The following is a 72,089-nucleotide window of genomic DNA, read 5'->3' on the forward strand; positions in this document are numbered from 1 at the left end:
GAGTATGATGAATAAAAGTTGTTGAGAGTTGACAAGCATAGTTTTGGTCATCGTTGCAACTAATAAGAAGTAATAAAGAAAGAGAGGTTTTCGCATATAAATATACTATCTTGGACATCTTTTATGATTGTGAGCACTCATTAAAATATGACATGCTAAAACGTTGATGTTGGACAAGGAAGACAACGTAATGCGTTATGTTTTCTTATATCCAAAATAAAGTATATTGTCATGGATCATCCAACATGTTGAGCTTGCCTTTCCCCCTCATGCTAGCCACATTCTTTCCACCAAGTAGAGATACTACTTGTGCTTCTGAATACCCTTAAACCCAATTTTGCCATGAGAGTCCAGCATACTTACATATGGATTGAGTAAGATCCTTCAAGTAAGTTGTGATGTTGCATGCAATAAAAATTGCTCTCTAAATATGTATGATCTATTAGTGTGGATAAAATAAGCTTTATGCAATCTTGTGATATGGAAGCAATAAAAGCGGCGGACTGCATAATAAAGGTCCCTATCACAAGTGGCAATATAAAGTGACGTTCTTTCACATTAAGATTTTGTGCATCCAACCATAAAAGCACATCACAGCCTCTGCTTCCCTCTGCAAAGGGCCTATCTCTTATTTTTGTCTTATACCTTATACAAGAGTCATGGTGATCTTCACCTTTACTTTTTACATTTTATCCTTTGGCAAGCACATTATGTTGGAAAGATCTTGATATATATATATATATATATATCCAATTGGATGTAAGTTATCATGAACTATTATTGTTGACATTACCCTTGAGGTAAAAGGTTGGGAGGCAACACTATAAGCCTCTATCTTTCTCTGTGTTCGATTAAAACTCCATACCCATAAGTATTGCGTGGGTGTTAGCAATTGTGAAAGACTAAATGATAGTTGAGTAAGTGGACTTGGTGAAAAGCTCTTATATTGACTCTTTCTGATGCTATGATAAATTGCAATTGCTTCAATGACCGAGATTATAGTTTGTTAGTTTTCAATGAAGTTACCGATTCATACTTGATATTGTGAATAGATTGTTACTTTAGCATAAGAAATAAGATGACAATATATATATATTGTTGTTCTAAGAATGATCATGATACCCTCATGTCTGTATTTTATTTTATCGACACCTCTATCTCTAAACATGTGGAAATATTTTTGATATCGGCTTCCGCTTGAGGACAAGCGAGGTCTAAGCGAGGGGGGGTTGATACGTCCATTTTGCATCATGCTTTTATATCGATATTTATTGCATTATGGGCTGTTATTACACATTATGTCACGATACTTATGCCTATTCTCTCTTATTCTACAAGGTTTACACGAAGAGGGATTATGCCGACAGCTGGAATTCTGGGCTAGAAGAGGAGCAAATATTAGACACCTACTCTGCATAACTCCAAAAGTCCTGAAATTCCACGGAAGTCAGTTTCGGAATATATAAAAAATATTGGGTGAAGAAAGTTCCAGAGGGGGGCCACCCACCGTCCACGAGGGTGGGGGCGTGCCCTACCCCCTAGGCGCGCCCCCTGCCTCGTGGGCCCCCTGACAGGCTTCCGGTGCCCATCTTTTGCTATATATAGTCTTTTGCCTTGGATGAAACTCTGCCGCCATGAGGCGGAACCTTGGCGGAACCAATCTAGGGCTCCGGCGGAGCGGTTCTGCCGGGGAAACATCCCTCCGGGAGGGGAAAATCATCACCATCGATCCTCTCATCGGGAAGGGGGAAATCTCCATCAACATCTTCACCAGCACCATCTCATCTCAAACCCTACTTCATCTCTTATATCCAATCTTTTTCTCAAAACCTCAGATTGGTACATGTGGGTTGCTAGTAGTGTTGATTACTCCTTGTAGTTGATGCTCGTTGGTTTATTTTGTGGAAGATTATATGTTCAGATCCTTTATGCAATGTGATACCCTTCTGATTATGAACATGAATATGATTTGTGAGTAATTACGTTTGTTCCCGAGGACATGGGAGAAGTCTTGCTATAAGTAGTCGTGTGAATTTGATATCCGTTCGATATTTTGATGAGATGTATGTTGTCTCTCCTCTAGTGGTGTCATGTGAACGTCGACTACATGACACTTTACCATTGTTTGGGCCTAGAGGAAGGCATTGGGAAGTAATAAGTAGATGATGGGTTGCTAGAGTGACAGAAGCTTAAACCCTATTTATGCGTTGCTTCGTAAGGGGCTGATTTGGATCCATCTGTTTCATGCTATGGTTAGGTTTACCTTAATACTTCTTCTGTAGTTGTGGATGCTTGCAAGAGGCGTTAATCACAAGTGGGATGCTTGTCCAAGTAAGGGCAGTACCCAAGCACCGGTCCACCCACATATCAAATTATCAAAGTAATGAACGCGAATCATATGAGTGTGATGAAAACTAGCTTGATGATATTCCCATGTGTCCTCAGGAGCACTTTCCATTATATAAGAGTTTGTCCAGGCTTGTCCTTTGATACAAAAAGGATTGGGCCACCCTGCTGCACCTTATTTACTTTTATTACTTGTTACCCGTTACAAATTACCTTATCACAAAACTATCTGTTACCGATAATTTCAGTGCTTGCAGAGAATACCTTACTGAAAACCGCTTGTCATTTCCTTCTGCTCCTCATTTGGGTCGACACTCTTACTTATCGAAAGGACTACGATAGATCCCCTATACTTGTGGGTCATCAAGTAATAAAACAAGCCGAGATGTTGAAGGCTTGTTTTTAGGTGTTAGGTTTGTGTTGCGTCAAGTCATTGTTATAAGTTGGTTAGGCTGCAGCTCGAGGACAAGCTGCATGTCCAAGTGGGGTATAGTGTTAGAGTACGTAATGGGCCTAATGGCATGGGCTGGCAGTATAGCCCCTTAGTCTTAGGGTTAATTAGAGATAAGGGTCGCTTGCTTAGGGGTCAAGTAAGCCTTGCTTCGGAGTCAAGTAAACCTCTCTATATAAAAAGAGGAGATGTATCAATCTAATGAAGCAAGAATTAAGAAGGAAATCCCTTCCATCTTGCCTGGCCATGGGCAAAAGGCCCCCGGCCAGCCCTCTCGCGCCCTCCTACTAGCAGCGCCATAACAAGGTCATATTGGTGTAAAGCGCATGAAGAAACTCCATGCTGATGGGCTTTTGGAATCACTTGATGCTTGCAAACCATGCCTCATGGGCAAGATGACTAAGACTCCGTTCTTCGGAACAATCGAGCGAGCAACAGACTTGCTGGAAATAATGCATACTGATGTATGCGGTCTGATGAGTGTTGATGCTCGCGACGGGTATCATTATTTTCTGACCTTCACAGATGATTTGAGCAGATATGGGTATAGCTACTTGATGAAACATAAGTCTGAGACATCTGAAAAGTTCAAAGAATTTTAGAGTGAAGTGGAAAATCATCGTAACAAGAAAATAAAGTTTCTATGATTTGATCATGGAGGTGAATATTTGAGTTTCGAGTTTGGTCTTCATTTGAAACAATGCGGAATAGTTTCACAACTCACGCCACCGGGAACACCAAAGCGTAATGGTGTGTCTGAACGTCGTAACCGCACTTTATTAGATATCGTGCGCTCTATGATGTCTCTTACTGATTTACGACTATCGTTTTGGGGTTATGCTTGAGTGACGGTTGCATTCATGTTAAATAGGGCACCATCTAAATCCGTTGAGACGACACCATATGAAATGTGGTTTGGCAAGAAATCCAAGTTGTCGTTTCTTGAAGTTTGGGGCTGCGATGCTTATGTTAAAAAGCTTCAACATGATAAGCTCGAACCCAAATTGGAGAAATGTGTCTTCATAGGGTACCCAAAGGAGACTGTTGGGTACACCTTCTATCATAGATCCGAAGGCAAGATATTCGTGGCTAAGAATGGATCCTTTCTAGAGAAGGAGTTTGTCTTGAAAGAACTGAGTGGGAGGAAAGTAGACCTTGATGGGGTAATTGTACTTTCTCCCGAATTGGGAAGTAGTTCATCACAGAAATTAGTTCCAGTAATTCCTACACCAATTAGTGAGGGAATTAATGATGATGATCATGAAACTTTAGATCAAGTTACTACCAAACCTCGTAGGTCACAGAGCACGTTCCGCACCAGAGTGGTACAGTAATCCTATTCTGGAAGTCTAGTTACTAGACCATGACGAACCTACGAATTATGAGGAAGTGATGATGAGCCCAGATTCCACCAAATGGCTTGAGGCCATGCAATCTGAGATAGGATCCATCTATGAGAACAAAGTGTGGACTTTGGTGGACTTGCCCGATGATCGGCAAGCCATTGATAATAAATGGATCTTCAAGAGGAAGACGGACGCTGATGGTAGTGTTACAATCTACAAAGCTCGACTTGTCGCCAAAGGTTTTGACAAGTTAAGGGTGTTGACTATGATGAGATTTTCTCACTCGTAGCGATGCTTAAAGTCTGTCCGAATCCTATTAGCAATTGCCACATTTTATGAAATCTGGCAAATGGATGTCAAAACTGCATTCCTTAATGGATTTGTTGCATATGATGCAACCAGAAGGTTTTCTCAATCCTAAAGGTGCTAAGAAGTGTGCAAGTTCCAGCGATCCATCTATGGACTGGTACAAGCATCTCGGAGTTGGAATATACGCTTGGATGAGTTGATCAAAGCATATAGTTTTATACAGACTTGCGGTGAAGCCTGTATATATTTACAAGAAAGTGAGTGGGAGCACTACAACCTTTCTGAGAAGTATATGTGAATGACATATTGTTGATCGGAAATGATGTAGAATTTTCTAGAAATCATAAAGGAGTGTTTGAAAGGAGTTTTTCAAAGAAAGACCTCGGTGAAGCTGCTTACATATTGGGCATCAATATCTATAGAGATAGATCAAGACACTTGATAAGATTTTTCAATGAATAAATACCTTGACAAGATTTTGAAGTAGTTCAAATGGAACAGTCAAAGAAGGAGTTCTTGCCTATATTGCAAGGTGTAAAGTTGGGTAAGACTTGAAACACGAACACAACCGAAAATAGAAAGAGAATGAAAGTCATTCCCTATGCCTCAGCCATAGGTTTTATAAAGTATGATATGCTGTGTACCAAACCTATTGTGTACCTTGCCATGAGTTTGGTCCAGGAGTGGATCACTTGACAGCGGTCAAAATTATCCTTAGAAGATTAAGGAGATATTTCTCAGTTATGGAGGTGATAAAGAGTTCGTTGTAAAGAGTTAAGTCGATTCAAGCTTTTACACCGATCCAGATGACTCTGAGTCTCAATCTGGATACATATTGAAAGTGGGAGCAATTAGCTATAGTAGCTCTATGCAGAGCATTGTAGACATATAAAATTTGCAAAATACATACAGATCTAAATGTGACAGACCCATTGACTAAGCTTCTCCCACAAGCAAAACATGATCACACCTTAGTACTCTTTGGGTGTTAATCACATAGCGATGTGAACTAGATTATTGACTCTAGTAAAACCCTTTGGGTATTAGTCACATGGCGATGTGAACTAATTACATGGTGATTTGAACTATTGGTGTTAAATCTCACACGGTGATGTGATATAGATTATTGACTCTAATGCAAGTGGGAGACTGAAGGAAATATGCCCTACAGGCAATAATAAAGTTGTTATTTATATTTCCTTATATCATGATAAATGTTTATTATTCATGCTAGAATTGTATTAAGCGGAAACTTAGTATATGTGTGAATACATAGACAAACAAGAGTGTCCTGATACGTCTCCAACATATCTACTTTTCCAAACACTTTTGCCCTTGTTTTTGACTCTAACTTGCATGATTTGAATGGAACTAACCCGGACTGACGCTGTTTTCAGCAGAATTGACATGGTGTTATTTTTGTGCAGAAATAAAAGTTCTCGGAATGACCTGAAACTTTACGGAGAATATTTTTGGAATTAATAAAAAATACTGGCAAAAGAATCAACACCAGGGGGCCCACACCCTGTCCACGAGGGTGCAGGGCGTGCCCCCTCCCTGGGCGTGCCCCCTGCCTTGTGGGCCCCCTAAGGCTCCACAGACGTCAACTCCAACTCTATATATTCACATTCGAGGAGGAAAAAAATCAGGGAGAAGGATTCATCACGTTCTACGATATGGAGCCGCCGCCAAGCCCTAATCTCTCTCGGGAGGGCTGATCTGGAGTCCGTTCGGGGCTCCGGAGAGGGGAATCCGTCGCCGTCATCATCATCAACTATCCTCCATCACCAATTTCATGATGCTCACCACCATGCGTGAATAATTCCATCGTAGGCTTGCTGGACGGTGATGGGTTGGATGAGATTTACCATGTAATCGAGTTAGTCTTGTTAGGGTTTGATCCCTAGTATCCATTATGTTCTAAGATTGATGTTGCGATGACTTTGCTATGCTTAATGCTTGTCACTAGGGCCCGAGTGCCATGATTTCAGATCTGAACCTATTATGTTTTCATGAATATATGTGAGTTCTTGATCCTATCTTTCAAGTCAATAGTCACCTACTATGTGTTATGATCCGGTAACCCCGAAGTGACAATAATCGGGACCACTACCGGTGATGACCATAGTTTGAGGAGTTCATGTATTCACTAAGTGTTAATGATTTGGTCCGGTACTCTATTAAAAGGAGGCCTTAATATCCCTTAGTTTCCAGTAGGACCCCACTGCCACTGGACGGTAGGACAAAAGATGTCATGCAAGTTCTTTTCCATAAGCACGTATGACTATAATCGGAATACATGCCTACATTACATTGATGAAATGGAGCTAGTTCCGTGTCACCCTATGTTATAACTGTTGTATGAGGAATCGCATCCGACATAATTATACATCATTGATCCATTGCCTACGAGCTTTTCACATATTGATCTTTGCTTAGTTACTTTTCCGTTGCCACTGTTACGATTGCTACAAAACTGCTACTATTACTTTTGCCACCGTTACCGCTACTTCCATATTACTTTGCTACTAAATACTTTGTTGCAGATATTAAGTCATTCAGGTGCGGTTGAATTGACAACTCAACTGTTAATAGTTGAGAATATTCTTTGGCTCCCCTTGTGTGCAATCAATAAATTTGGGTTGAATAATCTACCCTCGAAAACTGTTGCGATCCCCTATACTTGTGGGTTATCATGTCCCTAGTATGCCTCTAGTAGACTAGCTCGTTAATCAAAGATGGTTAAGTTTCCTAGCCATAGACGTGTGTTGTCATTTGATGAACGGGATCACATCATTAGAGAATGATGTGATGGACAAGACCCATCCGTTAGCTTAGCACTATGATCATTTAGTTTATTGCTATTGCTTTCTTCATGACTCATACATGTTCCTATGACTATGCGATTATGCATCTCCCGAATACCGGAGGAACATTTAGTGTGCTATCATACATCACAATGTAACTGGGTGATTATAAAGATGCTCTACAGGTGTCTCCGATGGTGTTTGTTGAGTTGGCATAGATCGAGATTAGGATTTGTCACTCCGATTGTCGGAGAGGTATCTCTAGGCCCTCTCGGTAATGCTCATCACTATAAGCCTTGCAAGCAATGTCGGGTGGTAGGTGCGACATATGCCAACGGGTGGCTTATCATTGTGGGAGCCAGTAAGACGTCGCCTGGAAACGGGATGAGGCGAAGACATGCACGCCGGCGAATCTTACCCAGCTTCGGAGCTCTCCATGGAGATAACACCCCTACTGCTGCTCTGCGGGGCCTCCGCATGATCACTAGATGGACAAGTAGCTACACAATGCTCCTTGAGCTGTTCGGTGGGAGGAGGAAGAAGAGCACGGCTAGCTTGCTTCTTCTCCTTGTGTGGTGTCTAAAACTAGCTGGGGGTCCAACACTTTGCATGGGTGTCCCGGGGGGTTTATATAGGCCTACCCCCCGGGGATACAATGGTAATCTGGCTGGGCGCGGGGCCCAACCGTCTGTGACTGCGCTCGCCGGCTTCTGCGCCGGCCGCTGGGGCCTGCCGACTGGTGGGTCCCGCCGGCTGCCGGCACCTCGGTCGATAGGCAGGCCCCACTGTCCAGGGCCTTGTCGGTGGCTGGTTACTGTTGCTCAATCTTGGTGACGAGGGCTTCGCCGAGGTAAGTGTGGCTACAGTGCCGCCGTCCGGCGGGTGACCACTATAGCCTCACCGCGTCTTGTCTCCTTAATGGGGCGTCTCCTTCGAGGGGGTGGCAAGCCGGCTGGAGAGAGCCGGCTCCGTCTTGGGCCGACTGGGGGAGGCCAGGCCGCCTTCAGGTGTCTCTCTGCCCGCAGGGGCCCACCGCCCGCGGGCCGTACTGGTAGCCCATCGTGGATGACATCAGGGTCAACGTGGCAACAGTGCTGCGCCGGACGGGTCATGGCCACCCGTACGGCGCACTGTGCCAGGCGTGCTCCGGGATTTGGGGGTGGAAGGCTTTACTGTAGCCACGCCCCGTCTCATCGCCGCTAGGTGGATGCAAACTTTGAGGGTATGGTCTCGACCGCTTTATGGGAGCCGGCTTCTTGGAGTCGGCCTCCTCGCGGCCGGCTTCTCGAAGTCGGCCCTCCCATGGCTTTCTTCATGAGGGCTAAAGTCGGGCCGCCTTCCGAAAGCCAGCCTGGGTGACAGCCGGCAAGGGGAAGGCAGCCCCATGTCTTGGATTCTTGAGAGCCGGACGGGCTCGTAATTTTTTCAGAAGGGCCAGGGGAAGCCGGCTAGGCTACCCATGGCTATTTACTCCGGCAGTAGTCCCCGAAGCTGATCGAGCTTCGAGGCGGACAAAGGGACGAGAAGCTTGGTCAGCTTCCTACCCTGAAGAGCCGGCTTTGCTGGTGTATGCCGATTTCGGGGAGCCCTGCGTCTTGCAGGCGGGAAAGTGGTCGACCCGCGTGCTGACCGCGGGCCCTCCCGCGGGCCACGTGGCAGCGAGACCCTGCCAGCGCACGCGTGCGACGGTACACCGCCGCAGGCCCGGGCCCGCCACTCCTAGGCCTCAGCCCGAACGCTGGTCTTCTGCCGCCCAGGTGGACCGCTCGCCTTCCCGTGGCGATTTTATTTCGCCGTTTAGGGCACAATAAACGCGGGACGTGGGGGAGTGGGCATGATCGATCCCCACGTTTCCCCACGCCGCGCCTCCTCGGCTCCGCCACGCGAGCCTATAAGTAGGGGGAGGAGGGGGAGAGACAGAGGTTCGCACGCTCTCTCTCGCTCCGCCCCTTCTCGTCCTGCTTTCTTCCTCTCGTTGCCGCCGCAGCCTCCCGTCTCAGCGCCGCCGCGCCGCCACATCGTCTTGCTCCCATGGCGCTGTCGAGCTCGTGGGATGGCTCCAACGTCCATGAGGACCATGTTGAGTTCCTTCGCCAGACTCGGCGCCTGCCCGACACCAACCTCGTGCGGGTCCGCCTGGTGCCAGGGACGGAGATCTCGCCGGCACCGGAGGAGGGCGAGCGGGTCGTCTTCTGCTCGCACTTCCTGCGTGGCTTCGGCCTTCCGGCGAACAGATTCCTGCGCTCCTTCCTCGAGTTCTACAATCTTCAGCCGCATCACCTCATGCCCAACGCGGTGATTCTGCTGTCGGCCTTCGTCTCTCTCTACGAAGGTTTCTTGGGGCTGCTCCCCACGCTGGAGCTCTAGGGGGGAATTCTTCCAGAGCAAACTCGGCACCGTCGTCACAGGCGTGCCTGCCCCCTGCGGGGCCTTCATCGCCATGAGGAGGTCGGGCGAGAACAACCCGTTCTCGCCCATCCCCCTGATCCAGTCAGTGAAGATCTGGCAGAAGTCGTACTTCTACGTGAAGAACGTCGCCCAGCAAGGAGACCACGTCAACCTGCCGGCTAGGAGGCAGCCCTCATGGAGTTTCCGGTCCAGGTCACTGTCTCAGGCTGGGAACGCTGCCGTCTCCCTGCTTCGGGTGTTGATCCAGTCGGAAGGCCTGAGCGGGGCCGACTTGGTGGCCGCCTTCGTGGAGCGCCGGATACTTCCTCTCCAAAGCTGGCCCCACATGATGTGTCAGATGAGCGGCCGCTTCGACCCAAGCCGGCTGAGCACCAGGGAGATGCCTCATGCAGAGGTGTCGTACATGGTAAATCATATCTCCAATTGTAAGCTCGCCGAGGACTGGCGATACGGCAAGGTGCCGTATTCTTGCGCCAACCCTCCGCCCGTGGTAAGCTTTCCTCTCTTTCTTCTTTTTGTTGGTAGCCGGCTTTATGATGGCCGGCTTCTGATCGGTCGGTTCTTCTTAGCAGAACCCCCTTCTACCGCCGACGACCGGGGCAGCAGGGATAGAACGCCAGTACGTCCCCGACCACACGGTGGACGACGTCGATGACCCGGATTTGGGGGCGGCCGCCATGGAAGATGCCGTCGTGGGGGACGACGCCGAGCCCGGAGGCACAGGGCTTACCGCCGGCTTCGAGGACTGGCCGGATGATGCCGAAGCCGAAGTCGCCCCACGTCGCCAGCCGGCGGCCGACCATCAGGGCGCGGGCTCGTCCACCGCGCCGACCACAGAAGCGCCGGGCCGCGTCAACCCTCTTTGGCAGTCGGTCGAAGAAGTCCAAAGCCTCCACCGCGGCGACCAAACGAGATGAGGCGGCCGCGAAAGCGGCCCGCTTCCGCAAGGCGGTGAAGCAGCCTCAGGCGGTCTCAGCGTAAGTCGTCGATTGCCTCGTCGCATGCTTTTCATCGTTCTCTTTTGTTCGAACATTCTTCCTAACCTTTTCCCGCTCGCTGGACAGGGCGCCGCTTTCCCTTGAGCGGGGTCCGGGCGGCTCCATAGTTGGGCCGACTGGAGAGTCTTCGAGCTCCCGCCGCGTGGACCCCCGCGCCGACCTCAGGGAGGCCACGGAGCGGAACGCCCGTGAGGCGCGGGAGGAGTGTGAGGCGGCGGAAAAAGCGGCAGCCGAGGCGGCGAGGGAGCAGGCCGACGCGGCAGCCAAGGCCCAGGCGGAGGCGGCGACTGCGGAAACAGAGGCGGAGGGTTCGCGTAACCAGCCTTCGCTGCTCGCCATTCCCCTCCAAGCGTGGCCCCTGACACCCCATTGCCCCTGGCGGAGGAAATCGTCCAAGACCCGCCGCTGATGGAGAGGAGGGAGGACCTCGTGGTCTTCGCGGGGAGAGCGCCGCCGGCAGTGCCAACGGAGCGGGCCAAGGCGGCCAATCGTCAGCGGCGCCAGAGGAGCCGGCCGGGGGTGAGCCGGAGGACGGAGCCGGCTTCGAGGTGCAGCCGGTGACGCGTCGACGCACAGGGGGAGGCGCCGCTCCACCGGAGTCGCGCCGAGTTGCGGGCGCCGGCCAGTCGGCGGAGGCTCTGGAGGCGGCCAGCACCGCCTCGTTCGAGTGGACTCCTAGCGGGGGGACTGGCAAGCTGAATGTGGTGGCTCAAGAGGTCCGGAGCCGGCTTCAAGCTCAGGCCGCCCTGCTGCAGCAGTACACCCAGGAGTTCCTGTCGACGCGGGCCGCCATCCGGGTGAGTCTTTCATTCTTGGCCGCTTTGGTCTCTTGATTTATTCCGTGGGGGCGCGTCAGCGCACCCACTAGGTGTAGTCCCCGAGATTCGGGCCGACTCCTGAGCAGTCGGGTCGGATCTTTCTTGACGACTACCTTATTTTTGCTTCCTATCTGAACTTCCAGGAATATCATAACTCTCGTGCTGCCGCCTTCAACTCCCAGGCTTAGGAGTTGGGTCAGAAGACCGACGACCTGGTCAACAGCCGAAGTAAGTGCTTGATCTTGTCTGTCTCCTGTGGGGCGCATCAGCGCACCCACTGGGTGTAGTCCCCGAGATTCGGGCCGACTGCTGAGCAGTCGGGTCGGATCTTCCTTGACGACTTTTTCCTTATTGGTTTTTTCTTTTCTTCTTTCATGCTTTCAGGGGCCAACGCCGACTTGAGGAGGGAGCTCAGCGAAGCGCAGGCCGCACTTCGTTCCAAGGATGCTGAGTACACTGCCTTGGTCCAGGAGCGTGACCGCCTGGCCAAGAAGCTGGCTGACCAGGAAGAGAGCCACAAGGCGGCCCTGCAGAAAGCGCAGGATAGCGAGGCCGCCCTGAAGGCAGAGTTTGAGACCGAGGCAGCGAGCTGGGCTGAGACCCGGCGAGCGCAGGATGAAGGCTTCGGCCGCATCGAGGACTTGATCGACGGTAAGCCGCCTTCCTCGCTCCTCTCCTGCCCCTTGCCGCCTGGTTTTTGGCCTGACTTGTGTTGCTGCCTATTTTCTTGTGCAGACTACTTCCCTGGCTACTCCGCCTTCGCCGCCCAAACCATCGAGGCCCATCGCGAGGCGCGCCGTCAGGCGGGGGTCAACATCGCGCCGGACGCGAATTGGACGCTTGAGGAGCAGCTCTTGGCTGTTCAAGCGCGGCTACAGCCGGCTCACCGGATGCTTCGCCGGCTTCAACGTGCCGGGGCGCAGGTGTTAGCCGCCCTCTGGCCCGGCGAGACGATCCCCCGCACCCCAAGCCGGAGTGCCGACTGGCTGGAGGTCGCAGTCGGTCGCTTTGAAGCTTGGAAGGCATCGGCGGCCCGTCTTGGAGCCAGGCGGGCGTTGGAGTTCCTTCGAGCTTGGTACCCAGGGCTGAACCTGGACCAGCTGCGCACTTGGCGGCTGGAGGCCGACGCGGAGCTGGAGGAGGTGCGGCCGGCTATCGCCCAGCGTGCTTCGACGATCGCCGAGTGCACCGACATCAGCGTTTTTGCACCAGAAATCAATGATGACGGCGTTGCCCAACCGGAGGAGTGGTTCGGGCTGAACCCGGCGGTGGGCGAGGACTCGGCAGAGGAGATCGCCTCCAGCGACGAGGGCGAGGATGACGAAGAAGAGGACGGTGAAGACGTCGAGCCGGCTAGTGGAACAATCGGCCGGCCTCAGGCTGACCGTGCCTCCAGCAACGTGGCGCGTGGAAGCGCGCCCTCTGCGGGAGGCGGTGATCAAGCCGAGGTTCGCCAGCCGGCCACTCCTTCAGCCGGCACAACCGTCTCCGCCGACCAGCCCGGCTCGTCGGTCGCTCCGCCAGCTTGACCTGCCGTCCTTATTTTTCCTGCTTGTTGCCTTTTGAACAATCTTTATTAAGCTTTCGCAGTTCCACCCACTGGGGGTGTATCCAAACTATGTTGAATGCTGGCCTCTTGGAGGTCTTTTATGTAAATATTATTATGTGCATGTTTGGTTTCCATTCGCGTATGCTTTTTATCCTTAGGCTTTTTCCTTTGCCGCCTTCCCTCTTTGGGGAGGCAAGTACTCGAGCTTTCTTGGATTGAAGTGAAGTGAATGGAAACCGGCCGGCCGGCTACTCTGGTAGTCGGTCGGTGGTAGGCCGCAAACCGGCTTTCGTTATATTAGTCCGTTGGTCCCTGGCCATTTTTCGTGTGGGCATCCTTTCCTGCTTTTGACTCTTGCCAGCCGGACAGCCGGTTCTTCGAACTGCGACTTTGGCAAGAGCTAAGCCTGGGTGTCGGCACACTACTTGTCTGACCGCGGGTAGGACTTCTAATATAACTCCAATCGGCCAGTCCCCGGGCCGACTAGTCGAACCCGGTGCCGGACGGAACAAGTAAATGAAATGACAAGGTCATAAGCATGATACTTTTCATTCATAGATAAAAGATGACAGTCCCCGAGCCCTCCTCGGGGGGCCTATTGTCTCGTATTTAGTACAAAAGTTAGCATGATACATACTGCATTTCAACTGTAAAATCTTCAAAGGAGGTTGGCGTTCCATGGTTGTTCCGACTCCTTGCCGGAGTCGTCTCTCTTGCGTGCCTTCGGCTTCTGCGCGTCGATTAGGTAGTAGGAGTCGTTGCCTAGAGCTCTGCTGATGACGAAGGGGCCCTCCCAAGGGGCCGAGAGCTTGTGCTGGCCGGCTGTTCGCTGGATCAGCCGGAGCACAAGATCGCCCTCTTGGAAAGATCTTGGCCTGACCTTCAGACTGTGGTAGCGGCGCAAACCCTGCTGGTAGATGGCAGACCGGCTGAGGGCTAACAGCCGGCCTTCTTCCAGCAGGTCGATGCCGTCTTCTCGTGCTTCCTTGGCCTCTGCCTCCGTGTACATGGTTACCCGGGGCGAGTCGAACTCGATGTCGGTTGGGATGATCGCCTCGGCACCGTACACGAGGAAGAAAGGAGTGAAGCCGGTTGACTTGTTTGGGGTAGTGTGTAGACTCCAGAGGACAGCCGGCAGCTCATCGAGCCAACAGCCGGCTGAACGCTCCAGTGGTGCGACCAGTCGGGGCTTGATGCCGGAGAGGATGAGGCCGTTGGCTCGCTCGACCTGGCCGTTTGACTGCGGGTGGGCGACGGACGCTAAGTCCAGCCGGATACCTTGGGCTGCGCAGAAACGTGCCAAGGCTCCTTTGGCAAAATTCGTGCCATTGTCGGTGATGATGCTGTGTGGCACGCCGTACCGAGTTGTTATGTCTGCGATGAATGTCACAGCAGTCGGCCCATTCAGCTTCTTGATCGGCTTTGCCTCAATCCACTTGGTGAATTTGTCCATGGCGACGAGCAAATGCATCATGCCGCCGCGCGCCGTCTTGAATGGGCCCACCATGTCCAGTCCCCAAACGGCGAAGGGCCAGGTGAGGGGAATGGTCTTGAGTGCCGAAGCCGGCATGTGTTGCTTGGAGCTGAAGAGTCAGCACCCTTTGCAATATTTAACTAATTCTTTGGTGTCATCCAAAGCAGTCGGCCAAAAGAAACCATGGCGGAAAGCTTTGGCGATGAGTGATCTTGGAGCCGCATGGTGGCCGCATTCTCCTTGGTGAATGTCTTTGAGGATTGCAATGCCCTTCTCTTGCTCGACGCACCGTTGGAGGACTCCAGTGACACTGCGCTTGACGAGTTCTCTGTTGACGATTGTGTATGCTCCGGCTCGACGTTGGACTTGTCTTGCCTCTGTTTCATCAGCCGGCAGATCTTTGTTTACTAGGAAGTTGAGGATGGACTGAGCCCATGACGGAGCCGCGACTTCTCCTACTGCCAATGTGGCTACTGCCACCAGGGTGGGCGGGCTGGGTGGTGAAATGCTGGAGTCGGTTGCCGGCTGTTGTGTTGGTGCAGTCCCCGGGCCGGCTACTGCAGTCCCCGAGCCGGGTGTGGCAGTCCCCGAGCCGGTTGCCGAAGTCCCCGGGCCGACTACTGAAGTCCCGGGGTCGCCTACTTGGTTCTTCGAGCCAGACCCGGCCGCGTCGGGGTCAGGCGGTACGAAGATGGAATCGGACTCTGGAGACGGCTTGATGGACGGCTTGAGGAGGCGTTGTAGAGCGACGCCGGTTGGTATTGCTTGCCGAGTGGAGCCTATTCGAGCCAGGGCATCGGCTGGCTCGTTGTCGGCTCGCGGTACGTGGAGGAACTCACATCCTTCAAAGTATCCGTTGAGTTGTTGAACCAAGAAGCGGTAGCTTGCCATATTTGCGTCCTTGGCGTCCCAGTCGCCGGATGATTGCTGAACCACCAAGTCTGAGTCGCCATAACATAGGATCCGGCGGATGCCGAGTTCCTTGGCAAGCCGGAGCCCGTGTATGAGTGCCTCGTACTCGGCTACATTGTTGGAGGCGGCAAAGTGAATCTGCAGCGTGTATCTGAGCTTGTCGCCATTGGGAGAGGTAAGGACGACGCCGGCTCCCAAGCCGGTGTGCATCTTGGACCCGTCAAAGTGCATGCGCCAATGGGTGGAGTCGGGAGCCGGCGGCAGGTACTGGGTCTCGGCCCAGTCGACGAGGAAGTCGGCCAGTGCTTGGGACTTGATGGCGGTGCGGGGCTGGTAGAAGATTGTGTAGGCGGCCAGCTCGATGGCCCATTTCGCCACCCGGCCGGATGCGTCCCGGCTGCCTATGATCTCGGCCAGCGGGGCGGTGCATACGACCGTGACGGGATGCTCTTGAAAGTAGGGCTTCAGCTTCTTGGCGCTGAAGTACACGCCGTAACACATCTTCTGGCAGTGCGGGTAGTTCTGCTTTGAAGCGGACAGCACCTCGCTCAAATAATACACCGGCCTCTGGACCGGCTGGGCTCGGCCTTCTTCTGGGCGTTGGACTACAATGACGGTGCTGACCACCCGGCTGGTTGCGGCAATGTAAAGGAGTATGGGCTCTTTCTCAGTCGGCGCCGCTAGGACGGGCGGCGTCGCCAGCATCTTCTTCAGCTCGTGAAAAGCTTGGTCGGCCTGGTCGTTCCACTCGAAGTGAGTGCTCTTCTTCATGAGGCGGTAGAGGGGGAGAGCTTTCTCTCCGAGCCGGCTGATGAAGCAGTTCAAGGAGGCCAAGCATCCGGTGACCTTTTGGATGTCTCGAAGCTTGGTGGGGATCGCCATTCTCTCGATGGCCTTGATCTTCACCGGGTTGCATTCGATGCCGCGTTCGGAGACCAGGAAGCCTAGGAGCTGGCCGGCTAGCACTCCGAACACGCATTTCTCGGGGTTGAGCTTGATTTGGAACCAGCGTAGGTTCTCAAACGTTTCTTTGAGGTCTTCCAGCAAGGTGCCGCGCTTCTCCGTCTTCACCACAATGTCGTCCACGTAGACGTGAGCGTTTCTGCCGAGTTGCTTTAGAGGCACTTCTGCATGCAACGCTGAAAAGTGGCACCGGCATTTCTTAAGCCGAATGTCATAGTCAGGCAGCAGAAGGCTCCAAATGGCGTGATGAAGGCGGTCTTCAGGCGGTCGTCCGGATCTAGCTTTATCTGGTGATATCCTGAGTAGGCATCCAAGAAACTCAACAGCTCGCATCCGGCCGTGGAGTCTATCACTCGGTCAATCCTCGGCAGGGCAAAGGGATCTTTAGGGCAGGCCTTGTTGAGGCTTGTGTAGTCTATACACATGCGCCACTTGTTGTTCTTCTTTAACACGAGGACCGAGTTGGCAAGCCACTCTGGAAAGAAGACTTCCATAATGAAGCCGGCTGCCAGAAGCCGGGCTATCTCCTCCCCTACAATCCTTCTCTTTTCCTCTGATAGTCGGCGGAGGGGCTGCTTGACTGGTTTCGCGTCTTTTCGGACGTGTAGTTTGTGCTCGGCGAATTCCTTCAGAACACCTGGCATGTCCTTGGGGGACCATGCAAAGATGTCCCGATTCTCACGGAGGAAATCAGCGAGCTCGCCTTCCTATTTTCTGTTCAGGCTTGCCCCGATGACGGCAAACCTCTCGGGGTGCTCGGGGTCAAGGGGTATCTTCTTGGTTTCTTTGGCTGGCTGGAAAGATCCTTTGGCATCATACTCCTTGGGGTCGGGGGACTGGTTCGGCTGCTTGCTGGCCATGGCCACGACCCGGTCCAACATCTTCTTCTCTTCGGCAATCACAAGGGACTCGGCCAGCCGGCTGCTGGCGGCAACGCACTCGGAAGACTTCTTGTAATCGCCGGCTACGGTGATGACGCCCTTGGAACTTGGTATCTTCATCTTGAGGTATGCATAGTGGGGAACTGCCATGAACCTGGCCAAGGCGGGTCGGCCAAGCAACGCGTGGTAGGGGCTCTCTAGGTCCACCACTTCAAACCAGATTGCTTCCCGGTGGAAATGCTCCTTGTACCCAAAGAGTACATCAATCTTGATCTTGCCAATGGGGGCGCAGGACAAGCCGGGTACGATGCCATGAAACACTGTCCGAGTAGGCATGAGCTGCTTCGTCTTGACATTTAGCTTCTCCAGGGTGTCACAGTACAGGATGTTGATGCTGCTCCCGCCGTCTATCAGCACGCGGGAGAAGCGGGCAGCGCGTCTGTCCGTCGCGAGGGTGGCTTCCAGGACCAACGCATAAGAGCCGGGAGACGGCATCACCTCTGGATGGTCGGCCCGGCTCCAGCTGATGGGTTTTTATGACCAATGCATGTGTCCGGCGGGGTTGGCAGCGACCACGCTGACTTCCTGGTGCTCTCGGCGTTTGCCGTGCCGGTCTTCGAGCTGGCTTGTAAAGACGATGTAGGTTGCTTGCTCGTCGGGGAATTCGTCGTGCACGGCTCCGACTGCGGGCCGAGCGGCCGGAGGCGGCGAAGCCGGAGGCGGCGGGCCGGCAGGCGGAGGCAGCGTGAGCCCCTCGCCTTTAGAGATTCGGGTGAGCCAATGGCACTTCCGGGTTGTGTGGTTGGACGGCTTCGCACCGCTATGGAATTTGCACGGGGCGTCGAGAGTTTGCTTGTAGGAGAAAGCCGGCTGCCAAGCCAGCCGGCCACCCTTGGGCTTCTTGGGCGCGGGTCGCCCTTCAGGCAGCGCGTCTTCGACCGTGGCCACCTGCCGACTGGCGGGAGGCGGCGCAGGGCCCTTGCGCTTGTGGTCGTTAGGGTGTGGGCGTCGGCCGGAATCCCCTGCCGGCGTCTTGGGCGCCGGGTTGAGTACTTTCCCGGATGCATCTACCCGGAGCTCGGTCTTCATCGAAGAGTCGGCGGTGGCGTATTTGTCTGCTATGTCCAGAAGCTCGTCGAGGGTAGTCGGCTCGTCGCAGAGGAGCTTGTGCTTGAGGAGGGTACCTTCTTGGCACCCGGCAGTGAAGTATTCGATGGCTTGCACCTCGTGCACCCCCTCGCAAGAATTGTGGAGCTCGTCCCAACGCGTGAGGTAGTCGCGAGTGGACTCGGCTGGGCCCTGTACGCACAGGGAGAGCTGCCTGGGCTTGGGGGCCCGCTTGTAGGTGCTGGTGAAGTTGCGGATGAAAGCTTCGGTGAAATCTAGCCAGTTGTTGATGTTGAGAGGCTTGAGGCTGTTGAGCCAGGTCCGCGCCGTGCCTTGCAGCATGAGGGGCATGTACTTCACGGCAACGCGCCGGTTGCCGTTGGCTATGCTGATCGCAGTGGAGTAGTCGATCAACCAATCTTCCGGCTTCACGGAGCCGTTGTACTTGGGCGTGTCTCTTGGGAGCGAGAACCCTTTGGGGAAAGGCTCGTCGCGGATGCGGGGGCCGAAACAAGGCGGGCCGACATCGTCTTCTTCTTCCAGCGCCAGGGATCGCGCCAGGCGGTCGATCCGATGGCGGGCGTCGTTCTCGCCGACTCCTTCGCGGCGACCTAGTCGGCCGCTGAGAGTCGGGTGCGCCACTGGCGGCGGGGTGGGATATCTCTCTCCACGGGGTCGAGGCGGAGGCGGGTTGCCCCGCCATTCCATGGCTCAGGGATGGCCGTCCGCGTCTCGCTCGATGGAGATTCGGGTCCGGCTTCGGCTGGCCGCCGGCTCTTTCTCGCGCCGCGCGCGGGCGTTGCTCGTAGTCGGTGTCCGGGACATCGCGCCGTGATCTTGGTGCGGGGGAGGGCTTCCCGCGCGGGCGTCGGCTTCGTGCCGCCGTGCGGCCGCGTCAATTAGTTGCTGGATGCGCCGGGTCATGTGGGGGAGTTCTTCGGCCTCCAAGCCGTCCAACTCGTCCACGGCCGCCTGGGCGGCACGCAAGTTCTTGAGCGGAGTGGCATAGACCGGGCGGTCGACTCCCAGCAGGTCGGCGATGACGGTGCCGCATTGCTTGACAATGCCGGCCCGGCTTGGCCCGCCCGGGGCCGGCGTGCCGAAGGCGGCGCGGTCAGCTTCGCGCTGGTAGGCCTCAGTGAGGCATCTCACGGAAGCCAGCCTCCGGCCCTCTGCGAGGAGGGCGAGGCGGCACGCCTCCAGTGCTTCGTCGTCGGCATCAGCCGGGAGGGGGGTGGACAAGTCATGGGCCGCTGCGTGCGGGGCGTCGTGGGCGCTCTCGTCGGCCGGGCCGCCATGGCCGATGACCATCACTTCGGTGGTGACAGTATCGCGGCCGTCGGTCCGAGGAAGAGGGTCGTTGTAGATCGTGACGTTGGTGGGGAAGGTGTCGAAGGAGGACGTGTCGGAGTCGATAGGCATCGGGTCGGTGGAGCCAACCGACTCCAGATCCACAGCGAGCTCGCTGGAGACATGGAGCTGGTCGAGGAGGTTGGCGAGGTGGTCGGTGCCCGCATCGGAGGCGAGCTCGTCGGAGATGAGGGTTTCGTCGAGGAGATTGGCGAGGCTGCTCGCCGCGCAGATGCTGGTGACGCCTTGCAGCGCGTCGTGGCAAGCGCCATCGGGCGTGCCGGGCTGGCTACGCTCGCTTGGGAGGAAGAGGGTTCCCGTCCAGAACAGGTCTCCGGACGACGGTGCACCTGGCCCCACGGTGGGTGCCAAATGTCGGGTGGTAGGTGCGACATATGCCAACGGGTGGCTTATCATTGTGGGAGCCAGTAAGACGTCGCCGGTGCCTGGAAACGGGATGAGGCGAAGACATGCACGCCGGCGAATCTTACCCAGCTTCGGGGCTCTCCGTGGAGATAACACCCCTACTGCTGCTCTGCGGGGTCTCCGCATGATCACTAGATGGACAAGTAGCTACACAATGCTCCTTGAGCTGTTCGGTGGGAGGAGGAAGAAGGGCACGGCTAGCTTGCTTCTTCTCCTTGTGTGGTGTCTAAAACTAGCTGGGGTTCCAACACTTTGCATGGGTGTCCCGGGGGGTTTATATAGGCCTACCCCTCGGGGGTACAATGGTAATCTGGCTGGGCGCGGGGCCCAGCCATCTGTGACTGCGCTCGCCGGCTTCTGCGCCGGCCGCTGGGGCCCGCCGACTGGTGGGTCCCGCCGGCTGCCGGCTCCTCGGTCGACAGGCAGGCCCCACTGTCCAGGGCCTTGTCGGTGGCTGGTTACTGTTGCTCAATCTTGGTGACGAGGGCTTCGCCGAGGTAAGTGTGGCTACAGTGCCACCGTCCGGCGGGTGATCACTGTAGCCTGACCGCGTCTTGTCTCATTAATGGGGCGTCTCCTTCGAGGGGGTGGCAAGCCGGCTAGAGAGAGCCGGCTCCGTCTTGGGCCGACTGGGGGAGGCCAGGCCACCTTCGGGTGTCTCTCTGCCCGCAGGGGCCCACCGCCCGCGGGCCGTACTGGTAGCCCGTCGTGGATGACATCAGGGTCAATGTGGCAACAGTGCTGCGTCGGACGGGTCATGGCCACCCGTTCGGCGCACTGTGCCAGGCGTGCTCCGGGATTTGGGGGTGGCAGGCTTTACTGTAGCCACGCCCCGTCTCATCGCCGCTAGGTGGATGCAAACTTTGAGGGTACGGTCTCGACTGCTTTATGGGAGCCGGCTTCTTGGAGTCGGCCTCCTCGCGGCCGGCTTCTCGAAGTCGGCCCTCCCATGGCTTTCTTCATGAGGGCTAAAGTCGGGCCTCCTTCCGAAAGCCGGCCTGGGTGACAGCCGGCAAGGGGAAGGTGGCCCCATGTCTTGGATTCTTGAGAGCCGGACGGGCTCGTAATTTTTTCAGAAGGGCCAGGGGAAGCTGGCTAGGCTACCCATGGCTATTTACTCCGACAAGCAATGTAACTAATGAGTTAGTTGCGGGATGATGCATTACGGAACGAGTAAAGAGACTTTCCAATAACGAGATTGAACTAGGTATGGTGATACCGACGATCAAATCTCGGGCAAGTAACATAGCGATGACAAAGGGAACAACGTATGCTGTTATGTGGTTTGACCGATAAAGATCTTTGTAGAATATGTACGAGCCAATATGAGCATCCAGGTTCCTCTATTGGTTATTGACCGGAGATGTGTCTCGGTCATGTCTACAGAGTTCTCAAACCCTTAGTGTCGTGGAATTGACACGGCAGATGTCCTGGTGTGAGGACTTAGTCATGGAGCCATCGCACTAGGTTAGCTTAAATGGGTTAAACAGGACAAAGGACACAGGAGTTTATACTAGGTCGTCCCCTTACGGTGAAGGCAAAGGCCTAATCCAGTTGGTGGTATTGCTTATGTCTCGATTACCAGGGAGCGAATACGCTTAACCTAGCTTTCGATCTGTTGTCTCTTGCCTTAAACCGCCGCTAGATCGTCCCTTTATATACATAGGTTGACGCCCACCGACTTTACAGAGTCCCGGCTGGTTCATATAACGTGTCCAGCTCGGTGACCAAATACACATGCCTTATAATACAAGTTATACATATATGGCCATGTACTCTTATGGGCTTTAAGCCGCCTCTGGGCCTTGGGCCTTTTAACGAGTCTTCATAGTGAACCGCCATCTTCAGCGCCTTTATGGGCCTTGTCTTGATAGACCATTGTGGCTTAACCCGGCCCCTCCTGGGCGGGTTAACCCAATAGTTATACCCCTAACATCAGGCCCAAGTAGATTTGAACTTGTTCATGTCAATCTTCAACACTTAGGAAAAAATCCTTCTTCCTTTGTTCTTCACAAGATATTGTAACCCTCCATGACGTCATCCCCTGGAATTACAGAAACCCGCCACGACGTTATCCGCCATTAATTTCACACGAGACACAACATATCTTAACGGATCTTTTATCTTTAATTAACCACCCCGAAAATCGAGGCATCGGAACGGCTGGATAATCATCTTTTGGCCTCCTCGTTTCTCGCGCCTACCTACTGACCCTTTCCTTATAAGTAGGCCCCGACAGCCCATCCATTCTCCCCCTTCTTTCCTTCTCGTCTTCCTCCTCTCTTCGCGACGCCACAGCACATCTGAGCACTGCCACCGCCGCGAAGCTCATCGTCATCCTCGACCTCGGCCGCTGCATCAACCTGAACGGGACCAGAGAAAAACTGCAGCGCCTCTCCATTGCTCAGCGGTTCTAGTGAGTACCTTATCTTCTCCACCAGAGATCTTAATTAGGGTTTCTTCAGTTCTCATGAGTTCATCATCGTTCTTCATCTCGCTTCTGTTTAATCTTTACTTGGATCCAAAACTGGCCCTTGAAATATGCAGAACCTGTTTCTCCTTCGCCTTAATCATTGAACATGCCCTTTAGCCGTAGAAATCTGACCAATGTGTTAGATCCTCCGCTACTGCAATATTTAGGTTTTAATTTATTTTCCTTTTTCGCACAAGCTAGATTCAAATACCCTGCTCCAGTCTGTAAAACCTGTTTGTCCCAACACTTAGTAAAATTCGCTTTTATCATATCTTGAATATCAGTGCTTGTCATGGCGGCTTATATCACCGGCTTATAATTACCCATATATCATTAGGCCCCATTTTAAGCCACCACTCTTGAATATGTACTGTTGTATTTTCCTTCCAGCTTACTGAATCAACTTTAAACCGGAAAAAATATTTATTTCCTTTAGACTTTTTCTTCACAATGCCGCCGAAGACAACCACCTCATGCAATTTGGTTCCTTCCATTGTCACTGAAGACACTCTCAAAGATTTTTTCAAAATCGGGTATCTGCTAGCAAAGAATGTCATCCATTATCGCGCCCCCAATCCGGGTGAAGAAAGACCTCAACCGAAGGATGGTGAGGTCATTGTTCTCACTGACCACATGAACCGGGGCTTCTCACCGCCCGGCTCTAAATTTTTCCGAGATGTTCTGCACTTCTTTCAACTTCATCCGCAAGACATTGGACCCAATTCCGTGTCAAACATTTGCAACTTTCAAGTCTTCTGCGAAGTATACCTTCAAGAGGAACCCAGTGTTGAACTTTTCAGAGAATATTTTTATTTGAACCACCAAAACGAGTTCATGAACGAACCTAGTTTCGAACTTGGCACAATCTCAATTCAACGAAGGAGAGATGCCATCTTCCCCTATGCTTGCTTGCCGAGGCATCCCAAGGATTGGAACTAGACATGGTTTTACTGCAAAGATACCTCTCCGGCTGACGAGAATCCCTTGCTGGGTTATCGTGTTGAGCGCCTGGACCCAAAACATCTTCTTCCTGAGAAGCTTACCGCTGCCGAATGTGCAAAGCTTGCCCCCACCACTACAAAGGTCAAAGCTCTACTGGGAAACAGGTTAACTGGCATTGACTTGGTTCGGTACTGGGTTTCTTGGCGAATTATACCCTTGAGTCGCCGGCTCGGCTTAATGTGTACTTACACTGGTGGTATAAAGGATCCGCTGCGCCACAGCTTTGTACGCTTAACTGACGACGCAATCAACGAAATGACCAAGTCCCTTCTGAATGAAGATTCAGAAGATTGTATCAAAGTGGGTCTGAACCCTTTCTGCAAACTTAACCCGCCACCAGATGCGAGTCTCCAATTTTATTACCTTTACCTCATCATTTAAATATTTTATTAACTCAACTTTGATAACTCTTCTCAGGCTGATTCTGACTTTTGGAAGAAGAACTATGACCATGAAGCTGCCAAGAAGGCCAGGGCTGCAAAGAAAGCCGCCAAGAAAACCTCTAAGAGAAATAAGAAGAAACCAAGCGCCTCCAGCATGTTTGAACTGGACGACAGCTCTGAGTCGGAGGTAGCCCTTGACTCCCTTGGCTCCTTTTTCAATCACCTTATTGACACTGATTATACTCAGGATGACACAGGGGCCAGCCAAGCCGCTGAAGAAGAGGTAACTATTATTTCGTCTGACTTAGAGCCTTTGCCAAGACAGAAAATTCGACGGGTCACCCAAAAAGTAAGCTTTTCGCACCCCTTAGCTCATTTGGATCCTCACTTTCTTTTGAAGCAACAACAGCACGAGAGCCGGCGACAAACTCGGACCAGCAGAGGTGAAGAGTTATCATCCGATTTACCGATACTCCAGCTCCACGAAAACAGCAAAACGAGGTCTTTCCAACTTAACTCTTTTTACCCCCTGGCAGGTATCATTTGTCATCCACTTACTTATTTCAATTCAACCTTATCAGGAGGTTTCTCGTTCTTCCTCCGGCGATTCATCTGAAACCCAGCTACTGGATTTCAAGACTGCCCCTAGGTAACATCTGTTTTTTTATATCTCCTTATGCTCTTATACTTATACTGATCTCTCATGAACCGTGCAGTGGAAAAGCCAAGCCTAACAAGAGGGCAAAGGTGATCAAGACAGCTGAAGAACCCAAAGTTCCTGAGCCGGAACAACAAATTCTAGCATCCGACACCTCCATGGTACCACCCGACAAGCCTGTCCTGGATGATCCAGCAGAAATTCCTGACCTCTCCAGCGATCAGACAAGACTCAATCCTTTGAATACTGAATCATCAAACCCACTTAAACCATCAGAGACTCATACTGATGATGTTACAATCACTGGCACCGGCTTTACAGAGCCGGGAAATCCAACTGTGTTGGCTCGACACTCTGCTAAACAGGAATTCATTGAAAAGCGGAAAGTGAGGTTTGATGTTACCCATTATTCTCAGTTGAGCAAAAGTGATGTACTTTCCGGCTACCTCAACCAAGTACATACCGGCCGAGATCTTGAAATTGATATGGTGAAGCAAATGCATCAAAAATATGAGCTATGAAATCCGGCTTAAGTACAATATGCATATCCTATCAGCCCCCAAGTCTACTATGTATAATAGAATTGAATACGATGTAGACTTTAGAATAGCCATGAGTATAAAGCATTTTTGAGAAAAAAATCCTTAAAAAGCCATCTTTCACTTAGACCAGATTATAATGAAGAACATTGCATCTGTAGCCCCCAAGGGCCGGTTTTAATTAGCATGAATAAACCGGTACTTATCCGTGTTTATAGATCAGAACTTACTCACGTAGCCCCCATGAACCGGCTGTGGTTGTCTGAGACACTGGCGGGTCATCATAATGAAATATGAACAAATATGCATTAGCCCCAAGTGCTAAGTACGGTTGCTTGCAAAGTGCTTGAGACTTAATCATATAAACCAATGTAGGAAGAATTCTTCGGTAGGCATTAGCCCCCAAGTGCCAAGTGTTCTTGCTTGCAAAAGGCTTGGGACTTATATTCCTGTAACCCAGATATAAATGTGTTTGTAACTCTGTGTTTGTTCAGGAGGCCACTGCTGAACTTCAATCGCAATTGGGTGATGCAAAGACCCGGCTGGAGATTCAAGAGTCTGAGACCTGGAAAGCCAATTCCAAATTCAAGTTTAGCCTGGAGGAGACAGAAAAACTGAAGACCGGTTTTCATGCTGAAAGGAGCTCCTAGGCCAAAGAGAAAACTGCTCTGACGCAGCGCGCCGAAAAGGCTGAAGCTGATCTGGAAAAGGTGACCACTGAGCTTACCGGCTTAAAACGTCGGGTGTCTCATATGGTGTCTGGTATCTTTGGTAAGTCGCCGTGTGACCATGGAGATTGAATTTCTTCCGTGATAGTATAAACCACCACTGATTACTTCCATGATTGCCACACAGGTCCACGGATTAGTAATCTTGATCAAGATGTGTTGGTGAAGCTTAAAGCCATATATACGCTGGTTGAACAATTATATACTGGAACTCAGCGCAGACTAGCCACAATTTCTCCAACAAATGAAGGACCCAACCTGCTGAGTGATGTGTTGAAAAAATTGTCAATCCTGCCTGCAAGAATTCAAGAGATAAAACGGTCCTATGCGAGAGTCGGCGCCGTGATGGCCTTGAGCCGTGCCAAGGCATGGTTACCGGAGCTAGACCCGGCCGAGGTAGCTACTGGGTATCCAAGCCTAAAGGAAGATGGCACTCCTTTTGACCAGCAAGACTTCGCCGCCTGCGTTAAAGAAATTCATCCTCATGCGACAGTAATTGCTGATGAAACCGATCTCTCAAAATATCAGCCGACTTATGACGCAGAAAACCAGAAGATGTCTACGCCAGCTTATAAAGTGATGGATCTGGTTCCTCCAATTCATAAGCACACTTTCACCCCTGAAGTTGACCCGTCGAACCTTATTGGTGATGAAGCTGAATTCCGCACCTTACGTGGCATTGATTGGTCAACACCAAACTTCCAGACGGCGGAGGAGGACAAAGAACCAGAGAAGGATGATCCGGAAGGCTCAAGTCGGCAAGGCCAAGATGAATGATCCGCCGGGCGGTTTATATATTTGATCCTTTGAAAACACTTGATCTTGTTTGGCTCTCGGAGTCATGTAATAGGCCTGTAAACTTTGATGTGTCATGCCATCGTGCATGTTCTTTGCTTTGTGCTACATCCTTTGATCCGCCATTTAAGGAGCGTACCACTTTATGCTTATGATAACATCAATTTATGCAGAAAGAGCTTTATCATTATCCTGCATACATGTAAATCACAAGTGTGTCAGGACCCCGATTCCAAGTCACATCGATCTAGCCGGTAAAACTTCATATCACTTTGCGGCCTCACGCATGGTATTCCCATGGGTGTCGCCTTACCATGGCCCGGGACCGTTTGCGCCATTTGGCTCACGTATATGATAGTGTCACTAGCATCCACATGACAGGGAACCCGGGCCGACATGGATAGTCGTGAACCCAAAGCGGCACCAACCTATGGGGACAGGCATACATGAATCACATCGAGCATGTCGGTCAGCAGCGTGTGAATCCGGGCTGTAGCACTGGGCTAACAGGACTCCGGGAACCCGGGCTGTAGCAGCCTAGGCAGGACTCCGGATGTCACCGCGTGACATTTCCCCGAAGGGACAGATACAGGAACGAAGTGAAACACATGCCGGCCAGTCAAGTGTCCTGAGCAGTAGTGCTGGGCTAACAGGACTCCAGTGAACCGGGCTGTAGCGGACTACTATGGCTCATGGAAGCACTAGACTACATTTCCCCATAAGAGAGGCTGCCAAGGATAAACAACTAGATTGTCGGATCCCACACATACCAAGCATTTGAATCATACACACAATATGCTCGATATGTGTAAATACAACATGGCATCACAACATAACTCTACAACTCAAGTATTTATTCATTAGGCTCCGAGGAGCGAGATAGTACAAACATGGGTCTCATGACCCAACAATCATAGCATACAAATCAAAGCACATGCGGAAGCTTAACATGCCTGAGTACAGACATCTACAAATGAAAAAGGCTGAGAAGTCTGACTATCTACCAGATCCTGCCGAGGGCACAAGATCGTAGCTGAGGTATCAAGCTAAACGTCGAAGTCCACGCGAAACTACTAGCGAGACTAAAGTCTCTCTGCAAAACATAAATTAAGCAAACGTTAGTACAAAAGTACTCAGCAAGACTTACATTAGAACTAGCTACATATGCATCGGTATCAACAGGGGGGTGGTGGAGTTTAACTGCAGCAAGCCAGCTTTGACTCGGTGGCTATCTTAAACTACGACTGCAAGTAACTATTTTGAGGTGGCGCACACGAGTCCACATATTCACCATATCAATACACCACTATGGATCTGCTCCCGTCTCCCTACGAGAACGCCATCCATAGCACTCACGCTTATCTTGTGCATTTTAGAGTATCCACTTTCACTTGTCTATGAACTGTTATAGGCAACCCAGAAGTCCTTTACCGTGGACGTGGCTATTCGAATAGTTTTATACCCTGCAGGGGTGTACTTTGTCACACATGTTTCCACCACTTAGCGTCTGCACACGACATGTGCTCGGCAGACTTCAAGCGAAAGCTGACGTGGGTGTAGACCACGACCTGACTAACCGCACAAGTCTCTAGTCTAGGTTTATCACCTATTCAGGTTCCATCCGCAAGGAAATCCGGCCGGGGTGTCCTCAACGGCCCCAAACGATGTGTACAGGGTCCCGAGACGCCAAACGGGCGCCCGGCATACCCGGCCATAGTGTATATACCGCATCATAGCCCACCCCTAGGGTCAGCGCTACGCACGGCCGCCAACACATAACCTACAAACACCAGAAACTAGTTGCAACTCCTGGACAGAGGACGAGAGGGGTCAGTAAGTCGAGCGGGGTCATATTTCAGGGCCCAATGTGTGGTAGTAGCTGTTTCATGGATCACAAACACAGAACTCAGTTCCTAAGGACGGCTTCAATGAAACAACCCACCATGTACTCCTACATGGCCTCTCATCGATACCTTTACCAAATCATGTTCACACACTTAGCTCTCAACAGAAGGACATGTTCACACACCTCCGATACATCCCCGATGAATCAGACCTGACACAACTCTATGCAATAGCAGGCATGACAAACAAACATGAATGAGTAGGCACATCAGGGCTCAAACAACTCCTACTCATGCTAGTGGGTTTCATCTATTTACTGTGACAATGACAGGTCATGCAGAGGATAAGGGGTTCAACTACCGCAGCAAGTAACAGATGAATCGTTGTTGTCCTAATGCAGTAAAAGAGAGCAGGAGCGAGAGAGTGGGATTGTATCGGAATGAACAAGGGGGTTTTGCTTGCCTGGCACTCCTGAAGATAATATAGTTCTTCATCGGTGTCATCGATCTCATCGTTGAAACCACGTCTATCGAGAGGGGACAAATACCGGCAACAGAGAAAGAAACACAATCAATGCAATGCACAATATGATGCATGATCATGACATGTCAATATGCTGTGGTTTGAGCTAATGCAACTAGCAACATGTTAGATGGAGTTGGTTTGAACCCTAGGTTCAAATTCAAACTCCATATGTGAGAGTTTAAATTCCATTTATATGAATTGGCCTAAACAGCAGCCATAAGTTGTTCTAACATGCATGAAAATGCCATAAATAGATTCCTTGAATTTTTCTGATAATTTTTCATATATAAATTATTTCAATCTGAGCTACGTTGAATTTATATGAATTTTTGAAGTTTTAAACATTTTCTGGAATTTCCTGAATTAAATTAAATCCAGAAAATAGCTTATTGCGTCGGCATGACATCAGTGTGACATCAGCAGTTCAACACGCCAGGTCCAGGTCAAACCTGACTGGTGGGACCCGTGTGTCATTGACACAGGGACTAACCCCGGTCAAACCCAATGTTGACTGGGTTTGACCATGCGGTAGGGCCCGCTGTCAGTGGCTGTTAGGGTGATTAACTGGTTGGGTTAGCGCCTAATGACGTCCACGTCAGCAGTCGTCAGAATTTCACCGGCGATGACCATTTCGCGCGGCGGAGATCGTCGGAACTCCGCTACAGCCCACGGTTTGAGGCGGGGTTTGCTCCTACGTGTTCCTGGGAGCGAGCTGCGTCGACCAGTGGTGGTGGCCGGAGCTGCGGTGGCTAGGATCAACGGCGGCGACCGAAATGGTGGCGGCCGGAGCTCGGGCGTCGACGGACTCGACGCCACAGTGCGCGGAATGGCCAGTGGTTTGCAGCTACAGGCTCTACGGGTGCTCACGAATCCATTGGACACAGTCGTGTGACCAACAGGTCGCCGGAGTAACGTCGGCGATGAGCTCGAGCGGAAGTGAGATTCGGCCATGGCGGGGCGGCGGTTTGCGGACAGAAACAGAGGAGGCGAGCACGGGAGGAGGCGTACTAGCTCACAGGGAGGCGGCGAAGAGGGTCTGCGGGCTCGAGGACGCGTCGAGGAGGGCACACGGTCACCGGCAATCTCGGCGGACCGAGGAAGAAGAAGGCGTTGGGGGCGGCGCTTCAAGGCGCCCGGCGTCGCGTGAGTCAATGGAGAGGACAGGTAGACGAGACGGAGCTTCTGGACTCGGGTGGAGGGCGAGGAGGTGGCTCCGGCCGCGGCAACAGCGAGCGGCGGCGACGGTGGCATTGCGGGAAGAGAGCAGAGGAGGGGCAGGGGTTTCGGGAGAGAGGGGAGGAGCTCGAGAGAGTGAGCGGGAGGGTCCAGGGGGTCGCGGGTGTCTCCAGGCGCGGATAGGCTCGAAGGGGAGGCCGCCAGCACGAAGTAGGAGGTGGAATCCTCAGGTGCGTGCGCGGGCGACACGACGTCGTCCTCCTGGCAGGAGCTAGGAGATGACTGGCAACGGGCCTGGTGGGCTGGGCCAGCGAGCTGGGCTAGCTGGGCTGCCAGGTAAGTGCCCAGGTAAGTCTCTCTCTTTTATTTCTATTTTCTATTTTCTGTCTGTTTGTTTTGACTTTATTAAAAATGCCAGAGCATTTTCAAAAATCATGATACTTCTTATGGCCACTGTTTGGATTATTTCCAACAGCAAACATTTCAGTTCATGAATATTTGGACATTTAGAATAATATATAATATTTAAATGCCCAAATGCAAATAAGGTATGATTTAATTCAGAGCCCAAATATGTCATGGATAAATGTGCATCACCTCTGGTACTGTTTACAGCATTTTCCATAAATGATGAACATTTTTGAAAGCCATTTGGATTTACTGAAAATATTTTAGGTGAACCTAGTGAATTCCTTTGATGCTAGGGGTTTAGGCAATCCCCATTTCAAATTTCTTTGGAATTTAAACATGATGGCAAGAAGAACAAGCAAAATCAAGCAAGGGCTGAACTAGGGCTGTGACAGCTCACCCCCACTAAACAAGAATCTCGTCCCGAGATTCAAGCGTAGGGTAAGGTGAAGGGGGGGAACACAAGCTAACATAATCTTCACGATCCAGGTTGCACCTCATGAGTTTGTTGATTCGTTGCATACGTTGATCTTGACATCCTCGCTTTTGAGATCTTCATCCACGCGATGACAACGGAAAGAAACCCTACTAGGATTGGTCTTCTCGAAGATCGAGCTATACAATATCACTCGCGGAATGAGATGTTGAAACATCTCGAGTTGAGACTCAAAACACATTGAGAGGGATGGAAGAACAATGACAGGGTTTGATTTGGTGGGAAACAATTCCACGTTTAGAAAGATGGTGGATGGTGTCAAGGTGGGGAGGGAATAATTGCCATGATCCCGTAACAGGGCACCTTGGGAAAGGTGACTCGTTGGACTGTTCCCTTAAGTGGCAAAAAGAATTACTTTTAATCCATAGATAATTGAAACTCTTCATACCAACTTAAGGCAAATTACAATTGATTGTTTGAAAGAGATCGAAGAAATTGCATACTCGGACTAGGATGGATGATGTGGACTACCTTGTTGAAGACAACGCAATGGATGACTTTTGCTTATCACCGGAAATGGATGGGACCCATGACAGGACCACTTTGAGGATGATCCTGGACAACAATTACTGAGAGGGCAGCTCATGGGAATTGGCACAATGGCGGTGCAAGCTGGGAACAAAATGCAAATGCTGGGAATGATTCTGGTAACTGGGAATAACTCAACGAGAATGATTCCACCGTTTGGATGGTTATAGCATAATCGAAGAAACTGGGAGTACAAGGATCCGTAAGGAACAACTTCTAGAATATGTTGCACTAAATCCTCATGGAGAAGATGGTCAAATAGCTCAATCAAGATACTACAATGATAGATCTTCCGGCTAGGTGTGTCGGCCAACATCAACCTTGTTGGAACCTACATCATAGATCTTGGACTAGTTCCAACCATCATATCTGTCTGAGATTCAGATCTAGTTGGTAACAGGACATTTCAGACAGCATGTCTGGAAAAGAAAATTTGCAACACTAACCAAAGATATGACGTTGCAGGATTCTCAGGAAAATGAACTACGATAGCATGCTCCAAAACATGAGCTGGTTCTGCTACAAACCTGTGAACACGCTGTCCAAGACAAGCATGACCACGTAGTAGTCTTATAATAGAACACTATCGAGTTCAGGTTAGGATCCATCATGAAAGATTTCAAAGTCTTTACGCGCGCTAGACTTCTTTTCCTTGAACAAGTCAATCAGTGGCTTGGGGTGTTAGGAATTACACATGGAGTGGAGGTAGCTAGTCTCGCAAACCAGTGTATACTTCACACATGCATAACTGACTTGGGATGGTTCCAGAGGAAGCAACATTGACTTTCTCGAATTCACGGCGGCAACTTGCATCAAATGCACATGAATTAGAGGAAGTCACTCCTTTCAGCCGAACATATTCTTCATGAACGGAACATGAAGATAATGCTTATAAAAATTTCCAATGCTAACTGGATGCTCAACACGAATCATGGAGAAGATAAAAATGTTGCTGATGGGCTCAACAACAATTCATCCAGGTTTCCATATAAGTGGAATTACACAATTATGTGAACAAGGTGATAGCATCGGTCAGACCCAAAAATATAATGGTGTATGCCCGGGGAAACACCCACGGGTAAGACAACAGTACGAACATCGTTGGTTCTGATTTGATTTGATGATAGCCCATAGTCAAATCAAAGATTGGATAAGACAATAGGTCCAACAACTGATCATGAGGACCAATCAATGGAGATATCATCTTTCTTCAACACACACACAGAGAAGATATCCCTTAGAGATGAACTAAGTTAAGCAAAGCTTCTACCTTCCAACTCTCCAAGTTGTTGTCTAGCTCAACCAACTAGCTCAGGGATATCCAACACAGATTCTTGGAGAAGGGGTGATTTAGAGGAAAAAAACCAACATGATCACGAACTCAACATAGGGGTCAGGTGACAACCAGGTAATACTTCCGAGAAGATCTTTGGAAAATCACGAACCACCGATATGTTACTAAACTCGAGAACATTCTTGCTTTTCGGGGCAAGACGATGGGACCAAGAGAGTGATCGATTGCCACAATCCTATCTCATTGATCGAAGAGTGCACCGAAAATAAGGACTAGGTAGCACGATCCATCTTTGGATGATGATTTAATAACCAACATGCTAAGAATGAAATTATTGTCCATTAGCTACCAAGCAACGGGGTTGCTAGTAGTATTGATTTCACACATCATGGTTCACTTATCGCCATTCCGGTTGCGACAACACGGGACCGAGGAATGAAACAATGATAGCGAGAAGTATCACTGCGTCAAGAATTCATAAGAGATGGTGCAATTCTCATGACAATCTTGACATAAAGGGGGTAATACTCCAGGGCAGAACAGAGCAAAAGCTGGATTGGCATTTGATCTGCAGAGCACAACTACTTTGACCCAATCCTGGAAATGGACGAGGTACTGGCGTTTGTTTCTCCTAATCATTCCGGAATAGAACGACTTGACGGACCACAAGAATAAAAGGCATCGATGAACACAAATGCACACACACTCTTGGCTATCAACGGATAGAGGATGGTCAGAATACAACTGAAGAGGAACAACTCAAGGAACATATAACTTTCTGAGTTGTGGATGCATAGATTAGTATGTCGAGCAAAACTCAACATTTCTTCCGGACAACCCATGCAGAAAGGTAGGACTGGCAGATTCACAATGCAGAATGGAGAACTCATCAAGAGCACTCTTATTGTGATCTTTGGTTCAAAGGCTTTTGCCATATTGGTTCATGGTATTGGAAGAAGGATATACCATGGACCTCGAGGACTATCGCAGGGTTACTAATATCTTGAGGAAACTAGCAAATACTAACAACATGAAATAGGTGAACCTTGGGTTCAAAACCCAGGAGTAGAATGCCTACTACTAAGTGGCATCACGGGATGCTTTCGAGAATGGTGGCCAGAATCATCACACCGGGAACACAAAGCATTGCTAGATTACTAGGTGACTCCCTAAAACACCTAGGGACATAATAATAGCTCCAACATATATGTCGAGGCAATAGAGTACCTCAACTCACAGATTAGTGTGGTTGAACTGGCCCAAAGGAACATCGGGAATGGAAAGAAGCGATTTGCAAATGCATCAGACTATTTAGAAACCTGGGATGACTCGGACAGCATAACGGCTGTAAATGCTCAAAATGATTTGAGACATCCTGCAAAATGGTGGCATAACCACTTAACATCACAATATCAAAGTTCTGAGATGAACTGCCAACACACAGAAGTAGTAGGAACCGAACTCGGGCTTAAACTCAACAATCCTAGGCAACTACGGTTTAGTAACACGTCATCCTGATAGATAGATGAGAAGGCCTAGTTCTTAATCCCCGTAGAAAAGAAGAGGTTGACTCAGATCAGAAGGACATAAGGTAAAGGAGTAAAAAGAGCCTTACGTTCCCTTCCCCAATCAATTCCCTTATATAGCTAAAGCATTTCTAGACTCAACTTCGACCAGTTTGGCTTGGTAATCCTACAGGCAGTCAGGCTCTGATACCAAAGCTGTCAGGACCCCGATTCCAAGTCACATCAATCTAGCCAGTAACACTTCATATCACTTTGCGGCCTCACGCACGGTATTCCCACGGGTGTCGCCTTACCATGGCCCGGGACCGTTTGCGCCTTTTGGCTCACGTATATGATAGTGTCGCTAGCATCCACATGACAGGGAACCCGGACCGACATGGCTAGTCGTGAACCCAAAGCGGCACCAACCTATGGGGACAGGCATACATGAATCACATCAAGCATGTCGTTTAGCAGCGTGTGAATCCAGGCTGTAGCACTGGGCTAACAGGACTCCGGGAACCCGGGCTGTAGCAGGCTAGGCAGGACTCCGGATGTCACCGCATGACATTTCCCCGAAGGGACAGACACAGGAACGAAGTGAAACACATGTCGGCCAGTCAAGTGTCCTGAGCAGTAGTGCTGGGCTAACAGGACTCCGGTGAACCGGGTTATAGCGGACTACTATGGCTCATGGAAGCACTAGACTACATTTTCCCATAAGAGAGGCTGCCAAGGATAAACAACTAGATTGTCGGATCCCACACATACCAAGCATTTCAATCATACACACAATATGCTCGATATGTGTAAATACAACATGGCATCACAACATAACTCTACAACTCAAGTATTTATTCATTAGGCTCCGAGGAGCGAGATAGTACAAACATGGGTCTCATGACCCAACAATCATAGCATACAAATCAAAGCACATGCGGAAGCTTAACATGTCTGGGTACAGACATCTACAAATGAAAAAGGCTGAGAAGTCTGACTATCTACCAGATCCTGCCGAGGGCACAAGATCGTAGCTGAGGTATCAAGCTAAACGTCGAAGTCCACGCGAAACTACTAGCGAGACTGAAGTCTATCTGCAAAACATAAATTAAGCAAACGTGAGTACAAAAGTACTCAGCAAGACTTACATCAGAACTAGCTACATATGCATCGGTATCAACAGGGGGGTGGTGGAGTTTAACTGCAGCAAGCCAGCTTTGACTCGGTGGCTATCTTAAACTACGACTGCAAGTAACTCTTTTGAGGTGGCGCACACGAGTCCACATATTCACCATATCAATACACCACTATGGATCCGCTCCCGTCTCCCTACGAGAACGCCATCCATAGCACTCACGCTTATCTTGCGCATTTTAGAGTATCCACTTTCACTTGTCTATGAACTGTTATAGGCAACCCAGAAGTCCTTTACCGCGGACGCGGCTATTCGAATAGTTTTATACCCTGCAGGGGTGTACTTCGTCACACATGTTTCCGATAGACATTTTAGAGTATCCACTTTCACTTTCCTGGCACTCATCGAAACCACGTCTATCGAGAGGGGACAAATACCGGCAACAGAGAAAGAAACACAATCAATGCAATGCACAATATGATGCATGATCATGACATGTCAATATGCTGTGGTTTGAGCTAATGCAACTAGAAACATGTTAGATGGAGTTGGTTTGAACCCTATGTTCAAATTCAAACTCCATATGTGAGAGTTTAAATTCCATTTATATGAATTGGCCTAAACAGCAGCCATAAGTTGTTCTAACATGCATGAAAATGCCATAAATAGATTCCTTGAATTTTTCTGATAATTTTTCATATATCAATTATTTCAATCTGAGCTACGGTTGAATTTATATGAATTTTTGAAGTTTTAAACATTTTCTGGAATTTCCTGAATTAAATTAAATCCAGAAAATAGCTTATTGCGTCGGCATGACATCAGTGTGACATCAGCAGGTCAACACGCCAGGTCCAGGTCAAACCTGACTGGTGGGACCCGTGTGTCATTGACACAGGGACTAACCCCGGTCAAACCCAATGTTGACTGGGTTTGACCCTGCAGTAGGGCCCGCTGTAAGTGGCTGTTAGGGTGATTAACTGGTTGGGTTAGCGCCTAATGACGTCCACGTCAGCAGTCATCGGAATTTCGCTGGCCACGACCATTTCGCGCGGCGGAGATCGTCGGAACTCCACTACATCCCACGGTTTGAGGCGGGGTTTGCTCCTACGTGCTCCTGGGAGCGAGCTGCGTCGACCAGTGGTGGTGGCCGGAGCTGCGGTGGCTAGGATCAACGGCGGCGGCCGGAGCTCGGGCGTCGACGGACTCGACGCCACAGTGCGCGGAATGGCCAGCGGTTTGCAGGTACAGGCTCTACGGGTGCTCACGAATCCATTGGACACAGTCGTGTGACCAACAGGTCGCCGGAGTAATGTCGGCGACGAGCTCGAGCGGAAGTGAGATTCGGCCATGGCGGGGCGATGGTTAGCGGACAAAAATAGAGGGGGCGAGCACGGGAGGAGGCGTACTAGCTCACAGGGAGGCGGCGAAGAGGGTCTGCGGGCTCGAGGACGCGTCGAGGAGGGCACACGGTCGCCGGCGATCTCGACGGACCGAGGAAGAAGAAGGCGTCGGGGCGGCGCTTCAAGGCGTCCGGCGTCGCGTGAGTCGATGGAGAGGACGAGGTAGATGGGACGGAGCTTCTGGACTCGGGTGGAGGGCGAGGAGGTGGCTCCGGCCGCGGCAACAGCGAGCGGCGGCAACGGTGGCGTTGCGGGAAGAGAGCAGAGGAGGGGCAGGTGTTTCGGGAGAGAGGGGAGGAGCTCGAAAGAGTGAGCGGGAGGGTCCAGGGGGTCGCGGGCGTCTCCAGGCGCGGATAGGCTCGAAGGGGAGGCCGCCAGCAGGAAGCATGAGGTGGAATCCTCAGGTGCGTGCGCGGGCGACACGGCGTCGTCCTCCTGGCAGGAGCTAGGAGATGACTGGCAACGGGCCTGGTGGGCTGGGCCAGCGAGCTGGGCTAGCTGGGCTGCCAGGTAAGTGCCCAGGTAAGTCTCTCTCTTTTATTTCTGTTTTCTATTTTCTGTCTGTTTGTTTTGACTTTATTAAAAATGCCAGAGCATTTTCAAAAATCATGATACTTCTTATGGCCACTGTTTGGATTATTTCCAACAGCAAACATTTCAGTTCATGAATATTTGGACATTTAGAATAATATATAATATTTAAATGCCCAAATGCAAATAAGGTATGATTTAATTCAGAGCCCAAATATGTCATGGAAAAATGTGCATCACCTCCGGTACTGTTTACATCATTTTCCCTAAATGATGAACATTTTTGAAAGCCATTTGGATTTACTGAAAATATTTTAGGTGAACCTAGTGAATTCCTTTGATGCTAGGGGTTTAGGCAATCCCCATTTCAAATTTCTTTGGAATTTAAACATGATGGCAAGAAGAACAAGCAAAATCAGGCAAGGGCTGAACTGGGGCTGTGACAAAGTGTCCTGGCGGTTTACCGCGAGGCCGGTCATAACGCCTAATATAAAACCGGTTGGGACTTATGGAAGTCCATAACTAGAGGTGGTTTAATCATAACCGTATATACTAAAAAAATGTCATACCTGTGATATTCAAGTAAGCTGCCGACTCACTATACCAGCGCAGTAAGAGGTAATATCCCAAGATTTGGAATATAATATTTCCAAGCACCTTAATATATATTGACGATTTATAATCTGCCATCCCGGCGGGTTAAAAAACTCTGGATACGCTTCAAATATGAGCTACAGGGATGAAGATTACACGGCCTGAATTTTCTCCGGCCATATGTTAACATGGCCTAAATATGTAAATTCCAAAAAATTCTCAGAAAACAGAGATTGGATATAAAATCAAGAAAATGAGGTTTTCTTAAACCGCCAAGCTCAAAAGAGTCAAAAAAATCATAGTATAGGAGCCGGACCAAGAGGGATTTTATAGTTATGATTCGAATACGATCAGGAAGCTCCCAGGTGGTTTGCGGCCATCAGTATTAGTATTGAATTGGTTAAAAGGGATGTTTTACAGTTATGCTTCGAATACGAGCAGGAAGCCCCCAAATAACCATAATTGTGGCATTGCGCCGATCAAGAGGGATATTCACAGCTATGATTCGAATACGATCAGGAAGCCCCCAAGTGATCATAAGTGTGGCATTGCACCGATCAAGAGGGATATTCACAGCTATGATTCGAATACGATCAGGAAGCCCCCAAGTGACCATAACTGTGGCATTGCGCTGATCAAGAGGGTAGTAACGCTATGTTCTCTTTGGTGAATACACCTATGTTTGAACAGGAAGCTCCCAAATGATTTGTGAGAATGGCATTGCACCGGATTAAGAGGGTAGTGACGCTATGTTCTCTTTGGTGAATACACCTATGTTTGAACAGGAAGCTCCCAAGTGATCTTTCTGTAACGACATAGACTCATTATTCTTGAAATGAAACGACAGAGGCCCTGATTTATCAAGGATGCCAGCTTTATTATATTCCTTATAATATATACATCGTCAAAATATGTACATCACCATAGTCGATGGCTTCAGGTGTAGTAAGGCCGAAGATGAGCAATATTCCACGGCCGGTGGGTCTCCTCCTCCGACGTGCGTGAGTCCTTGTGGTCTCAAACATCGATAAGGTAGTATGAGCCATTGTTCAGATTCTTGCTGACCACAAAGGGTCCAAGGTGGGGATAACTTGTGCATATCCGTCTGATCCTGGATAAGCCGGAGCACAAGGTCACCTTCTTGAAAGGTTCTGGTTTTGACCCAGCGGCTGTGATAACGTTGCAGATCTTGCTGGTAAATCACCGAACGAGCCGCCGCGAGGTCATGCTCCTCATCTAGCAAGTCAAGTGCATCATGACGCGCTTTCTCATTATCAGCTTCAACATAAGCCCCCACTTGAGGTGAATCATGATGAATGTCACTGCGGAGGACCACCTCTGCTCCGTAGACCATGAAGAAAGGTGTATAACCCGTAGATCTGTTGTGGGTGGTATTAATGCTCCATAACACGGAAGGTAACTCCTCCACCCAACAACCCATCGTCCTCTGTAAGGGAACCAGAAGCCTGGGCTTGATGCCTTTCAGGATCTCTTGATTTGCTCTCTCTGCTTGACCAGTAGACTGGGGTGAGCCACTAATGATACATCAAGCCGGATGTGTTCACATTGACAAAATCCCTCCATGGCCCCTTTGGATAGATTAGTGTCATTACCAGTTATAATACTGTGGGGAAAACCAAAGCAGAAAATCACCATTTTCATGAATTGAACCGCTATCGCCGCATCACATTTACTGACCGGTTCTGCTTCAACCCACTTTGTAAATTTATCGACTGCCACCAGGAGATGCGTCTTTTTGTCTTTGGACCTTTTGAAAGGTCCAACCATATCAAGCCCCTAGACTGCAAACTGCCAAGTAATTGGAATCATCCTCAATTCTTGAGCCGGCATGTGAGCTCGTCGGGAGAATTTCTGACAACCATCACATTTACTCACTAGATCCTCAGCATCAGCGTGAGCCATCATCTAATAAAACCCATGACGAAAAGCCTTAGCCACAAGGGACTTAGAACCGGCACGGTGGCCACAATCACCTTCATGAATTTCACATAGAATTTGACGGCCCTCCTCTGGAGAAACACAACATTGAAACGCCCCTGTGACACTGCGGTGATGCAACTCTCCATGAATGATAGTCATTGACTTAGACCATCGGGTTATCTGCCTCGCCAAAGTTTCATCCTTAGGTAACTCGCCCCGGGTCATATAAGCCAGATATGGAACTATCCAATCAGGAATCGCGTGAAGAGCCGCCACTAGTAGTGATTTTGGGTTAGGAATAGCCAGATCTTCCTCTGTAGGTAATTTGACAGAAGGGTTATGCAGAATATCCAGGAAAGTGTTAGGTGGCACCGGCTTACGCTAAGACCCTAATCGGCTTAAAGCATCAACCGCCTCATTTTTCCTACGATCAACATGTTCAACTTGATAACCCTTAAAATGGCTTGCAATAGCATCAACCTCTCGATGATAAGCCGCCATCAGTGGATCCTTGGAATCACCCGGCTTAAAGCTCATCTCCTTAGCCATCCGAAGATCATGGAGCAAGGCCTCATACTCAGCTGCATTGTTAGTTGAAGGGAACATCAGCCAGAGAACATAAGAAAATTTATCACCTCGTGGGGAAGTTAAGACAACTCCAGCCCCCGATCCTTCCAACTGCCTGGACCCATCAAAGTGAATAGTCCAATACGTGTTATCCGACTTCTCCTCAGGCATTCGTAACTGTCCAATCATTGATAAAATCCACAAGTGCTTAAGATTTGAAGGATGTCCTGGGCACATACTTTAAAGCACGAGGCCCAAGCTCAATGGCCCACTTGGCTACCTGCTACCTCTTGAACATGCGTTGGTTTTCCCTTGAAGAGGAAAGGGTGATGCAGCAAAGTAGCGTAAGTATTTCCCTCAATTTTTGAGAACCAAGGTATCAATCCAGTAGGAGACTACACACAAATCGCCTAGTACCTGCACAAACAAATAAGAACCTTGCAACCAACATGATAAAGGGGTTGTCATTCCCTTCACGACCACTTATAAAAGTGAGATCTGATAGAGATGATAAGATAAATATTTTTGATATTTTTCTTGTATAGATTGAAAAGTAAAGATTGCAAAATAAACGGCGACAGAAATTGGCAAGTTGACGGAAAACTAATATGATGTAAAATAGACCCCGGGGCCATAGGTTTCACTAGTGGCTTCTCTCAAGATAGCATGTATTACGGTGGGTGTGATAGCCTGGATTTTGCCTTCTCTTTTTCGGGACTTGCCTTCTCTCTTCTTCCAGACTTGGTTTTTACCGTGGTTTTTGCCCTGACTTGATTTGGAAGCATGTCAAATGGACCTGTCACTTGGGCATATCCTTGACTTTCACCCAAGTGACCTATCTACTTTATTCCTCTAATAAATCCCCAAAATAATCAAATGAATATTTTTCATAAAAGAAAAATATTCATTTTCTCTTTGAAATTCAGTTTAGAAACTTGTGCTCCAAAGCAACCCCAATTTTTCTTGCCGAGAAAAATCTGAAATAATTCCTGAATATTCTTAGAACCTTGGCACACCTTCCCATGCAAAAATATTGCATGACTTTTTGTAATATTTTTGCTATAGAAAATCATTTCTCTTCTGGCCCAAAATTCCAATTTGTACAACAAGTACATTTTCCCTTGAGCTTCTGCCCCTGATCTTTCTTGAGCTTAAACACCATCCTAAGAAACCCTAAACCCCAGGAGATCAGCCCTAATGGTCTTCTAGAAGGTGGCTTAACTTGGCGACCAAGTCTCTGGTCAGAAACTTGCCAGCTTGGTTAAGTCAAATCTGGTCGGCCTAAGCATGAGCTCTCACTACTCCTAGACTAAACACTGCATGGACGAATGAGTAGACAAGGTTTGGCTGTGCTTGGGCGTCGTCTTGAACATGCCAGCTTGGTGACCGCGCAAAGACATGGCACCTGGCAACGTCTCGACACGCTTTGGCTGGCGCTTTCCTCTCTGTTTCACTTGTGCTCGTTCCAGCGCTCGCCGACGCCTGCCGTGCCGCACCAACAGCGTCGACCCATGACCCTTGACCGCTCCCTGGCGCTCACCGACGCCGGAGCCGCCGTAGCAAGCACGGGCGCGTCGTGGCCAAAATGCCATAGTGCGCGCGTGCGCTTGTCCACTTCCTCCACCTCCTCCTGTGCTCGTCCGCGAGCGTGGGCAAGCTCCTGGGTTGACGCTGAGCGTTTTCCCCTCGCATTGGAGCTTCTCCTCGCCGTTCGCCGCGTGTACAGAGAGCTCTGGCGGCGACACACCCCCTGTCGAGGATATACCCCGTGGTATGACCCGGCAGGAAGCATGACCCGACCGGAAGCATGACCCGGCTGGACTTGGCGACTCACTAGTAACCCGCCCTAACTTGGCGACTCACGAAGTGACCCGCCCGGATCTCTCCACTCACTGATGACCCGGCTGGGCCTGGTGACTCATTGGAAACCCGGCAGGAGGGTCAGAGGAGCAACAAGACCCGGTGGCCTAACGGGAGCTTCATGGAACGCCGGCTCGTATTATGGTGGGCCAGCTTAAGATAGAAGGCATAAGGAATATTCTCCTACAAAGGAAGCAAGACTAGGACTCCATTTGTAATAGAGTAATCCTAATCCTAATAGGACTAGTCATGTAAGCCGCCCCTTCAACATATATAAGGAGGGGCAGGGCACCCCAAGAGGGACAAGTTTTACAAGTTCGACAAGTTAGACAGATTAGGGTTAGACAAACAAGTCTATAGCTCTCGAGATAGAGCACCCTTGTAATCGTGATCATCATCATCATCATCAATATCAATGAAGCAGGATGTAGGCTTTTACCTTCACCGTGAGGGGCCGAACCTGGGTAAAACCCCGCGTCTCTCGTTCCGCTCAACCCCCCCCAAGCTACCACATAGATGTGTTGGCCTCACGACTAAGTCCTATCAACGAGGACATCTGCCGTGACAATTCCATGGCAGTTGGCGCCCACCGTGGGGTTCGTGCACGGTGGTGTTGAGTTTTTAAGGGATTTCTCCAAAGGGTCGAGAAGTTCACAAATTTTTTTGGATGAAGAGTAGCCGATTTGAGAGGATCTACACCAGCTTGAAGATCATCGGTCCCGATTTACAATCTATGAGACTTAAAGTTTGAGAAGAATCAGGGTTACGCGGCGGATTACAAGTTGAGCCGCGGTTATAACTCGGATTGGCTACGGTGATTTTTTGGTCAAGGCCGCCTCCATCGCCGCAAGTGGCTTATAAGTTTTTACAAATTCCTTGCCAGCTTGTCATCAAAACGTCAATGGACGGCCCTGTTTCTAAAACTACCATGGCGAGGAGAATCCCTGCGAAGCACCGTATTAGATTCCAACTTAAGCCGGACTTCGGACTCGCCGGTCACGCCTCCGACTCCAAGTTGCCGCGACTATGCTCTGCTTCGACTATGGCCAAGTCGCCGCCTTCACCGCCAGCTCCGAGCTGCTGTTGAGTCGCGGTGCCTTGGGGACCTGCCAGCCGTCGCGCCCTTCTCCACCAACTGGATTGAGCCGCCACTGGGTCTACCCGCGCCTCTACTGCTGGCTGCACTTCTTCAAAGCCGTCGTCGCAGCCGCAACATATTTCTTCGAGCTGGCCCCGTGTGGTCGTGAATCCTCAAGTCGCTGACCCGGACGCGACTCTCCAACCCACCGTGCCGGGTCTCCGGCGTCGCCGTGGGTCGTCGTTCTTCGCCCTGCGGTGCTGCGGGTCCTGCAGCTGCAGCTGCGGCTGTGAGCCTCCGCGGCCACGATCTGGCTTGCTTCGGCCGGCGCCGACTCACTGCTGCCGCTCCCGCTGGTTGCTCCCGTGCCGGTTCACCTCTGCAAGTCTCGCTTTGAGCCGTCGCACCGACAAGGGTGGTCTGCAGCTTCAGCCCTTTCTTTTAAAGATGGCAATACCTTCCACTCCCATGTCAAGGTCAAAAGCACTAGTCTATCATACTGTCAGGGAGAGATGCAGGCAATAGACTGAATCAAAACTGGGTAACGTGGGAAGGACTAGTTTCCCTGAGTGCCTGCAGCCACGGGAGAACCCGAGTCACCGCTAGGCTCACTTCAACCGCCGTACGAGCCGCCATGCGCCTCAACTCTGCGGCCACAACGCGCTCGCCTTAAGGCCAACTCCACCGCACGACCTCAAACGAACGTTTGGATTGATCAGATTTTGTCCCTTTGAGACGCCGATAGGTTTATCCGTGTCCGTCTTTGTCAGATGGGTCGTGCATGCGCGCACCGTGCGGCCGCATCCCAAATCGTGTCCGGGATGGACGTGAATAAAATAAATATTAAAACTAAAACGAAATAACTAAAAAACTAAATAAACAAATTTTAAAAAACATAAAATATATGTAGGGGGCGGCCACAAAACGGCCCAGTTTCCACGGCCACTTAAAAGGCCGATTTTTCATAATTAACATATAAAAAAAATAAAAAAACGCCTCCGCGCTCCCGCGCGCTCCTGTCGCGCCCGTCGGTGCCGTGGCCGTCGCCGTCTTCACTGGCCGCCGGTGTCGTCGTCGCTGACGAGGTCGACGTACTCCGGCGGCGTCCAGAGGTGGGCCGGAGGTGCGTGGTGGACGGGGGCGGGCTGGACGGCCGGAGGTGCCTGCACCATCTCCTCCCGTGGCGAGGCCTCCCGCTCCGGTGACCGCGGCGGAGTGGGGCACCAGTTCACGCCCACGCCGGCGGCCATCTCCGGAGCAGTGCAGGACCAGCCCCACCCCTGGCCCAGCAGCGGCTGGAACGCGGCGGCAGCAGAGAGGGCCATGGCCTCCTCCAGGCCGTCCCACTGCCGCTCGTCGTGCGTGTACATGGAGTCGTCCATGACACGCTGCAGGAGACGGGCCTCCTCCTCGTCTGTCATGCGAGGAGGTGGAGGGGGCGACGGAGACGGCGACGGCGTGGGTGTGACGCCGCGGACCCGCCTACGCCCGCGCTCCTGGGCGCGCTCCCGTGGCCGTCGCGGCCCCGTCGAGGTGCCGGCGAAGAAGGAGGCGCGCCTGGTGTCGTGCTCATCACGAAACCAGGTGTCCCACAGCGGGGAGTCGGGGTGTACCTGGCGTCGTAGAATAGGTCGTCGGGAAGAAGGCGGCGGCGGCGCTCGATCTCCTCGTCGCGCGCACGGCCGCTCGTCGGGACCGGCGGGATGGGGACCCGGTCGGCGGAGAGGTGCCAGTTATTGGGGAGATGGGCGTCGCTCCAGGGGAGCGGCGTCCTCGTCTCCCAATAACGGCAGCATACCGACGCTCGGACGTAATGCCGGTCGCGCTCGCCGGCGGACGTGGGCGCGATGGAGAAGGCGGGCGGCGCGGGGGCCCGGTGTGGTGGCGATGGCGAGGCGGGCTCCTCCTTCTTCACCGAGCCGCGGCTGCGTCCCGACGAGGAGCCGACCTCGCGGTCATGACTGCCTTTGCGGCCGTAGTTCCAGAGGTCTATGGCTGCGGGCGGGCGGCCAGCGAGGTCTAGGCTAGGGTTTGAGACGTGGTCGCCGCTGTCGGGTTTCGAGGAGGCCGCGGGGTGGCGTGGGGCAGTGTGGACGACGACCCGTCCACGCTTCCCACTTAAAAAAGGACGGCGACCGCTCGACGTGCCGATGACAGTTGGGGCCGCCCGCTCGTGCGCATTGATGTGGGCGGAGGGGGGGAGGTAGGTGGCCGCCTGCCACGCGGCCCCGACGCGGACGAGCGCGCGTCCGTTTGGTGTCCGCCGCGACCCAAACCCGACGCAAGTTTGCGCTCGAAATGGGTCGGCCCGGACACAAAACGGACAAGATGAGTCCGGGCCATCGCGCGTTGGGCCGCATCGTTCAGCCGTTTTATTACAAACGAACGGGATCAGACAGAATAGGGTCGCGTGATGGAGTTGGCCTAAGCATCTTCTACCACCGCCGCCGAGATGTGCAGCCGGGGAGATGAGTCAGAGACAGTTGGAGGGATAACCATAGTGGATTTTTCAAAGACAAGGACGACCCTGAATCGGACAGAGTCACACGTTAACGAGTCAGAGCAAAAAACGGATTCGTCCCGACCGCGTAGCTGGGTCACCATGCTACTTGGCCTCGTCAAAACCGGGGACACCCTTGCCGGCACGCCAAGCCGCGGTTATGGCCGAGTTTGGGCTCGGTCCTTGAGTCGCCGACCAGCTTCACTCAATCCGCCACGGTGAGGTCCCGTTGCAGTTCCATCAACTGGATTAAAACAAAAAATAAAGTGTGCCACGATGGCATATCTGGCCAGAGCGTCACGGGTGCATGTGCCACGGGCGGCCACCAGGCCGATGAAAAGTACTATCACTGCTGCAGCCCACACGAGGCCAAGAGTTATAATTTTCCACTGTTTGCGTGAAGTGACTTGGGCACGGAATCCTAGGGTTTGGATGAACAAGCTTAGAGGTGCTTGGATTCAAAGGACTTATTTTAGTCTGACTAAAAATAGTCTTTTCAAGAGACTAAAGTTCCAAGCACTCCTGACTAAAGAGAGGCTAAAACTAATCTTGAGAATAATTTTTTTAGTCAGGGGTACCCCTACTAAAATATGGATTATTCCCCTCTCTCCTCATTTAACCCCTCTCCTTTAACACAGGCGATTTCTGTATTGGATGGTTTGGATGATAATAAATGCTCATTAACTTGATTTTAGTCTCTTTAGTATTTGGATCCAAGCATGGGTGAGGCTAGCAAGTTTTAGTCCCATTACTTTTAGTCATGAGACTAAAACGTATCCAAGCACCCTCTTAATTACGTGGAAACCATGTGCTATCACACAAGGCCAGGTATTGGTAGTATTTTTCTCTGTTCAAAGGTTGAAATTGCAGTACAAGACATCCTGGACAGATTCTAGGGACGTTTCACATCTGTCGTCCGAACAATCAGGTGATATCTATCCGTTTAAGTTTATTTTTATTACTTTTCGTCAAAGAACAATTACTCTGGCTTGAGCTGTTTTTGATGCAGGATAATTATCCGTCGCAAAAGTGCTATGGGTATGAAGCACGGGTCAGCATTACTCTGCACTGGTGTTCGTCCGTGCCGTGCTGCTCGACGGACACACATATAAGCCGCCGCTCCTGTTGTTGAGTTTGCATCAATGTCGTGGTTAGCTCGCTCGCGCCCACGGCCGACTCTCTTGGTTGCATCAACTTACAAACAGTGTGGTTGGTACGTTCGTCCATGTCTGTGGCCGGTTCACGTGTCCACGCCAACTTACATCGAGAAGGACAACTTGCTCGTCCGCACCGGCTTACAACGCCGCAGCCGACTCATCTGTCTGCTCACGTGGTCGACTCGGTCGTGATTGATTTCAGCTTCACCATGGTGATCATCAACTCCGCGGTGATAATTACTGACCTGACGCATCTGGTGAAATCCATCCAGCATATTTTTTATATTATATATTGCTTTCTTTGAAAGAGCAATTACTCTGGTTTGCAAGTTGTCCCATGCAGGATTCAAACCGGTCTATATCACGGTTAATTATGAAGAATCTCAAGCCGGTTCCTCAAGTCGCCTTCAGACTCGGGGGCTATGATGACATGGCTCAGTAAATATGGCCAGTTTAAAGGCCGTCAGAAAATATCCGGCTCAAAATAAAGAAAAAATCCGGTTTAAAATCCGGTTCAAGAGAAATCTGTCTCTCACAAAGAATTGAAGCTCAATATCCGGTTTAAAATCCGGCCCACAAAGCTCTAAAGCTTTTAATATTCGGCTCAACGCCCGGTTCAAGAAGAATTCATTACTCACAAGTTCGAATTCTCAGTAAAATTAAAGGGACCAAAGAGAGTCTGTTGCAAAGCATAGCTCAAACATAGGTACCCCGTTTCAATGATCATTTGAGAGCTTCCTGTTCAAACATAGGTCGTATTCGAACCAAGGAGAACATAGCTGTCAGTACCGTCTTGATCGGCACAATGCCAAACTCACTAGGGGGCTTCTTGATCATATTCGAATCATAGATTAACCCCTTTTGGGTCCGACTTGGATCGTATTTGAATCAGGGTCGTTAAAAACCTCTCAAGGTCATTTGGGGGCTTCCTGTTCAAACATAGGTCATATTCGAACCAAAGAGAACATAGCTGTCGGTACCCTCTTGATCGGCGCAACGCCAAAGCCACTGGGGGCTACATGATCGTATTAACCCTAGCTTAACCCCTTTGGTCCGGTTTACTGATCGTATTCGAATCAGAAGCCTCAAATTCTTCTTTCTATTTTGCTTAAGTTTTTTGAAAGTAGTCTTTTGGGTTTGTCTTGAGACTTTTTGTTCATATCTGAAGCATATGTGTGGTTTCAATTAACCCGGCTTGACTTTGGATGATAAGTCGCCATATATGACAATCATAAACATTTGGAAGTTTTTTGCTTCTAAAGATTGGGTTATCACCCTTACTGCACAGGTATCCTAAACCGACAGTACGATTCAATATCATAGGAACCAGTTTTCAAATCGGGTTATATTATTCAAATCTTTAATAACCAACATGGCTGGATTTTTATTATGGTTATTAATAACCAATATTACGATTGAGGTTTTCAAAGTCGCTTCAGCGCAATGGATATTATTCTATCAATGGATATAATTTATTCTACAATGGAAGGAATAGTCCCGAGTCGCTGCTGGCTTACAACCCGGCACTTGGGGGATACATTATTCAAGTTGAGATCACATCAAATATGCAAGTCCCATGTCACTGCCAACATGCACCATGGCACTTGGGGGCTAATGCAAAGACATTTTTACTGGCCTTATTGAAGACCCGACTCATCACATCGTAATGAGCCGGCCCTTGGCGGCTACCAATTGCTCCTGTCAACAATTCAAGGTACACAAATTTTACTCCATTATATTGAAGGGTCCACTGCTCAGTTGGTAAAGCACAAAGCTCTTAACCTTGTGGACGTGGGTTCAAGCCCCATGATGGGGGTTACATCATATCATGTTCTTTTCAAAAGAAGTATATATGAAGTCCCAGCTCAATATTATCTTACTAAGCCGGCCCTTGGGGGCTACATGTTGTTGTTCAAGTCTATATGATCATATTTATAAAGTTCCTGCTCATTATTGCATAATGACCCGGCCCTTGGGGGCTACACTGGTTGAATTTTTTATAAGTATAAGGCAATTACAAGTCCCAGGTTGCTGCAAACATGACAACCCGGCACTTGGAGGCTACATATATGGTGTATTCAGTCTTTACTAGTGACTATAATGAACAACATTGATTTCTTCAAAGTGGCAATATTTATATTGAAGCAAGTCTTAAGTCATCACTTTGTTTCTGCTCAAGACTTGGGGGCTACAGGTAATATGGATATAAGGGAGGAAAATCTTCAAATTCTTAGTTTTGAGTAAACCAGATTGACCCGACGTCGGCAATAATTATGACCCGGTGCTATCAATGTTTACAAACCGGATATTTTGGCAATGATAAACCGGCAAGTTCAACAAGCCGGCTGAAAATCAGATGAGTATTTCAAGACCGATATTTTTGTTAAGCATTGGGAGCTGAGTCAAATATTCTTCACAATATATTTTTGTGAGAAGCCAATGTGTGCAAATTTATTATGAAGCTGGTCTATTGACCCGGACTGTACAGAAGAAGGAAATGACAAGGACTTTAGGATGACTAGGTGCCGGTTTCCAAGAATTTTTAACCCGGAGCACAACCTATCAAATTTGTTCTTGTGTTTATTTTGCAGGATCAGTTTAACATGGATAAATCCAAATTAAACTGGGGGCTAATACCGGGGATATACCCCGTGGTATGACCCGGCCGGAAGCATTACCCGACCGAACTTGGCGACTCACTAGTAACCCGCCCTAACTTGGCGACTCACGAAGTGACCCGCCCGGATCTCTCCACTCACTGATGACCCGGCTGGGCCTGGTGACTCATTGGAAACTCAGCAGGCGGGTCAGTGGAGCAACAAGACCTGGTGGCCTAACGGGAGGTTCATGGAAGGCCGGCTCGTATTATGGTGGGCCGGCTTAAGATGGAAGGCATAAGGAATATTCTCCTACAAAGGAAGCAAGACTAGGACTCCACTTGTAATAGAGTAATCCTAATCCGAGTAATCCTAATCCTGATAGGACTAGTCATGTAAGCCGCCCCTTCAACATATATAAGGAGGGGAAGGGCACCCCAAGAGGGACAAGTTTTACAAGTTCGACAAGTTAGACAGATTAGGGTTAGACCAACAAGTCTATAGCTCTCGAGATAGAGCACCCTTGTAATCGTGATCATCGCCATCATCAATATCATTGAAGCAGGATGTAGGCTTTTACCTTCACCGTGAGGGGCCGAACCTGGCTAAAACCTCGCGTCTCTCGTCCCGCTCAACCCCTCTCAAGCTACCACATAGAAGTGTTGGCCTCACGACTAAGTCCTTTCAACGAGGACATCTGCCGTGACAATTCCACGACACCCCCTTGCTCCAGCTATATATAGCAACCCGCCTTGAATCCTAGCCAAGCACCACTCCACACCACCTCCACAAGAACGTAGAACGACCCCAGCTCGGTCGGGCAGGCCATCACCCTGACCAGAGGACTCCGGCGACCTCTGCAGTCCAGCCACCGCTCTCCAGTGCCTCTCGAGCTCAAGCAACTACTTGGGCGGGGCATTGGGGGTCTGCTGGTGCTGCCTGGACACCGCTAAGCCCTCGGAGCCGCCTCAAGCCGTCGTCTTCCACCACTCCGGCGAACTCCGTCCGCCACCGTAGCTTGCGAGCTTGACTGCGAGCAGCTCCGTCCACCCCACGCCAAGCTACGGGTACGGGCAGGTGCGCCACGAGCCCTGCTTCAATCCTATCCCTCTAGCCTAGCACCAAACCCCCTCATCGCCGGCGTGAGCTTCGGCGAAGCCTCACCCCTCTCCGATCTCACGCTCCCCTCTCTCTCCTGACGCGCAGGACCCACCTGTCGGTCTCACCACTCGCGCCCGAAGCGTTACGAGTGGAGGCGACTTTCCCGCTTACGCCTTTGACGTCACTCCCTGGTTTTCTGTTTAATTCAAATATTATTCAGAAATTTGACTAAACTTTGACTAGCCACCATTTCTAAACCATAAGTCCAAATGATTTGATTCTTTTTGCATTGTCTTTGTTTTAGAAAGCCCTAGTAGCACACCAAAGGGTGGATTTTTCCTTGCTGTCTAGAATTTCTGGTGCTATTCAGAGAGGTTTTTGATAATTTTTTTGTGGTTTTAAATTCTTTTCAGAAGGAGAAGCTTGTCTTGAAGCAAACCAAGAGGGGTGTGATCATCCTCTACACTAAGGCAAGCCACACTAGCATTTGGATGGTGTTATTTCAATATCTATGATTTTCTACTTGAATATGAGTTCTTATTTGCATTTAAAATTTGATAAATAAATTTGGTTAATTGCTAGTTACTTTATCATGCTTGATATGCTTGTTTTAGTTACTGGTTGAATGCATGAACTTGTTTGGCTATGTACAGTAAGATTTTGCACTAGACATATTGCTATGGAAATTAATGATAGTTATTTTATTAAGTGATATTTTCAATTAAAAGATGAACTAATAGAAATATTTCTTTATAATAAAAATGAGTTATAACCAGAGAAGTTTTGATTCTGAGTATTGCAAGATATTTATGTTGTTAAGTTTGATCCATGACTATGAGTTGTTTGCCTTGTATGACGAGTAGTTGCATGATTATAGCATTATATCATGCTATTGATAAAAGTTCAACTTGAATATGATGATGGTCACATCATGGTGCCACTGAATCGGGTTTTTAATTCAGTGCGACCACATTTACATTGTGGGAAGGTCTTTGTCGGTGGCCAAACCGGCGGATCTCGGGTAGGGGGTCCCAAACTGTGCATCTAAGGCGGATGGTAACAGGAGGCAGGGGACACGATGTTTTACCCAGGTTCTGGCCCTCTTGATGGAGATAAACCCTACGCCCTGCTTGATTCATTCTTCACAATATGAGTAGTACAAGAGTTGATCTACCACGAGATCGGAGAGGCTAAGCCCTAGAAGCTAGCCTATGGTATGATTGTATGTTGTCCTACGGACTAAAACCCTCCGGTTTATATAGACATCGGAGGGGGCTAGGGTTACACAAGGTCGGTTACAACAGAGGAGATATACATATCCGTATTGCCTAGCTTGCCTTCCACGCCAAGGAGAGTCCCATCCGGACACGAGACGAAGTCTTCAATCTTGTATCTTCATAGCCCGATAGTCCGGCCAAAGGATATAGTCCGGCTGTCTGGAGACCCCCTAATCCAGGACTCCCTCAGTAGCACCTGAACCAGGCTTCAATGACGATGAGTCCGGCGCGCAATGTTGTCTTCGGCATTGCAAGGCGGGTTCCTCCTCCGAATACACCATAGAAGAGTTTGAACACAAGGATAGTGTCCGACCCTACAAAATAAGTTCCACATACCACCGTAGAGAGAATAATATTTCCACAAATCTAATCTACTGGCACGTTTTGGCAGCATGACACCACGCCATGGCCCGGTAATTATTTCGGCTGACCAAAGGCATGGGCGGGGTACTGTGGCGTTGATCATTAGCTGGCGGGGACTCGTCCCATCGTACGGCTGGGATGGGACGACCACTGACCCTTGGCCGGGTTTGGAGAACACGCCAAGGGCGGTGTTGGCTTGCTGGAGAAGTCTTGAGCTTGGTTGCTGGGGTCGAGTCGAGGAGCTTGGTCGGGTCAGCCTGCTTGGCCGGATCGAGCGACATGGCCGAGTTGAGCAACTCGGCCAAGGTCGGGCCAGATTGAGGGGCGATGCTGGCCCATTGTTTTTGAAAAGGATCCGGGTTCTGTTGCCTGCCTGGGGTTCATCCCCCTGACAGTAGTCCCCGAAGCTGTGAAGGTCCGCCGTCTTTGGGTGGTAGGCCTTCGCAGTTTCCCCCCTGTGTAGAGGAAAACTTGGTGCCGCCGGGTCCGGCAACACCCACTGTGTGCCGGCTTCCGGGAGCCGGATCGCGACGTCTTGGTCGTGGCAGGAAACCGAGGAGCTCGACGAATCTTGGGCAATCCTTTGGGCTTCGCGCGGCCGCCACGTGGCACCTGGGAGACAGAAGGGCCTCACAGGCCACACACGTGATAGGACGGGGCGACGCTCTGGGGCCCGCCGCTGAACGCCCTCGGCCCACGCGCGCGGATTTATTGCGGCGTCCACAGGTTGGTTGCTATTCTCCAGGCTGTTATTGCATGCGTACATGCACACTTATTGCGGGGAAGTGGGAGGGGTGAGCGCAAACAATCCCACTTCCCCATGTTTTGAATCATGGCCTATAAATTGGGGGCAAGTTGGCGGCGGAGATCACTCACGCTCGCGCACCCCTGCCTCTTCGTCCTCCCTCTGCTTTCGACGGTCGGCGCTAGCTGAGACACCCGCCGTTCCGAGCAGAGCTTTCCTGCCATCTTCCTTTCCCCTTCCTTCTTCTTCTTCGCGCGCGGGAAGATGGCGCTGCCGTCAGGGTCGTGGATGGGCTCGACCGTCACCCTCGACGACATCGCCTACCTCCGTGGCACCAGGCGCCTGCCAAGGGCGGAGGAGGTCGAGGCTCGCCTCCCGCAAGGCGAGCGGGAGCCGCTGCCCAAAGGCTCGGAGCGGGTGGTCTTCATGCCAAACTTCAAGCACGGGTTCGGGCTGCCCGTGAGCGTCTTCTTCCGCGAGTTTCTAGAGTTCTTCGAGCTCCAGCCTCATCACCTTGGCACCGGCGCGATTGTGCAGCTGTCTGGCTTCGTCACCCTCTGTGAGGGGTACCTGGGGGTCGAGCCCTCGATTGACCTCTAGGTGCGCTTCTTCTCTCTGAAGTAGCAGGGGCCGAAGGCCAGAGAGATGTCCGAGTGAGGGGCGGCCGTGATCACCAAGCGGTTGGGCGCCGACTGCCCGAAGATGCCGCTAGAGGATTCTGTCAAGAAATGGCAGAATTCCTTCTTCTATGTCCGCAGCGTCGGCGAGGACCGCATCAACCTTCCGCCGTTCATCAACTCGCCGCCGTGGGGGAAGCTGAACTGGGGCTACTACCCCAAGCACCCGTCGCAGGAGGTGCTCAACCTGTCCGAGTAGGTGTCGGTGATGAAGGAGCAGGAGGGGCTCACCAGCACCGACCTCATCACCGCCTTTATCATCCGGCGGGTGCTGCCGCTGCAGCGACGCAGCCACCTCATTGGCTAGATGGCCGGCCTCCAGGATCCCAACCGCATGGCGAATATGCGGTTGGCGGTGGACCAGATCGCGCGCCAGGTTAATGATATCTCCAAGGCCAACTTGGGGGTCGACTGGGCGTTCGGGAAGGCCCCGTACAACCGTGCGAACCCGGCACCGTTGGTGAGTTCCTGGTCTCCATACTTCATTGCTGCTTTTCTTCTCGTTCATCCTGACGCGACGCGAGAGGTGCTTCTGAATACCATCCGACACCCTTATGACCGGGCGCGGGCGCAGGTGGTGCGGGACGCCTCGGAGGAGCCCGAGGCCCAAGACGGAGCGGAGGCGGCGACCGCCGATACGGGTGCAGGGAGCCGAGCAGGTGAGCCTTGTTTATATTCTTTGAGTTGCCGGTCGCAGGACAGCTTTGGAAACGTTGATGCGAGCTGTTGACGCAGCGGCGCAGGGTGGAGGAGCCAGCGGCGCGGCCGGAGCCGGGTCGTCTCGGGGGCGGGGATGGCGCGGCGCCCACACAAGAAGGATATCGCCCTGCCGCGGGCCCCAGCCATGAAGCGCGCAGCCGACCCGGCCGGAGGCGCGAAGCCGCCTGCCAAGAGGTGGCGCGGCGGTCCGCGGGAAAGGGCGACAAGGCCTGAAGTTCCGGTGGTGCCGGGGTAAGTGATTTCTTGTGCCTGAGCCGAGTAGCCGAGCGGCCCTGCTTGACCTGTCGTAATCATTTTTTTCTTGTGCTTCTGGTCGCTGATTTCGCTGGCGCTGGCGGCGGCGGATGCCACGTCCATCGAGGGCGCCGTGTTATGGAGGAGCCGATCTGGCGCCGCCGACTGGGATGAGGATGAGGCGCCGGAGGATCCGGACCTCGGCCTGGACCTGGCCCACGCCGAGGGCCTGGCCTGGCGGGATCGGAACCGGGCCGAGGCAGAGCTGGGGGCGGCGTCGACCCAGGCCTGGGTCAGAGCCGCGACGGCATGGGCGCAAGTCGGTGAAGGGCCGGCGTGGCCGGTGGCGGCGACGACAGTCTTCGTGCCGGCGTCGGCAAGGGAGCAAGGCCAAGGCGGCCGTGCGGACGTGATGGACCTCGACCGGGAGGTCATGGTTGTCGAGGACGGCAGCCCACCGCGGACCGACGTGGTCGAACGGGAGGGGGCCAATGGAGGTGGCAGCGATGCCGTCTTGGAGGAGGCGGCGCGGGCGACGCCGGAGGGGGCACCCCGGGTGTCAGCGGACGAGGCGCCGCTGGTGGTGGAGCCTCAAGCCGCTCCTCCCACCGAGACGGCGTCGGTGCCGGGAAGGGCGCTGGAGAAGGCACCGGCTTCAGGCGAGCGGCCAGCGGAGGGCACGTCCTGGCGATCAGGGCCGGAGGACGCCGGGCTGCCGAGCCGCGGGCGCTGAGGAGTGGGACCAGCGAGGTCCCCTTGGAACCTCTGACCCAGGAGGAGGCGGCAATGGCCGCCGTAACCCGTCGCCTGCGAGGGCGGACGGACCGGATCCAGGCCTTTGCCCAGGCCGAGGTTGAGGTGACGCGGGATCTGGAGCATGCCGTCTTCGTAAGTTTCTATCTGCGCTCTATTTTTCTTTTTCCATCGTTTTCCGCTTCATGGGGGCGCGCCAACGCACCCATTGGGTGTAGCCCCCGAGATCCGGGCTGACTGCGTGGCAGTTGGGCCGAATCTTATCTTGCCGGCTTGTGCCGATTGTTTCTTCTTGTAGCAATTTGACTCCTACTGGGTCAACGTCTTCAACCGACTCCTTGAGACGCATCGGCGTCTCAAGGAGGGGCTCGCCACTAAGGAGGAGGATCTCCGCATCACGACAGGTATTTCTCTTTTATGCTCTTTTCTAGTGGGGGCGCGCTAGCGCACGCACTGGGTGTAGCCCCGAGATTCGGCCAGCTGCGTGGCAGTTGGGTCGAATCTTAATGCAGTACTTTGTCGCTGAATTTTTCTTCTGCAGCCGAGGTGTTGTCTTGGAGGACCCGGCTGATTCGAGCCGGTTTTTGCTATGCCCGTCTTGTTGCGGACGTCGGCCGGCTCGGGGCCGAGGTGGGAGCGGCGAAGGCGGAGGCGACGGGAGCCCGACAGGCGCTTGACGAGGCCAGCCGGCTGCGGGAGCAGCTGGTGGGAGACAAGAGCCGGCTCGAGGCCAAGGTGGAGCTCCTCAAGGCGGAGGCCGCCAAGGTCGTGGAGGCACAACAGGCCCTTGCCGAGGCGGACCAGCAGCGCGACAAGCTGGCCGACGACAAGGGGTAGCTCCAGGCCGAGGTGGAGCGCCTGAAGGGGCTGGTGTGCACGGTGGAGGAGACCCGGCAGGGGGATACACGGCTCCATGAGGAGGCCATGAAGATGGCCGAGGACAAGGACGCCGAGCTAAAGGCGGCCCTTGCCAAGGTCGCCGACCTGAAGAAGGCTATGGAGGAGCACGACCGCACCATCGCCCGGGAGCGGCGCGGTACGTTGCTCGAAGCGTAGCACCTGGAAGAGTCCTTCTCAAGTAAGTGCTTTTCTTTGGTTTTGTTGTCGCTGCCGGGTTGGGACTCCGGCCTCTCTTCCTTAGTAGTTTTCTTCTGACTTGCTTTTCTTCTTGACAGGGACCTTCCTGGAGACGCTCCCACTAGCGGAGGAGGTCGTCCTATTTCAGCAAGACCCGCAGGGAGTCGTGGGCTCTGGGACCGACCGGAATGTCGCCTGGACCTTCCCGGAGGTCGTGACCGCCGCCCAAACCTGCCTGCGGGTCCTAAGCGACCAGATGGGGTGGCTGTCTCAGGCCGGCGCGGCGATGACGGCGGCCCTCTGGCCAGGTTCCATTGCGTCGGACAGCTTCACATGGCTGGCGCGGTGGTTGGAGGTGGGCCTGAACCGTCTTCACAAGTGGCGGGTCTCCGCTGCTCGCCCCGGCACCGAGATGGCACTTCGGTTCACGTTGTCGTGGCATCCGTACTTGGTGCTGGATGCGTTGATGGGCCAGCGAGCCGGCTCGGAGAGCCAGCTGTAGGCGGAGGCTGGCTGGATCGCCGCCCGGGCCAGCTATATCGCAGGGTTCGCCTTCCATGACGAGTTCCAGGCGGAGCGGGCGGAGGATAGCGGCGTTGTGCCCACTGAGGACTACGGCCTTCTTCTAGACGACCCGGAGGGTAGCTCTGAGAAGATGGGCGTCTACGCGGACGCCGAGGAGGAGGATACCGGCACCTCTGCGGACCTGGCGGCTGCGTGCTCTGGGGGGGGGGGGCGATGCCTGATTTCTTACTTGTAGAAAATTTCTGTTAGGTAGCAGGTCCACCCACCCACTAGGGATTGATTGGGTGTAATGAATTCTAGCCTTGGGCCTGTTTAAATTTATGTTGTATGAGCCGTGTGAATGTTTGCGCCTTTGCTTCTCATTTTTTGGAGCTGTTTTCTTGCGACTTCCTCCCTTTGGGTTTCACCCCCGCGAGTCTGACAGCTAGGGCTCTGGTTCGTGACAAGGGGTTCGGCCTTTGAGAGGGACGCGCAGTACTTGGGCTTTTTGAAACGTTGGGCGTGAGCGAAACACCCACTGGGTCGGCTGGCGGCAATCCGGCAGACCGGGTTAGCGAGCAGTCGGCCGTGTGGTAACTTAAAGTGGTGCGGCTGGGTCGAGCGGTCCGGCGACATGCAGAAGCTTCGTGGATGCCTGCGCTTTCGCTTTTCGTTTTTAGGGCTATTTTCTTGTAAGTCTCCCTCTTTGGGCCTCCCCCCCGCGAGTCTCACGACCAAGGCTTTGGTCCGTGACAAGGGGTTCAGTTTTTGAAAGGAGCGTTCAATACTTAGTCTTTCAAAATGTTGAGCGCGAGCAAAACACCCACTGGGCCGGCGGGCCGGGTTGGCGGGCAGCCGGTCGTGCGGTAACTTAAGGCGGCGGGACCGGGTTGGGCGACCCGGCGGTTCTTGACTTAGTGTTCGTGGCGCGTTGTTGCTTTTGTTCTCATGCGCTTGCCAGCCCGTAGTCGAAGCCGGATCTGCAGCTTAGGGCGAAGCGAGAAGCTATGGCGATCCAACGCGTTTGAGAACCGCTAAGAAAAAACGGCGAGTGGCCAAGCCGGCCAGCCCCCGGGTCGAGCGAGTCGACCTGGAGGCCGGGTTCGGCTTAAATTTTTAAAGTGATGCGCGAATGTAGAGACACGATAGCTTGGTCCCAAAAGGGGCATTCCTCGAGTGTCATTCGGGGGCCCCATAGTTTTGAGATGATTACAAAAGACGGAGGTACATACCTGTTTACTGCTAACTATAAAACAGGCGGAGTAGCTCCGCGTTCCATGGCCGGGTTGTTTCTTCGCCGGTTGTGTCTCTGTTGCGCTTGTTCGACTTGCGGGCATTGATGAGGTAGTAGGCGTTGCGATCGCATAGGGCCTTGCTGACGATGAAGGGGCCCTCCCATGGGGAGGATAGCTTGTGCTGGCCCGTCTGCTGCTGGACGAGTCGGAGGATGAGGTCTCCCTCTCAGAAGGCGAGGGGCTTGATCTTCTTGTTGTGGTAGTTCCTCAGACCTTGCTGGTAGATGGCTGAGCGAGTGAGCGCTAGGAGACGCGCTTCTTCGAGCAAGTCGACGCAGTCTTCGCGGGCTTCTTCTGCTTCGGCTTCCGTGTACATCGTAACGCGTGGCGAGTCGAACTCGACGTCGGTCGGGATGACGGCTTCTGCTCCGTAGACGAGGAAGAACGGGGTAAACCCAGTCGATCGGTTAGGCATGGTGCGGAGACTCCAGAGAACAGTCGGCAACTCGTCGAGCCAGCTGCCAGGGGAACGGACGAGCGGCTCGACGAGCCGCGGCTTGATGTCGGATAGGATGAGGCCGTTGGGCCGCTCGACCTGGCCGTTGGACTGCGGATGTTCAACGGAGGCCAGGTCGAGGCGGATGCCGGAGACGGAGCAATACTGCGCGAGCATGCCCTTGGCGAAGTTGGTGCCATTGTCCGTGATGATGTTGTTCGGCATGCCGTAGTGCACCGCGATATCCTTGATAAATCGATTGGCTGTTGGACCGTCCAGCTTCTTGATCGGCCTTGCCTCGATCCACTTGGTGAATTTGTCCACCGCCACCAGCAAGTGCGTCATGCCGCCTCGAGCGGCCTTGAAGGGTCCCACCATGTCGAGTCCCCAGACTGCGAAGGGCCAGGCGATCGGGATGGTCCGGAGTGCCGACGCCGGCTAGTGGCTGCGCTTGCTGAAGCGTTGGCACCCCTTGCACTTGAGGACGAGCGACTCGGCGTCTTTGAGGGTCGTGGGCCAGTAGAAACCATGGCGGAAAGCCTTGGCCACCAGGGACCGCGAGGCGGCGTGGTGCCTGCACTCGCCCTGGTGTATGTCGAGGAGGATCTCAATGCCCTTGTCCTCCTCGACGCAGCGCTGGAACACGCCGGTGGAGCTGCGCTTGACAAGCTCGTTGTTGATGATGCTGTAGGCGGACGCTCAGCGCTGCACTTGCCGAGCTTCGGTCTCGTCCATGGGGAGGACCCCGTTCTCCAGGAACTCCGAAATGGGCAGGGCCCTGGATGGTGCCGTGACTCCGGTGAGGCCGGCCATCACTTCAGGTTCCGGGGTGGCAGCCCCCGAGCTGGGTTCAGCGAACCCAGGGCCGGGTTGGGTTGTTGTCTGGATGGCTGGAGTAGTCCCCTGGCCGGGTTGAGGTGCGGCCGGGTCGTCTGGGACATGGATGGACTCGGAGTCCGAAGACGGCTTGACGGACGGCTTGTGCAGGTGCTCGAGGGAGACGCCAAATGGAATGGACTGCCAGGACAAGGCGATCTTGGCGAGCATGCCAGTCGCCTCGTTCTCCGCATGCGGGACATGGATGAACTCGCAGCCTCGAAAAATCCGGACAGCTTCTGGACGAGGAAGCGGTAGCTTGCCATGTTGGAGTCCATAACGGTGAAGTTGCGCACGAAAGCCTGCTCGAAGTCGACCCACGTGTTGATGTTGCCGCCGGCAGACTGTTCAACCGGGTGCGGGCCGACTGATACGTCTCCAACGTATCTATAATTTTTGATTGCTCCATGCTATATTATCTACTGTTTTCGACATTATTGGGCTTTATTATCCACTTTTATATTATTTTTGGGACTAACCTATTAACCGGAGGCCCAACCCAGAATTGCTGTTTTTTGCTTATTTTAGGGTTTCGAAGAAAAGGAATATCAAACGGAGTCCAAATGGAATGAAACCTTCGGGAACGTGATTTTCTCACCGAACATGATCCAGGAGACTTGGACCCTACGTCAAGAAACAAAGGAGGAGGCCACAAGGTAGGGGGTGCGCCTACCCCCCCCCTGCCGCCCAGGCGCGCCCTCCACCATCATGGGCCCCCTGTTGCTCCACCGACGTACTCCTTCCTCCTATATATACCTACATACCCCCAAACGACCAGATATGGAGCCAAAACCCTAATTCCACTGACGCAGCTTTCTGTATCCATGAGATCCCATCTTCGGGCCTGTTCCGGAGCTCCGTCGGAGGGGGTATCCATCATGGAGGGCTTCTACATCATCACCATAGCCCCTCCGATGAAGTGTGAGTAGTTTACCTCAGACCTATGGGTCCATAGTTATTAGCTAGATGGCTTCTTCTCTCTTTTTGGATCTCAATACAATGTTCTCCCCCTCTCTTGTGGAGATCTATTCTATGTAATCTTCTTTTTGCGGTGTATTTGTTGAGACCGATGAATTGTGGGTTTATGATCAAGTCTATCTATGAACAATATTTGAATCTTCTCTGAATTCTTTTATGTATGATTGGTTATCTGTGCAAGTCTCCTCGAATTATCAGTTTGGTTTGGTCTACTAGATTGATCTTTCTTGCAATGGGATAAGTGCTTATCTTTGGGTTCAATCTTGCGGTGTCCTTTCCCAGTGACAGTAGGGGCAGGAAGGCACATATTGTATTGTTGCCATCGAGGATAACAAGATGGGGTTTTCATCATATTGCATGAGTTTATCCCTCTACATCATGTCATCTTGCTTAAGGCGTAACTCTGTTTTCATTAACCTAATACTCTAGATGCATGTTGGATAGCGGGCGATGAGTGGAGTAATAGTAGTAGATGCAGGCAGGAGTCGGTCTACTTGTCTCGGACGTGATGCCTATATACATGATCATACCTAGATATTCTCATAACTATGCTCAATTCTGTCAATTGCTCAATAGTAATTCGTTCACCCACCGTAAAATACTTATGCTCTTGAGAGAAGCCACCAGTGAAACCTATGCCCCCCAGGTCTATCTTCATCATATTAATCTTCCAACACTTAGTTATTTCCTTTGCTTTTTTCCTTTGCTTTTATTTTACTTTCACTACAAAAAATACACTTCCGTGATGATACGTGTTTGTCACGGTAGGTCGCTTTTATTGTCATGCATGTACATCCATGACAAATTTATGACAGAATCAGGATAGTCATACTTGTGCTGTCGTAGAAGTGTTCCATGACACTACCAAAATTATCATCACGGAAGTGTCCACTTCCATGACGATAAATTGTGCGTCACAGAAGTGCTTTCGTCAAGGGTGACCGACACGTGGCATCCACCGTAACGGAACGCCGTTAAGCTATCGGGTCGGGTTTTGGATCCGATAACCTGTTAACAGCTCTGACCAATGGGGATTTTCCACGTGTAAAATCATCATTGGCTAGAGGAAACACGTGTCGGCTCATCGTCGGGGCAGATGTCATCCACTCACTAGACAGAAGGCGCCTATGATACGTCGACACGTGGCACAACCCAACAAGTCTAAATGGGCCGGCCCTACTAGAGGCACACAAGATTTTGCAGACCATAATGGGCCGGCCCAGCTAAAGGCCCATGAAATTTTGTGGACCATAATGGGTTGGCCCAGCTAAAGGCCAACAAGATTTTGCGGGCCATAATGGGCCGTCCTAGGTAAAGGCCCATGAGATTTTTTTGTGCCATAATGGGCCGGCCCAGGTAAAGGCCCACAAGATTCTTGCGGGTCATAATGGGCCGACCCAGCTAAAGGCCCATGAGATTTCGTCGACATTAATGGGTCGGTCCAGCTGTAGGCCCACAAGATTTTGAGGACCCTAGTAGGCCGGCCCATTAACTGGCTGCCATGTTTTGGGCCAAATGCCGACCCATATTTGATCCGGTCCATTAATGGCCTGCCATGCTCCGGGCCTAATAGTGGCCCATATGAGATCCGGCCTGTTAAAAGCCTACCACGTTCTGGGCCAAATTACGGCCCAGATCAGTCCGGACCTTTAAGAGGCTTTGGGCTCAATTATGGCCCATATCAGATTCGGCCCGTCAACTGGACACTATGCTTTTGGGCCCACTTGCTAAAGGCCCACTTAGTAATTCGGCCTGATATTAGTTTTGGCCTGTTAAGGGCCCGTTTAATATTTCGGCCCTATATTAAATTCGGCCTGTTAAAAGCCCGTCATATAGTTGGGCCTAACTACGACCCGGTATGCATCCGGCCTCCTCGCAGCCGATATCTGATTGGGCCAAACAAGGACCCAGACAATTTTGGCCTGTTAAAACCCGTGATTTGATTCGCACAATCATGGGTCGGGGTTCATTTCGGGCTGCTGCGTAACTAGTTGGAATTAAGAACAAACCTACTCTATACAATAAAGAAATTATGGCATAGTAACTAAGAATAAACCTACACTACACAATAAAGGATTTAAGGTATATTACATCCACTGGGCATCAAAGTTCGCCACCAGTGATCATAAAGTGCAACGAAGAAGAATATTACAAAAACTGGGCACCATTGCAGCGTAAGAAAATAATACTAAGCCAAGACCACTTCCAAGACAGTTCAAGAAAGGTTAGCCTTGCGGGGGAACTGCTGCGCAAGCTGCTGAGCAAGGCTGTGAGACCGGCCTAGCATGTCGGTCATAGCTTCCAGGTGTAGCTGTTTAGCGATGAGGTTCTCATTGGTGTTCTCCGCAATCTTTCTTAGAGATAGGACTTCAAATCGAAGTTGAGTTGCAGAATGCCTTTCTGCTAGAACTTGGGACTGAAGAAGTCGAACTGATTCAGAAAACGAATTCTGTGAGCTTGTCTGACTGTTAGTCTCAAGTAACTTGAACACTGCATCAAGACAAGACTTTGGGATTGTCTCGCTATCTTCAAGATGTTTTGCCTTCTTTGCTGCAATATATGTTGGGTTTGTCTCACAGCCTTCAGCAGACTTGTGCATGCCATCAGGCATATCACCCTGAAACAAAGCAGAGAGATGACAGGTTTTGCACGTGTATAAACAAAGATGATAACTGTTCTGTCAATTCTATCCAATTTCAAATTAGAAAATAAAGAGTATGTTCAAAATATCAATAGCATAATTTGGCATTGTTCATAATGCGGGGAGCTTCACCACACTACTGGATTACCATGTCAACATTACAAGCATAGATTAAGGGCAAAGAAAATCATTGTATCTATTTTGGATAATGTGCATGGCATGTTGTTCATATCATCAGCCACATCAGTAAGATAAAACAGGAGATGCCAAGGTGCAAACGTGGGCTGCTTCACCACACACTGGATTATAGATCCACAAAAACAAGCATACATATAGGGAGTATTAAGTAATGTGCATGGTATGAATAAGGAATTTGGTTTTACAAGTAAAACTTAGAACTTACAGTTCTTACGAACATGCATTTTGGTAGAAACAACAAACTAAACGGCAGTAAACGATAGGGAGTATGAGCAAATTAAACAGCAGTTGAGGATAAAGGCTTTAGAAGGACTGACTTACATTAACAGTTAACACCGGCTTTATAATGCCCTTCTCCATGGCAAGGGAAGGATAACTCAAGAATTTCAGCATAGAATCTTCTTCATAAGCATTGCCTGTACTCTATATTTTGTAGAGAGTAATTATAGATATGATAATACTGGAAGGGATAGATGATAATGAAGATAAGATGCAGACTGATGCTACATAATCAACTACCAATCCCTGGAAGTACAAGCGTTACAGGACAAAATGTACTGACAAGAGCAATGGGCTACACTTCTGCACTGGCATTGTCTATGTATTCTACTTGTTGGTAAGATTAAATATAGATCTGATCTTTTTTAGTAAATGGTGGGCGAGGGAGATAAGATGCAGAATGCTACAAAATGAACCAATCCCTCTTCCCATAATACAAGAGTGTTTTGAACACTGGTGTACTGTACAAAACGTTCGTATATTATGGGATGGAGGGAGTAGCTGTTAATGCAAGTACAGTGATAGACCACGTTTAGTCCTTACAAGAGGACTGCAGAGCTAAACCTCTTCAAAAGCATTGGGTTGATTCTAAATTTATGTAAGAGTCCATATAGATCTTATAATGTCCACCAAATGGACGATTACGAGGCTAACATGTGCAGTGATGCTACATAATCAAACAGCTATGAAAGTAAGTATGGTCATACAGGGCAAGAGGTACTCACAAGAGCAATGCAGTGTGCAGTATAGTTGCGAGATTCTGTGGTCCCTTGAGAACGAATGTTCTTCTGCTAACAGTTTTCATACAAGTGAGACATTAAGGCAAATGCAGAAATGAAGTTCAAATTGTGATGTGATATCATAGATAGTACCTTACGATGCAGCCGAGACCAATGTGTAACAAGATTATTCCAGTCACTGTCAGATAAATGTAGCACCAGAGACTTTACAGAAATTTTGTTCAGAGGCTTGCCATCGAAGTGCGCTTGCCTCAGGTAGGAACGATACTTCATCAACGAGTGCTTGAAAAGTGCAACCAACCCTTGCTCGTCATCACAATCCAGTTTGCGCCTCGCCTATTTAAAAGAATGAAATCTTGTGTCTTCTGTCAGCAGAAACATATGAAGTAATGACCATGAATAACATTAGTACATTACTTACGCGTAAGTTGCCGACGAAGACTAGAAATTGTTCTGTGTCTGCGGTATAATCTTTCCATGAAGGAAAGATGCGCACAAAGTTCCTGACAACAACATAAGCTTCGTCTTCTAAACTGGGAAGAAATGGAACAGGGGTCCTATTTGCTGCAATTGGGGCTCTCTCTGGTTCAAAAAGTGATTTGGCCACTGGATTTGGTGTACTCTTTGCTGGAATGGGGGTTTTGCGTCGTACAGCTGGTGCTATGTCAACTGGCATAATCATACTGTTTGCTGCAGTTGGGGTCTGCTGAGTTGGGGCATCAGAAATGACTAGTGTAGTAGGGCTAGAGTCTGCTAGAGTTGGGGTATTTTGTGGGTCAGGTGATATTGAAACTACACCTAATGGGCTATTTGATTTATCAGGTGCCACTACCTTTTCCAAATACTTTGCCTGTGCTCCTTCACGATCAGCAATCGCCCTCTTCCTTTTGAACGTCTGATACACAAGAACAACATTTGGATGGATAAATATGGTATGATGACAAATGGAATATTTACTGAAAATGGATAGGCAGGGCGTATTCACATACACGATGTGTAAACTAAGCTAATGGCAGTTCAACAAAGTAGAAGCAATGCAATGAATCAGTTGCAAGATATGTGCGAGCAATCTAACCTTGAAAAGTTAGATCAAGTACCTTGATGGGTGAATAAGGTAGGGCATCTTCCTCTAACTCCTCCACTAGGGAGCTACATTGACTTAGGTCTCCCTCTAGCTCAGAATCACTGTTAGGATCATATTCCGAGCATGAATCTGTAGGTGGGGAGTGTTTGCATTGCATTGCATCCAGACTTAATTTCAGTCCCTTAATGCCAAGTTTGACAGCCATGGCATTGTTCTGCTTTACTCTTTTCATGCGTGCAAGCTCATAATCATTATGATGCTGTTCAGAATCTGAGATTCATGAAAACATAAAAAGTAGTTAGATTATCTATGGAATGCATTGCAGTTTCAACTCAGAGAGTGTCTCTCTATAAACCCCCGCATATGCAAAGTTCACCTCCCCAACCATGCTGACCAGACCACACACATAGATAGACACCCGAGCGGCGAACATGCATTTTCGAAACTAATTTAGGAACATTTATCTCACCAATTAAATAACTCTATTTTAATAATATCAGATTCGTATTTGAACAACTAAGCTTGTTTAGCTTGATGGGTGGAGCAGTGTTATTATGACACGAAGCATGTATTCTGATCGTATGGTGATCATAAAAGGGGGAGACTCTAAGTGAGGGAGTCCTGGATTAGGGGGTCTCCGGACAGCCGGACTATCTCCATTGGTCGGACTATTAGACTATGAAGATACCAAATTGAAGACTTTGTCTCGTGTCCGGATGGGACTCTACTTGGCGTGGAAGGCAAGCTAGGCAATACGGATATGTGTATCTCCTTCTTTGTAACCGACCTTGTGTAACCCTATCCCTTTCCGGTGTCTATATAAACCGGAGGGTTTTAGTCCGTAGGACAACAGACAATCATACCATAGGCTAGCTTCTAGGGTTTAGCCTCTCCGATCTCGTGGTAGATCAACTCTTGTAATACTCATATCATCAAGATCAATCAAGCAGGAAGTAGGGTATTACCTCCATCAAGAGGGCCTGAACCTGGGTAAAAACATCGTGTCCCCTGCCTCCTGTTACCATCTGCCTTAGACGCACAGTTCGGGACCCCCTACCCGAGATCCGCTGGTTTTGACACCGACATTGGTGCTTTCATTGAGAGTTCCTCTGTGTCGTCGCCATTAGGCTTGATGGCTCCTACTATCATCGATGGCGATGCAGTCCAGGGTGAGACTTTCCTCCCCGGACACACCTTCGTATTCGGCGGCTTTGCACTACGGGCCAATTCGCTTGGCCATCTGGAGCAGATTGAAAGTTACGCCCTGTCCACTAGGTCAGGTTTGGAAGCTTAAACTACATGGCCGATATCCACGGAGACTTGATCTTCGACGGATTCGAGCCTCTGCCTTGTGCGTCACGCGGTCACGATGGGTACAGTTTAGCTCTACCATCAGATAGTGCACTGGAGATCGCACCGGCAGCCGCTCCGACCCTCAATTCGGGGCCAGTTGCGCCGACCATGGACGGAGGGATGGACCCCGCCATGGAGGCGTTACCCTCAGCGGTGATCGAGCCGAACGTCGACCTTACCTTGCACGAGACCCGTGTTGTTAAACTGCCGGATACTTCTCCGGCCACGGACTCCGAACCGCCTACGCCCATTCCTACCGAATCCGGTTGGGTGCCGATCATGGAGTTTGCCTCCGCGGATATCTTTCAGAACTCCCCCTTCGGCGACATACTGAATTCATTAAAATCTCTCTCCTTGTCAGGAGAGTCCTGGACGAACTATGCCCGGCAGGATTGGGATGCGAATGACGAAGAAATTCGCCGCCCACCCACCACCCATTTAGTAGCCACTGTCGATGACTTAACCGACATGCTCGACTCTGACTCCAAAGACATCGACGGTATGGACGACGATGCAGGAGACGAACAGAAACCACTGCCCACAGGGCACTGGACGCCCACTTTATCACATGATGTATACATGGTGGACTCACCAAAGGAAAACGACGACGAGGAACGGAAGGACGCAACGAAGGGTTGTTCCCTCGAGAAGCAGTCAAAATGGCGGTGTAAGCGCCGCCCCAAATCCCGCCTCGGTAGAAACAATGATCATACAGACCCAGCGTTAGAGCAGGGGGAACCATTACCGGACCACGGCAACACGGAGAATCAAGCCGAACAACCCGACTCTGTCAAAGATCATAGTCAAGATGAGGTCACACCGGACAGACACCCGGAGCAACAGAATGCCCATCAAAGGCTCGTTGCCACCGCGAGGAGTCTAAAAAAGCAGAAACAAATGCTCAAGGCTGCGCAGGACACACTCCGAATCAGATGGAGCAAAGTACTCAACACAGCAGCAATGTACGGCGGTAATCGCCCCACCAAGAGCTACCCGAAGCGGAAGTTGCTACTTGAATTCGATGAGGAGGCATTAGATCCCCCACAACCAAAAGTCAAAACGGCCATCTGGCCGGATAGGCGACCTCACGGCCAAAATAGAGTGGCAAACAACACCGCCCATAAGCCAATACGCGATCCACGCGAGGACTGCATCAAAAGGACGGTGCAACCAGATCCATCTATGGACCACGTAAGCGTGCTCCAGCATACAATGCAACACAAAAAACATCCGAACAACGCGGTACACCCAGATACAGGGGCGCCGCACACCCCTATGTTTCACTGATGAGGTGCTGGACCATGAATTTCCAGAGGGATTTAAACCCGTAAATATAGAGGCATGCGATGGAACAACATACCCTAGGGTCTGGATTAAGGACTATATCCTCCATATCCATATGGCTCGAGGAGATGACCTCCACGCCATTAAATATTTACCCCTCAAACTCAAAGGGCCAGCTCGGCACTGGCTTAAGAGCCTCCCCGATAGCTCCATTGGAAGCTGGGAAGAGCTCGAAGACGCTTTTTGGGCGAATTTTCAAGGGACTTATGTCCGACCTCCGGACGCGGACGATTTGAGTCACATAACTCAACAGCCCGGAGAGTCAGCCCGAAAGCTTTGGAACTGGTTTCTTACCAAAAAGAACCAAATAGTCGACTGTCCGGACGCCGAAGCCTTGGCAGCTTTTAAGCATAGCGTCTGTGATGAATGGCTTGCCAGACACCTCGGCCAAGAAAAGCCGAGAACAATGGCAGCATTAACAAGCCTCATGACCCGCTTTTGCGTGGGTGAGGATAGCTGGCTAGCAAGGTGTAGCATCAGCGACCCCAGTACATCTGAAGTTAGAGATCGAAACGGGAAATCACGGCGCAATAACAATAACAAACGCCGGAATAAAGAAGACAGCACGAAGAGCACGGTAGTAAACGCCGGCTTCAAAAGCTCTCAGCCAAATCAGCAAAAGCCGCCCTCTAAAGGCGCCAGAGACGAACTATCCAGCCTAAACAAAATTCTGGACCAAGTATGTCAGATCCATAGCACCCCTGGTAAACCCGCTAATCATACCCACAGAGAATGTTGGGTCTTCAAGCAGTCCGGCAAGCTCAACGCCGTACACAAGGGGGAGGATACACCAAGCGAAGACGAAGATGAGCCTCTCAAGCAAGACACTGGGGAACAGAAGAAGTTTACACCAGAAGTCAAAATATTCAACGTGTTACACGTGATCAAGGGGAGAAACAAAGCGGCACTCCCAGAAAAACATGCCCAAGGGCCTATCACCGCAAAGTCCTACCACTGGTCGGCTCAGCCGATCACTTTTGACCATGATGATTACTCAGCAAGTATCCGGCGTGCAAAATGGGCTGCCCTGGTATTAGACCCAATAATTGATGGATACCACTTCACACGAGTCCTGATGGACGGTGGCAACGGTCTAAACCTGATATACCAGGATACACTCCGCGAAATGGGGATAGACCCAACGAGAATTGGCCATAGCAACACTACCTTTAAAGGAGTAACGCCAGGCCCAGGAGCTCACTGTACGGGCTCCCTGCTACTAAAGATTATAATCGGCTTCCCCGATAACTTTCGTAGCGAACATTTAACCTTCCACATTGCTCCGTTCCAAAGTTGCTATCAAGCACTACTTGGACGCGAAGCTTTCACTCGCTTTAATGCAATACCGCATTATGCTTCCCTCACGCTCAAGATGCCCGGTCCACGTGGCATCATTATAGTGAATGGAAATATTGAGCGATCTTTGCGCGCCGAAGAGAATACGACTGCCTTGGCAACCGCATACTAAAAACGGCCTCACCAACTAAAGCATTTGATAGGTCGTCAAGACCACGGACACGGTTAGAAGGTCCGGTGCAGCTATATGTAATTCATACCGGATTGATGGCCACACCCCTATTACAAATACAAGGGGCTCAACGCGCGCAGACAAGTAGCAATTTTTACTCATCTTGAATTATACATGGTTTCTTTAAAACTACCTTTTTGCATGACAACTTGTCACCTAAGTTCCTCTCTTTTACATATAACCATCGTGCTACACCCGTCCAGGATACGGAACAACGGAGACACATGCACAGACGTGCAGCAGGGACCTGTTCCAAGGATTCTTTTCAGATTAAGACCCTGCGTAAACCTTTTTTTACTGTCTCTTGTTGATACACATCCCTCGGATTCCCAGTACAATTGAGAAGGATGCTGATGTCTTGGCATGTGGCCACGTCAGAATAATGCACCTACCTGGACACAAGGGGCTTCTTACAAAGGGCACTATTTAGGCCCAGTTTATACCACAAAGACCGAATACCTTAGGGAGTGTTCGGCGTCGTGAGTTTGGCCTTATATGCATCAGCTCCGAATCATGTCTTTGGTCAAATGTTGGGTTTGCCCGGCTCCTGTGTTTTGGTGCCTTACGTTCCGCTCTATTGGCTAATGCGGCACCAGGAGAACTACTGCGATTGTGCCCTGGTTCATCCGGACGAGCACCTCAGTAGAGAAAGCCGAAAACTAACTGTCATGATATAGTGCGAGACTGGTTAACTACTCGATGACCTATCAAAATGTTAGAATTCCTCCGCTTTAACGAAGGGCTGTTTCCCGACCAGGCATATACGCACCCCGAATTCGGGAGAGTGCAGAGCCACCAGGGGCTATATAGTAGCCCCACCGTCAAACTCCTATGGCTAAGTGAAAGTGTTAAAGCATTGTAGTCCGGTTGCCTTGCTCGCTGCGCTATCACCTCCTTAATAGGACCAAGATGTTGGGTTAAGTGTGAACATGCGTTTTCTGCGAGCACCCCCGCATTATATGAGTGGGGGTTGAAGACGACGACTGCAATCTTTTAGGTTATATACATATATACATAAACGGCCGCACAGGAGGCATCATATTACTTTCCGGCAAAAGTATAAATACAGCCTTACTTCATTTCATAAAAAAATTGTGTTTACAATGGGAATACATGTCACTCAAACATAATATTCTTCGAGCACTGGGACTCTATCAAACGAGCACCCTCAAGAACTTCTTCAAAATAGTGCTCGGCAGCTACTCGGCCTATGGCCGAACCTTGCGCCGCAATAGTGGTAGCATCCATCTCCGCCTAGTATGCCTTGACACGGGCAAAGGCCATCCACGAGCCTTCTATGCACGCCGACCTCTTCACCGCATTGATGCACGGCACCGCACCAAGGAACTGCTGCACTAAGATGAAATAGCTGTTCGGCTTCGGCTTCTCCGGCCACAAATGATCTACGACGGACCTCATGGCAAGTCCGGACAACCTATTAAGTTCGGCCCATTCGGCTAGCTGATCAGCCAAGGGAAGCGGATGCTCTGGAACGTTAAATTGCGACCAGAACAGCTTGTCCACTTCACGATCTGTCTGATCTCGGAAGTATTCGACCGCATCGACAGCGCTTGCCACCAAGTCCATATATGCGTCTGCCGAACTCCACAGCCGATCCAGAGGAGCATATCGCGGATCTCCAAACTTCCTCTGCAGCAGAAAGGGCTTCCCAGCCGCAATATCCCTGGCTTCATGCAGCTCTTCCTTCTTCGCCCTCACAGCAGATCGAGTGTCCTTGGTCGCCATCGTGGCCTTTTCAAGGTCTGCTGCCTTCACTCGGTTCTCCTCCTTAAGGAATCGGAAACAGTCGGCAGTGTCTTTTAATTCTACGGCCATCTTGTCCATCTTCTCTTTGATTTCGCAATGTGAGGCCTTCTCGGCTCTCAAATCTTTGGACGCCTTCAAAGCAGCCGCATTACTAACTCTTGCATGTTCCTTGGCTCGGGCAAGTTCCGCCCAAAGGTTCTCCACGGTGGCAGCTCCGTCTGCAGTCACAACATATTAAAGATATTGGCATCACGC

The sequence above is a fragment of the Triticum urartu genome, chromosome 5 (genome assembly GCF_003073215.2).
Source record: "Triticum urartu cultivar G1812 chromosome 5, Tu2.1, whole genome shotgun sequence".
Classification (NCBI taxonomy): domain Eukaryota; kingdom Viridiplantae; phylum Streptophyta; class Magnoliopsida; order Poales; family Poaceae; genus Triticum; species Triticum urartu.